The sequence below is a fragment of the Apium graveolens genome, chromosome 6 (assembly GCF_009905375.1).
Source record: "Apium graveolens cultivar Ventura chromosome 6, ASM990537v1, whole genome shotgun sequence".
Classification (NCBI taxonomy): Eukaryota; Viridiplantae; Streptophyta; class Magnoliopsida; order Apiales; family Apiaceae; genus Apium; species Apium graveolens.
Genome location: NC_133652.1, coordinates 10,478,053 through 10,550,141, shown reverse-complemented (window position 1 = coordinate 10,550,141; position 72,089 = coordinate 10,478,053). Strand labels below are relative to the sequence as shown.

Below are 72,089 nucleotides of genomic sequence, written 5' to 3'. Positions count from 1 at the left end.
TGATTTGTGTTTAGTTTTCAGAACTTAACAACAGGACTTATCAGGACTTACTGGAAATCAGAACTTACTGAAGTCATAACTTAATATCAGAACTTAAGGCGTCAGAAGATACATATCAGGACTTAAGTGCGGGAAGACTTCAGATAAGGAATACGGCTGATTTACAGGAGAAGATCTGGACTAAAATAAAAGAAGATATGCATGAAGAGTTAGAGGACTAGAAGACTTGTAGAAGATATCTGATTGATATATTTTAGGAGACATAATTATATTCCATATCAATTAGAAGATATCTTGTAACTGTGTACTATCTAAACACATCTTAGGGTTTACACTATATGTGTTATCATTAACGAGAAGATTATACATTGTAACCTAGCAGCTCTTAGTGATATTGTTCATCACTGAGAGAGAACAACAGTTCTATTGTAACAGAGTTTATTTGAATATACTTGATCTTTGTTACATACTTGTGTTGAAATCGATTTGATTGTATAAACACTATATTCAACCCCCTTCTATAGTGTTGTGTGACCTAACAACAAGTTTCACGAGTACTAAATATAACAGAATTACGATACATTGAGTTGGGTAAAAACTTCATAGATGAAACGGATGGGTGCCCTACACGAGCATGCCACAACAATGAATTTGTTACAGAATGATAAGTAACAGAATTACACAATGTCTGACTTTTTGAAGGAGGAATGATTGGCAAGCTTTCGTGACTGACAACTGGATTATGAAAAATGGCCCTCTTGAAGTTCACCAATCTCTATGGTTTTCTTCAAGATATGGTCATGTCTATAACAGGCATTTGAGTTAAAAAATACAGCACATGAGTTTGTGGATGTGACTTTAGGAATAGATAACAAATTGTAGGTGAAAGTAGGCACATATAGGACATCAGTTAAGAAATATTTGTGTAAAGTTGGACAGTGCCTACATGAGTGACAGGAGTGTGACAACCATTAGGTATGTGTCGCACATAGGTAATTGCATGTACATCAGTGAGTAACTCAAAATGAGAAGTGATATGGTTAGTGGTTCCTAAATCTAGAATCCATTTGTCAGCACTTAAAGTATGCTTGTTATTAGTATGACAAATAAAGTGAATGATATTACCATCTAGATGATTAGCGGAAGATCCAACAATGTTCCAAGAAGTATGTGAAACAGAATCGGCACTGTTGATAGCAGTGAATTCTTTAAATCCACTTTGAATCATAGTCATTAATTGCTAACATTGAGCTGTTGTAAAGCCTACAGATTCAACATTTTTGACTGCAGAAGTTTGATTACTGGACTCAACAACAATACTATAGGCATGAGCAGTTTTGATCTGAGGCTTTGGCCTTAGTTTTGGTTTACCATGAAGCCTATGCCAAGCAGGATATCCATGCACACAAAAGCATTTTTCTTTACTATGTCATATCATATGACATACTTGGACTACTAGAAATATGGGATCAGACATCGGTTCAGAACCGATGTTAAAAAAAATCTGAACAGATGTCTTCACGTGTGATGTTAAATGTCATCAGTCTTTGACATCGGTTAACAACCGATGTCTATTACAGTGCTATACATCAGTTTTAAGATTAAATGTGATGTCTTTGAAACAAATTTCAACTTATATTACAGCATTTCTAGGTGAATATGAGTATATTATGAGGTATTTATCCATTAAAACATGAAACCTACAAGCTCTAAAAACCATTTATTAAAATTCTTTCGAACAAACCGATGTGAAATACTAGATCAAACATCGGTTAGATTAGTTGCCCGATGTGAAATGTTTGATCAGAGATCGGTAAAATTAGCCCCCCGATGTGAAATGATGGATAAGACATGGGTGTTCTTCACGAAACCGATGTTAAATCTTTTTGTTTAACATCAGCCAATTTCTCTAACCGATGTTATTTGACTTAAAATACGTTGAGTTTTTTTTCAGAACCGATGTCAAATGACTATTTCACATCGGTTTTTTAGTTCTTTTTCGTTTAATATTATTTTGTATGATGTCTTTTGTACATTTTTTACATCGTTTTACATGTACCATTGTGATGTTAATATTCTGTAAATTGCATGCCATCCTGGTACTATTTACAGCCACAGGGAACCAAAAGAATGCAACATCCCAACAAAAAACATCCAAACAGAAACATAAAGGTACTCATCCAAATTATAAGTCTAATACCAAAATATTACTCATACCATACTATGCATGCATTTCAAATAATATACAAGCATTCCATTAGCCAACTCATACTATAGTAATTTTTAAGTACTAAAAGCAAAAGCAACTTGCTATGTGCTGCTGTACCAGAACTCGCAGCCTCCTTCCTCTTCGACCACCATTTCTGCGAGTGCTATCAGTGGGGATTGGAGTAACATCCTCTGAAAAAAGGCAAATAGAAAGTTAATTATCAACTCCTTACATGGCTATAGTCTACTCATTTCCAAGTTCATAAGCTAATCCGGAAAAAAGAATTACCAATGCGACCAATTTTCATTCCTGAACGAGCAAGTGCACGAAGTGCATACTGAGCATGATGAGGATCAAGGAATGAATATGTTAATTTGGATTTGGTTATGTGTGCTCGTGGTAATGTTCAATTGGAGAGGATGCAAACATGGGTTATGAAGCTTACTTGGACAACAAGGAATAAAGGAGCGATGCATGAAGTTGGACAAGTAGCTAAATATTATATATTTATTAATTAGAATTTTGCTTGCAAGTTTTTACCTTTCACTTGAAAAGGTTTTTCTTGTTTTTAAGCACTTATAATTTTATTTTCCTATTTAGATTTGATTTTTGTCTTTTTTCTATTCGGGTTTGGATTTTGAATTTGTTTCCTGAAAGGATTCAGATATTGGCTAATTCAAGCTGATATTGAATTTCTCCTGAAATCCTATTGGGTTTGGGTTATTGTCTAAGCCTATAAATACCCCTCTCATGTAATTTTTTAAGGGAGATAATGGATGATATAAAACTTGTGTTTTGAGATTAACTATGAGTAGGTTTTCTTTTCTCTAAACTTCAATTACTGGATTGTTTTGAAGGTTAAATTCAAATTACTTAGTTTCTGGATTGATCTAAGCAATTTGAGATTCAAAGTTCACATTTCTGGATTGATCGTGTTTTTTGAAATATCATCTTCTACACTTATCCTTTTTTTGTTTTTCCTTTCTCTGTGGAGTGATCCACATCAATTTGGTATCAAGAGCTAAGGTCTTTTCTCCAATTTCTTAATTATTGGGAGATCTAGGTTTCAAAAAAATTACTATTCACGAGTACTGTTCACGGGGGGTACTGTTCATCGGCACGGTTAATCGAAACAGTTGACGGGTAATATTAACCAAATTTTTTTTTCAGATTTTTCTTATGGCTACAAATGAATTGCTCAGAAAATTACTTGAAAAATTGGATGAGATTGATAAACGTACTCAAAAGCTTGCTAATTCAACGGAATCGAGGTTTGATGCATTGGGTAAAATTTTAATTAAGGTGAAAGATAATGATAAAGTCTATGATCCCGGCATAGAGCTTGGTTATTTTACAGGTTTGGGTAGCACGGAAGATTTTGTTGGATGGGTTACATAAGTCGACAAGATTTCTGCTTATACAGGTTGGAATGAGATGAAAATATTCAAGATTTCAGCGCTTAAACTTACAAATGAAGCAGCCTTGTGGTTTGATAATCAAAACGCAAAAAGAGTTGAATCCGAAAAAAAATATTATGACTTGGACATCTTTGAAGAAGAAACTTCATGCACAATATATTCCTTTGGATTATAAATTAGAATGTATAATGAAGATGACATCCTTCTCTCAAGGTACTATGAGTGTTTCTGAGTATACTTCTGAATTTTATAGATTGCACTTTATTTGTGACCTGGAGGACACGAGAATAATAAAAATTAGAAGATTTATTCGTGGATTAAATTTGCCTATTTACCGAAAGGTTAAATCAAGTCCATATATCTCGTTTAATTATATATGCAATCTTGCTTTGGAATTTGAATCTTTTCAACAAGACGAGAAATTGAATTCTTCCCTTCGTGAGTTTACTCTTTCGGAAAAAAATTAAGAAGAAGACTTTGTTAGTGTGGAGAATGTTGCGGATCTTGTTGTTGATTACCAGGTATTATGTATGGCAACTACATGAAGTTTCGATGAAAAGGATGAACCAGTTACAAAAGAAGCTATAATAGAGAAGCATGAAGAAAGAAAGTCACATGATTTAGTATTGGTTGTTGAAGAAAATCAAATAGATACATCTCTTAAACTTGTGTACAATGACATTGTTGAAGAAAAAAAAGTACTAGAGGATATGTTCTAAACTAAAGAGGTCGGGTACAAAGAAAACATCATCATCGTGGAACACATTGATTTTCTGGGGGTTGAGAACTTGTTGAATACACCTATCTCAACAATCTATCTTATTCTTTCGAGATTACTTCCTAAGATACTGGTCATGGAATTGCAATTCAAAGCTTTCAAGTTCTAGGAGAAATCATCTCGTTATATGCTTATTCTTAAATATTTTAGAACTCGAGGACGAGTTTTATTCAAAGGAGAGGAGAATGATGAGGATCAAGGAATGAATATGTTAAATTGGATTTGGCTATGTGTGCTCGTGGTGATGTTCAATTGGAGAGGATGCAAACATGGGTTATGAAGCTTACTTGGACAACAAGGAATAAAGGAGCGATGCACGAAGTTGGACAAGTAGCTGATTATTATATATTTATTAATTAGAATTTTGCTTGTAAGTTTTTACCTTTCACTTGAAAGGGTTTTTCTTATTTTAAGCACTTGGGATTTTATTTTCCTATTTGGATTTGATTTTTGTCTTTTTTCTATTCGGGTTTGGATTTTGAATTTGTTTCCTGAAAGAATTCAGATATTGGCTAATACAAGCTGATAATGAATTTCTCCTGGAATCCTATTGGGTTTGAGTTATTGTCTAAGCCTATAAATACCCCTCTCATGTAACCTTTAAGGGAGATAATGGATGATATAAAACTTATATTTTGAGATTAACTATGAGTAGGTTTTCTTTTCTCTAAACTTCAATTACTGGATTGTTTTGAAGGTTAGATTCAAATTACTTAGTTTCTGGATTGATCTAAGCAATTTGAGATTCAAAGTTCACGTTTCTGGATTGATCGTGTTCTTTTGAAATATCTTCTTCTTCTCTTATCCTTTTTTTTTGTTTTTCCTTTCTCTGTGGAGTCATCCACATCAATTTGGTATCAAGAGCCAAGGTCTTTTCTCCAATTTCTTAATTGTTGGGAGATCTAGGTTCCAAAAAAAATTACTATTCACGAGTACTGTTCACGGGGGGTACTGTTCATCGGCATTGTTCATCGGCACGGTTTATCGAAACAATTGACGTGTAATATTCACCAATTTTTTTTCCAGATTTTTCTTATGGCTACAAATGAATTGCTCAGAAAATTACTTGAAAAATTGGATGAGATTGATAAACGTACTCAAAAGCTTGCTAATTCAACGGAATCGAGGTTTGATGCATTGGGTAAAATTTTAATTAAGGTGAAAGATAATGATGAAGTCTATGATCCCGGCATAGAGCTTGGTTATTTTACAGGTTTGGGTAGCACGGAAGATTTTGTTGAATGGGTTACACAAGTCGACAAGATTTCTGCTTATACAGGTTGGACTGAGATGAAAATATTCAAGATTTCAGCGCTTAAACTTACAAAGGAAGCAGCCTTGTGGTTTGATAATCAAAACGCAAAAAGAGTTAAATCCGAAAAAAAGATTATGACTTGGACATCTTTGAAGAAGAAACTTCATGCACAATATATTTCTTTGGATTATAAATTAGAATGTATAATGAAGATGACATCCCTCTCTCAAGGTACTATGAATGTTTCTGATTATACTTCTGAATTTTATAGATTGCGCTTTATTTGTGACTTTGAGGAGACGAGAATAATAAAAATTGGAAGATTTATTTGAGGATTAAATTTGCCTATTTACCGCAAGGTTAAATCAAGTCCATATATCTCGTTTAATTATGCATGCAATCTTGCTTTGGAATTTGAATCTTTTCAACAAGACAAGAAATTGAATTCTTCCCTTCGTGAGTTTACTCTTTCGGAAGAAATTAAAGAAGAAGACTTTATTAGTGTGGAGAATGGTGCGGATCTTGTTGTTGATTACCAGGTGTTATGTGGGGAAACTACATCAAGTTTCGATGAAAAGGATGAACCAGTTACAAAAGAAGCTATAATAGAGAAGCATGAAGAAAGAAAGTCACATGATTTAGTATTGGTTGTTAAAGAAAATCAAATAAATACATCTCTTAAACTTGTGTACCATGACATTGTTGAAGAGAAACAAGTACTAGAGGATATGTTCCAAACTAAAGAGGTCGGGTACAAGGAAAACATCATTATCTTGGAACACATTGATTTTCCGGGGGTAGAGATCTTGTTGAATGCACCTATCTCAACAAACTATCTTATTCTTTCGAGATTACTTCCTAAGATACTGGTCATGGAATTGCAATTCAAAGCTTTCATGTTCTACGAGAAATTATCTCGTTATATGCTTATTCTTAAATATTTTAGAACTCGAGGCCGAGTTTTCTTCAAAGGAGAGGAGAATGATGAGGATCAAAGAATGAATAAGTTAATTTGGATTTGGTTATGTGTGCTCGTGGTAATATTCATTTGGAGAGGATGCAAACATGGGTTATGAAGCATACTTGGACAACAAGGAATAAAGGAGCGATGCATGAAGTTGGACAAGTAGCTGATTATTATATATTTATTAATTAGAATTTTGCTTGCAAGTTTTTACCTTTCATTTGAAAGGGGTTTTCTTGTTTTAAGCACTTAGGATTTTATTTTCCTATTTGGATTTGATTTTTGTCTTTTTTCTATTCGGGTTTGGATTTTGAATTTGTTTCCTGAAAGGATTCAGATATTGGCTAATTCAAGCTGATATTGAATTTCTCCTGAAATCCTATTGGGTTTGGGTTATTGTCTAAGCCTATAAATACCCCTCTCATGTAATTTTTTAAGGGAGATAATGGATGATATAAAACTTGTGTTTTGAGATTAACTATGAGTAGGTTTTCTTTTCTCTAAACTTCAATTACTGGATTGTTTTGAAGGTTAAATTCAAATTACTTAGTTTCTGGATTGATCTAAACAATTTGAGATTCAAAGTTCACATTTCTGGATTGATCGTGTTTTTTGAAATATCATCTTCTACACTTATCCTTTTTTTGTTTTTCCTTTCTCTGTGGAGTGATCCACATCAATTTGGTATCAAGAGCTAAGGTCTTTTCTCCAATTTCTTAATTATTGGGAGATCTAGGTTTCAAAAAAATTACTATTCATGAGTACTGTTCACGGGGGGTACTGTTCATCGGCATGGTTAATCGAAACAATTGACGGGTAATATTCACCAATTTTTTTTTTCAAATTTTTCTTATTGCTACAAATGAATTGCTCAGAAAATTACTTGAAAAATTGGATGAGATTGATAAACGTACTCAAAAGCTTGCTAATTCAACAGAATCGAGGTTTGATGCATTGGGTAAAATTTTAATTAAGGTGAAAGATAATGATGAAGTCTATGATCCCGGCATAGAGCTTGGTTATTTTACAGGTTTGGGTAGCACGAAAGATTTTGTTGAATGGGTTACGCAAGTCGACAAGATTTCTGCTTATACAGGTTGGACTGAGATGAAAATATTCAAGATTTCAGCGCTTAAACTTACAAAGGAAGCAACCTTGTGGTTTGATAATCAAAACGCAAAAAGAGTTAAATCCGAAAAAAAAAATTATGACTTGGACATCTTTGAAGAAGAAACTTCATGCATAATATATTTCTTTGGATTATAAATCAGAATGTATAATGAAGATGACATCCCTCTCTCAAGATACTATGAGTGTTTCTAAGTATACTTCTGAATTTTATAGATGGCGCTTTATTTGTGACTTGGAGGAGATGAAAATAATAAAAATTGGAAGATTTATTCGTGGATTAAATTTGCCTATTTACCGAATGGTTAAATCAAGTCCATATATCTCGTTTAATTATGTATGCAATCTTGCTTTGGAATTTGAATCTTTTCAACAAGACGAGAAATTGAATTCTTCCCTTCATGCGTTTACTCTTCCGGAAGAAATTAAAGAAGAAGACTTTGTTAGTGTGGAGAATGTTGCGGATCTTGTTGTTGATTACCAGGTGTTATGTGGGGCAACTACATCAAGTTTCGATGAAAAGGATGAACCAGTTACAAAAGAAGCTATAATAGAGAAGCATGAAGAAAGAAAGTCACATGATTTAGTATTGGTTGTTGAAGAAAATCAAATAGATACATCTCTTAAACTTGTGTACAATGACATTGTTGAAGAAAAAAAAGTACTAGAGGATATGTTCCAAACTAAAGAGGTCGGGTACAAAGAAAACATCATTATCGTGGAACACATTGATTTTCTGGGGGTAGAGAACTTGTTGAATGCACCTATCTCAACAAACTATCTTATTCTTTCGAGATTACTTCCTAAGATACTGGTCATGGAATTGCAATTCAAAGCTTTCAAGTTCTAAGAGAAATCATCTCGTTATATGCTTATTCTTAAATATTTTAGAATTCGAGGACGAGTTTTATTCAAAGGAGAGGAGAATGATGAGGATCAAGGAATGAATATGTTAACTTGGATTTGGTTATGTGTGCTCGTGGTGATGTTCAATTGGAGAGGATGCAAACATGGGTTATGAAGCTTACTTGGACAACAAGGAATAAAGGAGCGATGCATGAAGTTGGACAAGTACCTGATTATTATATATTTATTAATTAGAATTTTGCTTTCAAGTTTTTACCTTTCACTTGAAAGGGTTTTTCTTGTTTTAAGCACTTAGGATTTTATTTTCCTGTTTGGATTTGATTTTTGTCTTTTTTCTATTCGGGTTTGGATTTTGAATTTGTTTCCTGAAAGGATTCAGATATGGGCTAATTCAAGCTGATATTGAATTTCTCCTGGAATCCTATTGGGTTTGAGTTATTGTCTAAGCCTATAAATACCCCTCTCATGTAACCTTTTAAGGGAGATAATGGATGATATAAAACTTGTGTTTTGAGATTAATTATGAGTAGGTTTTCTTTTCTCTAAACTTCAATTACTGGATTATTTTGAAGGTTAGATTCAAATTACTTAGTTTTTGGATTGATCTAAGCAATTTGAGATTCAAAGTTCACGTTTCTGGATTGATCGTGTTCTTTTGAAATATCCTCTTCTTCTCTTATCCCTTTTTTTGTTTTTCCTTTCTCCGTGGAGTGTTCCACATCAATTTGGTATCAAGAGCCAAGGTTTTTTCTCCAATTTCTTAATTGTTGGGAGATCTAGGTTTCAAAAAAAACTACTATTCACGAGTACTGTTCACGGGGGGTACTGTTCACGAGCTTTTGTTCACGACACTGTTCATCGGCACTGTTCACGGGTACTATTCACCAATTTTTTTCAGATTTTTCTTATGGCTACAGATGAATTGCTCAGAAAATTACTTGAAAATTGGATTAGATTGATAAACGTACTCAAAAGCTTGCTAATTCAATGGAATTGAGGTTTGATGCATTGGGTAAAATTTTAGTTAAGGTGAAAGATAGTGATGAAGTCTATGATCCCGACTTACAGGTTTGGGTAGCACTGAAGATTTTGTTGAATATGTTACACAAGTCGACAAGATTTCTGCTTATACAGGTTGGACTGAGATGAAAATATTCAAGATTGCAGCGCTTAAACTTACAAAGGAAGCAGACATGTGGTTTGATTATCAAAACGCAAAAAGAGTTAAATCCAAAAAAGAAATGATTATGACTTGGACATCTTTGAAGAAGAAACTTCGTGCACAATATATTCCTTTGGATTATAAATTAGAATGTATAATGAAGATGACATCTGAGTATACTTTTGAATTTTATAGATTGCGCTTTATTTGTGACTTGGAGGAGACGAAAATAATAAAAATTGGAAGATTTATTCATGGATTAAATTTGACTATTTATCGAAAGGTTAAATCAAGTCCATATATCTTGTTTAATGATGCATGCAATCTTGCTTTGGAATTTAAATATTTTCAACAAGACGAGAAATTGAATTCTTCCCTTCGCGAGTTTACTCTATCGGAAGAAATTAAGGAAGAAGACTTTGTTAGTGTGGAGAATGTTGCGGATCTTGTTGTTGTTTACCAGGTATTATGTGTGGCAACTACATCAAGTTTCGATGAAAAGGATGAACCAGTTACAAAAGAAGCTATAATAGAGAAGCCTGAAGAAAGAAAGTCACGTGATTTAGTATTGGTTGTTAAAGAAAATCAAATAGATACATCTATTAAACTTGTGTACCATGGCATTGTTGAAGAGAAACAAGTACTAGAGGATATGTTCCAAACTAAAGAGGTCGGGTACAAGGAAAACATCATCTTCGTGGAACACATTGATTTTCTGGGGGTAGAGAACTTGTTGAATGCACCTATCTCAACAAACTATCTTATTCTTTCAAGATTACTTCCTAAGTTACTGGTCATGGAATTGCAATTCAAATCTTTCAAGTTCTACAAGAAATCATCTCGTTATATGTTTATTCTTAAATATTTTAGAACTCGAGGATGAGTTTTCTTCAAAGGAGAGGAGAATGATGAGGATCAAGGAATGAATATGTTAACTTGGATTTGGTTATGTGTGCTCGTGGTGTTCAATTGGAGATGATGCAAACATGGGTTATGAAGCTTACTTGGACAACAAGGAATAAATGAGCTATGCATGAAGTTGGACAAGTAGCTGATTATTATATATTTATTAATTAGAATTTTGCTTGCAAGTTTTTACCTTTCACTTGAAAGGGTTTTTCTTGTTTTAAGCACTTAGGATTTTATTTTTCTATTTGGATTTGATTTTTGTCCTTTTTCAATTCGGGTTTGGATTTTGAATTTGTTTCCTGGAAGGATTCAGATATTGGCTAATTCAAGCTGATATTGAATTTCTCCTGAAATTCTATTGAGTTTGGGTTATTGTCTATGTTAGATATATTTGATAATGTCATGGCTAATATGATTTATGTTTAGATTTCAGATCTTACTTAACAAGACAAATCAGTACTTAACCATTAATCAGTACTTATACTGGAAGTTAGGACTTAAGGATATCAGTACTTATATTATCAGGAGATAATCATCAGAAGTTAGATATCAGAACTTAAGTGCTGGAGTATGTTCAGATAAGGACAGTAGTTGATTAAAGGAAAGAAGATCGAGATAAACATAAGAAGAGATATGCATGAAGAAGGAGTTCTGTGAAGAATGGAATACTTGGAAGAAAATATATCTAATTGATATATTTTAGGAAGCAGAATTATATTCCATATCAATTAGCGATTATCTTGTAACTGTGTAGTATATAAACACAGACATAGGGTTTACACTATAAGTGTTATCATATTCGAGAAGATTATTCATTGTAAGCCTAGCAGCTCTCGTGATATTTGTTCATCACTGAGAGGTAACAGTTCCATACTGTAACAGAGTTTATTGTTTTAATAAAGTTTATTTTCTGTTACTTAAGATATTAGAGTTTGATTTGATTGTATTATACACTGTATTCACCCCCTCTACAGTGTGTGTGACCTAACAAGTGGTATCAGAGCTAATCTGTTAACACACATACAGTTAAAGATCCAAACACAATCATGTCTGACACAGAAACTCCAACTAAGCCTACAAAAACTGAAGAACCTCCAAAGACACAAATCCAAAGTCGGTATGAGACTATCAGAGTTCCCATACTGAGACCATCTGAATATCCCATATGGAAGGTAAGGATGATCCACTATTTACTTATTACATTCTTATTTGAGTTGAGTTGAATCCTCGAATATACAAATAGGTCTATGACATATGACTTACAATATGATTTATGTTTAGATTTCAGATCTTACTTAACAGGACAAATCAGTACTTAACCATTAATCAGTACTTATACTAGAAGTCAGGACTTAAGGATATCAGTACTTATATTATCAGGAGATAATCATCAGAAGTTAGATATCAGAACTTAAGTGCTGGAGTATGTTCAGATAAGGACAGTAGATGATTAAAGGAAAGAAGATCGAGATAAACATAAGAAGAGATATGCATGAAGAAGGAGTTATGTGAAGAATGGAATACTTGGAAGAAAAGATATCTGATTGATATATTTTAGGAAGCAGAATTATATTCCATATCAATTAGCGATTATCTTGTAACTGTGTAGTATATAAACACAGACATAGGGTTTACACTATAAGTGTTATCATATTCGAGAAGATTATTCATTGTAACCATAGCAGCTCTCGTGATATTTGTTCATCACTGAGAGGTAACAGTTCCATACTGTAACAGAGTTTATTATTTTAATAAAGTTTATTTTCTGTTACATAAGATATTATAGTTCGATTTGATTGTATTATACACTGTATTCACCCCATCTACAGTGTGTGTGACCTAATAGTCTAAGCTTATAAATACCCCTCTCATGTAATCTTTTAAGGGAGATAATGGATGATATAAACCTTGTGTTTTGAGATTAAATATGAGTAGGTTTTCTTTTCTCCAAACTTCAATTACTGAATTATTTTGAAGGTTAGATTCAAATTACTTAGTTTCTGGATTGATCTAAGCAATTTGAGATTCAAAGTTCACATTTCTGGATTGATCGTGTTCTTTTGAAATATCATCTTCTTCTCTTATCCCTTTTTTTGTTTTTACTTTCTCCGTGGAGTGATCCACATCAGAGCACCAGGACCACGAGACTTTGTCTTGTTTCCACCTGTTGCGCGAAGCTTGATGTGAATAGCAGTGATTTCAAGTTTCTTTGGGCAATTTACCAGCCAGATTATATGAGAAAACATTGCAAAGTCACTATCATCCATTTCATGCAATAAGAGGACTTTCATGCCAAGATTCCCGAAAATTCTTTGAGGTCCAATAAGTCCCCAAAGAATATCAAATGTGTTCAAAGATGCAAAACTAATCTCACATGAACACCGAGAATATACACATTTGGTCATGCATGAAGCAGTTATACCTAAATACTGATACCTTTACAAGTAAATCGCAACAAATGCATACCAAGTATCTTAATAAATGTATAAATAAATTTCAGAGTATGATAAGTAAAAATTACATAAATTTACAGAGGGATACCTGGTTAGTCGTGGCAGTGATGATCCCAATAAGTTTCGATACATATGACTGAAACTAGCATTGATTTTGAGTTTGTTCAAGATGATCATTTTTCTGCTGATAAAAACCCGATGAAACCTTTAATATATGGTAAATTGTTAGGCAACCAACAAGTAATTTCATACCAATAAGTATCAATATGTCAATGGAACTCGCACACAAATGGAGTTTATCTATCAATATCCAGATTGTATTAAAAAAGTATCTGAAACAAAGATATTTTATTATGGCACAGTGATATAAAGGCAAGTAAATTCTAGAACCTAGTTTCATCTGAGAAAATATTGAAAAATCAAGAAAGACATTATAAGAAGAATGGCGTTCAAATTGGCATTTATATGCGGTCAAATACATATACAAATCTTGGGAAGAAAAATACATGCTAGGAAATCATTTTATGGTATTCAAATGTAGTAGTTATGGTAGCTAGATCTCTCAAAACCCTGATTAAATATCAAATACTTATAGAATAAAAATAATTCCAAAAATGCATGTCTAAACTGAATAATGATTAGCAGATAATTACTAGCTATAATAAACATGGAAAATACCGGATGTCCTGATGTTGTTAGCCCAGAAACTGAATTAGAACCAACATGAGGTTTGAACTCAAAGCAGCTGGATTTTTGTTCATCAAAAGAATCGCTATTGGAGCAATTTCCGCTTAACGATAATGCAACCGAACCACTGAAGCCATGCATCAGTTGCGAATTGAAAAATGAACCAGTTGTTGGTGAAGGCTCTGCTTGAAGATTGAAAGAAAAGTTCGGATAAACTTTATAAAGTATCAACACAAAGTTCTATATAATAATGAGGCAACACAAACTAATTTATACACACTCAAACATTCTTTTTATTCCCTGAATTGCAGAGTGCTTATTTAATTGCGCCACTTGCCTTTTCTAACACTACGTTAAAAGACATAAGCACCTAACCGAGAAAGGAACATTTTCATTCTGTGAAAAAATAACATTGAATGCTGATAAAATTTAAAATTTTAAAAAAGGCAGTTCAAAGTAGATAAAGTAAATTTAGAGATTAGAGAAACACTTGATATTAGCAAAAGAAGATGCTAAAACATAATATAAGCATAAAAACCCACGGTCCCCAATTACGCACACAAACACTGGGCATTTATTATTACGAAAACATATTCTCCACGAAAAAGCACGTAAAACAGGATTAATTCATTACAGGAATCAAACATCCCATCCTCAATTAGTGCTATGGGCTTTTTAGATTTGTCCTCAATAAATTTTGAACATTCCTCAGGAGCCAATGGATCAGTTATCTCTCAAGATGAGTAACTTTCATGCTACTCAACACCTGCATCACTAGGAAACTCCCCATTCTGAACATAAAATATATGAACTGTTAGCTACAGAGAAACTAATATAGCATTAAAAAGATATTGTTGTTACCACAAACAATAACCTTTTTCCTCGCTCCTCCTTCCATTGTATAAGTTTTCCCGATTCCAGTCTGCCCATAAGCGAAAATAATGCAATTGTAACCCTCGAGAACTTCATAAACAATAGGAGATACAACCTGTTCATACAGATCCTTTTGCTGCGATACTGGGCCAAAAACCTAAATATTTTATCCCATATTAACTCAAATGGATACATCATCCATAATAAAATAGCAAAATCAGTATAGAATAAACTTGTATTTGACATATATTACGGACCCTATCAAACATGAAGGTTCTATCAATCTGCTTATTAGCAATCGTCTGAACGGAACAAACTTCTCTCCTATTCTCAGTACACGAAATCACAACCGGTGTATGTGCTCTAATTTCATTTTCACTCAAAGGCCTTAAAACAACACATCATCAATCATTCAGATAAATACATACTCAAGCAAGTACAATTACGCAATTAACAGATATAACCTAGAAATGTACATGCATCTGAGAATGTCTTGAACATTAACACCTTTTTCTTTATTATCGTGTTGCTTATAAGTCACATTTCCTCCATCCGATCGTAGATCTCTCATCTACTTGTCAGTCGACCTCGGAGTATGCGATGGCGATATCGGAACCATACTTCCTCCACCCCTTCTCTGTGAATTAGACTCCATTTGTTCTACCTTAAATTACCAAATTACAATCACCTCTACATAAAATTAAAACCTAGGTCAACTCAGTTCAGTTAAATTAAAATATCAATTGAACCACAAATTCAACATTCAATAAAAATTACACAAACCAAATTAACTTAATAAAATAAATAAAAATGAAACGCGTGGTGTGGTACACCACCAAAAACTTGAGAAATTGATAAAAAATCTTGTCTCCAACTCTGTCCCATCGAAACATCAACTTTAAAACTTTCCCCATCCTAAAAATATAAACAATTCCTTAGTATAATAAATTGTATCTACAATAAACTAAAAAATAGAGCATTCATCTACAATTAATAAACATAAGTAAGACAAACTCCTTACCTTTCATCAAATATCCTCAATCGCTTTCACCAAGGCCCGAATTAGGGTTTGTGATTTGAATTTGTGAAACTATGAGTACTAAATTGTTAGAATAGGGTAAATTAGTGTTTAAGATGTGTTCATGGGAGAGGGAGAGTGAGACGCTGAGAGAGACGAAAGAAAAAAGAGAAAGAGAAAGAGAGAATACAGAGAAAAAGCTCGATTTGGAGCTTAATTAGGGGGTTTATGGGAGGGAGGGTGAAAAAGGAGAGAAAGAGATGAGAGATGAGGGAGATGAAGTCGAGGCTTGAAAGGAACAATCATGGTGTTTAAGATGGAGTCGATGTTTGTGAGAGAAAGCTACAATGGTGATTTGAGAGAGAGAGAGAGAGAGAGAGAGAGAGAGAGAGAGAGTCGGGTGTGAGTAAAGGGGGCAAAGGGGGAGATATTCTAAAAAAAAAGGAAATGAAAAATGAGTTGAAGGGGGGAAATTTTTAGTTAAGGTGGGAAAATTGTATACTGAAACTGGAGAAAAATGATAATTTAAATTTCATTTTTTTAAGAATTGGTTATAGACAACGACTTGTAAAAACAACCGATGTCAAAGTTAAAAATGTTTATTTGGCATTTCTAATATTTGAACATAGACAACGGTTACTATACGAAACCGATGTCAAAATTCTTATAAACATCGCTTAATTATAAACTGATGTTAAAAACCCTTTTAACATCGGGTGCATTACGTGCCGATGTTTAAGTACCGATGTTGTATGCACTATTTCTAGTAGTGTTGACACAAAATTGAAGTATCATGCATAACTCTTTTGTCATTACCCTGTCTTGTAGTCCTGTTTTGATTATTAAAACTGACAAATCCTCCTTAATTGTCAATATACCTCACAGAGAGAGCAACATAGTATGTTAATACAAAAGGACTATAACCTAGTTCCCTCTGATTTCCCTCTTGCAGCAAAAGACGGTATCCCTCTTGCAGCAAAAGACTGTAAGCTGCACTGAGACTAGTAATGGGTGTCATAAGCAACAAATGACCCCTTAGTGTAGTATATTGCTCAGAAAGTCTCATAAGATTGTGATAACTTGTTACTTTTACTAATAATATCAAGTTTGATATTGATATCAAAAGTGCATTTGCCACAATCACAATGAGGAACAATTGAGAAAGCATCCAATTCATCATTTAGATTCCTAAATTTTGTAAAGTATGTAGATATGGACAAGTTCTCTCGCTTTAGTGATGCAATTTCTTTTCTTAAATTGAAAAATTTAGGAATATTTGTATGAGAAAATATTATGTACAAATCATCATAAATGTCTTTAGCACTAGACATATACATAACACTCTGACGAATTTCAAATGAAACGGTGTTTAAAATCTATGAGATTACAATGTCATTACATCGATTCCGGTGTAAAAAAAGAGCAGCATTAACAGGTTTATCATACGTTCCATCCACAAAACCTAACTCTAGCTTAGAGGAAAGAGCAATTCTCATAGATCTAAACCATTGATTATAGTTTTGCTCATTCAAAGTGATAGTAATAAATATCAAACCTGGATGATTAGAAGGATGAAGGTAATACCGATGAGATGCATCAATAACTTGAACATTTGCGGATGTTGAAACATTACCAGAGGCAACCTTCAGGTAAGATGGAGATGACGTCATTGTAGAGTTGAAATTGATGATAAAACAATCACGATTTGATGAAGAACAACTGTGAACACACTCAATCTGTATGAAACGCTTGAAATTATACAGAACGCTTGAAATTGTACGGAATTATACGATTCGATAACGATTGAGATCACACAAACGCTTCTCGAAAAATTCGAATAGTAGCAGCGGAATGAAATGAAGTATACATAGATCTTAACTCCGATATCATGTCAGCTCCATTAATGGAGTATTACTTTAGTTTGAAGAAGAAGAAAGTAGAGAGATGAATATTGGGGAGAACTGAAAGGATATCTTCGATATGTTATTTATTTTGGTATTTTTACGATTAAACATAAAATTTAAATACATGTATATCCTCTCCATTAGGACATGAATTTAATTGATCCAAATCAAAGTCAAAATGTCAAACTAGCAAAATTATTTTCAAATATATTACAGATATAACTATAAACGAGATATTCCATTTTTCCAAAATATCAAAACTATATCTTTTATGGGAAATATGATCAAAGAATAAATATTAAGACATGATGTTTCTTAAATATCTGTTGCAACATCAATAAAGCGACAAACTCGAAAAAGGAATATTACGAAAATATTCTTTAGAGGTCTCGTGCTATATCAAAAATATTTCACCCTTCGCTTCAAATATATTATCACATCAATAAAAAGAGTTTTAGTCAAAGTTTATTAATATTCATGGTTGGAATATTAATATCCAGTTTTATAACCCATTCCATGTATATTTATAGTAATTTTCTCTTGTCTCGTAAAATCGCCATTTCTCGGAGAAAATTATTCAAAAATACTCAAAAATATTTCTTACCATCCAAATATATTTTTATATATTAGGAAATATATTTTAAGTATGTATTCAAGTCAAATCTTTGGTCAAAAGATCCATCTCTTTCATTTCAAGACCAATGATATTTTACTCGAACGCGAAAGCTGACACAATCTTTTTAATTTTAGATAAAATATTTTCATATGCTAAAATGACTTGAAATTTGGTATGAATCATTTAAATGATATTTTATAAGTATGGTAGAAATTTCGTAACATTTCAAAATTTTTTGTCTAGGTACAAAAATCGAGGTAGTTGGTCCCACAGTTTACCACGTTTGACCTAGTTACCATTGACCAAGGTTGACCAAAATTTGCAGGACATCATTTTATAATATTTATATATTTATCATATTTTTTATGATATTTATTTAGGAGTTTTTAAGGTGGTTATATTTAATGGTACTTAATACTTAATTAAGTGATTAAATAATGATTAAAAGAAAAAGAAAAAGAAATTATTATATTCATAAATCAGCTGAGATTTGAAGCTCCGTAATTTTTTTTGTCTCATATGTCAAGTGTCAAAGAAACATAACTAACACACTTTGCTTTCCATGTCATCAATACATGTTACTTACATCATCCACCATCCATTCTCCATAAATTTCCATCATTCAATCCACATAACTTCTTCTATAAATAAACCCCCACCCCAACCCATTTTCTTCAAGCTAAAGAGCCACAAATTTCTGAGATTTTTTTAAGAAGTATCCTCTCTTCATTTCTTTCAAATTCTAAACACATATTTTTTCTCAAAAACCTTCTCCCTCTTAGATATATATACATATGTATAAGGTTTTGAAATCCAAGCTTTAATTCACCCAACCAAACTTCATCCCACCAAGTGAGCTCATCCACTTCCACTCTCCGGCCTCCCGAAGGGCTGCCCAAGTTTGACCAAAGTGCCAAAATCCGGCCGAACCTCCAACGAATTTTTCCGACAAACTTTTTTGACTGTTTCCCAAAAGTGGTAACTTTTAGCTTCTTATATGAGTTTTTTTTCCAGTTTTGTACTTAACTTCTCTACTTCATCTTAAACTCTAATACGAGATATCTTATAAAGAAAGTTCTCAAGTGAAAAGAGAACTAAGATTCGAACTCGAACTTCGAATAAGTGCTTGATTTTCAAAAATTCAGTTCAAAAAGAAGATCTATAAAGAAAAATATTTAATCTCCAAGGGCAAGTTTATATTTGACACAAGTTCATGAGTCAACCAATTACTCACACTTTATTTATTTGGATCTTGGATAACAAATATCGTGCACATAAAATATTACGAAGTATCGTATATCTCTTCTAACATCTTTAGTGTTGCGGGGATTATAAATTGATCTATAAACACTTCGTAATTTATCAAATATCAAAATGAATTAAGTTCGCGAGTAAGCCAATTACTCACACTTCATTTATTTGGATGTTGGCTGACAAATATTATGCACATCAAATATTATGAAGTATCGTATAATTCCTTCTAACATCTTTAGTGTTCCGGGGGATTATAAATCGATCTATAAACACTTCGTACTTATCCGTTAAATTTAAAGACGAATCAAATCCACAAGTTAGCCAATTAATTGCACTTTATTTAATTGGACCTTGACTAACACATATCGTGTATATAAACAATTACGAGACATATCGTATAAACCCATTATAACATCTTTAGTTTTTCGTGTGGTTATAATCCGATATATATAAACTACTCGTAATTATTCATCTAAACTTAAAAGGCACAAATCTTAGGCCAATTACTTGCACTTAATTTATTTGGATCTTGGCTAAGATTAATAAAACTTGTAAATTGTGTTTGAAGTTAAAAGTATACTTTGACTATATAATCGTGAATACACAAGTATACATTAAATCCTTAAGCCAACAAGTTTAAAGGATAATTACAACTCCGAGGTTGTAATTAAGTTATCTTTCGATTCATAAATATATATATAAAGAAGAAGAATACAAAAAAAAGTTATAAGCCATAAGTGCTTTACATAAAAGACTTATCATATTACTCCAAAAATTAACTTAATCTATAAAGGAGTAATTATAAATATACTTGGACTATTACTTATTATCTTAAGTCAAGTATACCTATTTAGTTTTAATATTCTTATTTGAATATTATAGTATCTTATGGGCTGGTGCAGTAACAGACTAGTTCAAAACAGCCTTTTCTCTATACTTGTTGTTTTGTGGATTGTCTTATTAGTTTTGTAGTGAGTTGAAGTGACGTGAGGTGATTCTTGTTTTAAGAGACCCAAGTCCTAGACGTACTAACAGGGAGTTAGTAGTCTTTGCACCGTGAAGAAGAGGAAAGACCCAAGACCGGATCACTAAGATTCAAGATCGATAAAAGCTAAGGAAGCCAAGTCCACACAAAGGATTCCACATCAACTTTGAAGAAATAGCGGAGAGTTATTTTCTAAAATAAGTTGTGTAGGTATTACATTTATTTTGAGGTGGTAACCCTTGTGTTACGCACCAAGACAAATACTTGTAAGAGTGTAAAGATTTTTCCGCCTGCTAAAGAAACGAGTTTATTATAAGCGAAATCCCGAGTTCGGGAGAGGAGTTCGGGGACTGGACGTAGGGGTGAGCGAATCTATTAGAGATTGAGCCATCGCGAAGCAGGATAAAATCACTGTGTGGTATTTTATTTTCTTGCACTTTATTTTCCGCACATATAAATTGCATAACTACTTGGTAAAGTTTTAAAAAGGGATAAATTATTTTAAAACGCCAAAATAATTTTAAAATTGGTAATTAAGTTATTCAACCCCCCTTCCAGTTTAATATTACCCTCTTACGGGACCTAACAAGAACAAAAATTGTTTGTTACATTAATTCCTGATGTGTATAAGACTACAGAGCATATTATGTATCAAAATATTACAGCTGTACTAACTAACTTTTCTTCTAGAAGAATAATAGTATGTTTAGTTGACTTAGGAGGTTGACTTGCAGGAATATTCTCATCAAATATAGTTGGACGAGTCAAGAAAAATTGGTATTCCAAATGTCAGAGGTCTATATACATCGCAATGGGTTTTACTAAATTGAGTATGGTTGGATAATTTAAGTGGTTAAAAGTCTATCTTCTGTCGTTCCCGATTTCTGGATACGATTCTCACTCACCCCGGAAATTTATGAGAATAAATACTCATTTATAAGGTTGTAAGCCTTTTTCGTCAAAAAAAAATATTAGCAGCATGAATTACCCAGTGGCCAATAATCACTTGTTATCACCCAGTGGCAATAATCACTTGTTGGCACCCAGTGTTAGCTCTCAGCTGAGCTGCGGCCTGTGAGGGCACCCTCCGATTGTGATTTTTGGGTCTTGTGATGCACTTTTGTAATTCAAACCCCAATTTACGGGTTTAATATTTCAAACTAGCTCTATAACCCGTGCAATGCACGGACATATTCTATATTACGTGAATTGATGTTATTTTGATTATAATTATCGATGATATATTCATATTGCTTCCTGATGAATCGATTAACTAAATATATTATTTTATGAAATTGAGATCGATGTCGTACTTAACGTATTTTTTATCAAAATGAATTCAATATGCGGCAATGAAATCGAAATATACAATCAAAATATGATACAAATGAAATCACACATTTCTCATTAAAATAATTACAACTCATAAGAGACAACTCATAACAATGAAATATTACGGAGCTAATTAAAGAGTTATTATAGTTATTTACATGGTACAATTAGTGATATAAAATACAATGAATATGAGGTAATTCTTACTTTCCTTAGTAGAAAATGTAATGATTGAATATGAAAGTCGACATATTGAATATAATATTGTACAGTTGACAATATGAATACATTTTTCAATATACATCATTTTTATGATAAATATATTAATAATTAGGTCAGTAATCCATGGTTATGGAAATTGAAAATTGGACTAAATCGGTTGAACTACCGATTTGCGATTTATCGAAAATTGGGAATTTATCTAAATGTTTGAATTGAAATAAAATCAGACATATTTTTTTATATATTTTTTAAAATATATAAGTAAACTAATTGTACATGAGATGTGTAAAATTGTCATGTTATCATTTGTACATCCATACCAATTTATAGCATTATTTTGTGTGCATTATTCATTAAAATAATAAGAGTCTTAATCATCTTTACGAATCTCTCTTCTTCTTCTCTTATCTTTCCAATTTCCATTCGACGGCTATCTAATTTCTTCATTTAAAATCGTCTCTCTTCACCAACTCAATGCTGAGTACATTTCTTCTTACTTTTCTTCTCTTCAGAGCCTCAAATCGTATGTTTGGTTCGTCAAATTTTGACCGGAAAATTGCCGATTTTGCAAGAAAATCGCCGATTTTGACCGAAAATGGCAAAAATGTTGTATGCTCCGATTTTGCTCTATAATATCATTTGGTTGCCTTCTAACAATTTATTAGCGAAATTATTGATTTCCGTAACACTGCATTAATCTTTTAACTCATTTACTTATACCTCTGAAAAATCTTTAAATTGGTTAATATGAAAAAAATGATTCACCTTACTATTGTAAAACATTGATGTAACCCCAATGAACTTGATATTTTAATATTTCATCATATATATTCAAAATCTTCAAACAAATATTAGTTTATATTTGTTTTGGTCATATAATAAGAATCTCAACTTTATTATAAACCCCCTCATAACCCACTCTTTTATTAGTATACAAACATAATATCTCTTATATTTCTTGGGTTTAATACTTGATAAACTAATATTGTCATTTTCAGATTAGCTAACATATTAATTTTATTTGCTGAAAATAAATTTATTTTATATAGAGTTTTCAAAAAAAATAAGAATTTAGTCTATATATAGGAAATTATTAAGAAATTTTAGATATCAAATTATAGGTTGTAAATTTTCAATGATAAATGATAACATATATAAATTATTAATATTAATGAGTTATGTATAATTAACATATGTTATTAAATATGACAAATATTTGTATTTATTAATAAGGAGTAATAATGACTTAGGTGTAATTAATACATGATATTAAATTCGATAATTATTTCTATTTATTAATGAGAGCTAAATTAGTAATTTTGAATAAATTATCTCACCCAACCCCCTATTTGCTCTATTATATATATAATAGATGGTATAGATGGTGATATTATTTTAGAGATCACCGAATTTTAAATATATATCTTAATTCTTATTTTTATTGAAAATTTATGAAAATCATTTTTCATACAAATAATAATTAAGACTCATTCGGCTTCTTCTCAAATATTTAACAAACTATGAACCATACATATCCCATACAATATTTTTTTGGGAAATTATCTAAAATACCTATATTTTTAAATTTATTTTCAAAAATACTATCATTTTCAAAATTATTTTTGAAATATACAATTTGTTAACTTTCATTTTCAAAAATACGATTTGTAAACTCTACAACCTGTTATGCAGCTTAAATTCAAATTTTGAAATTTTTTGATTTTAAGGTTGCATTAGTTACGTTTCTAGTTTGCAACCGAATCAACTTTAAAGTCAATTTTGAAAAAAATAAAATAAAAATTGTATAACAGCTTGCAGAAATTGCAAATTGTATTTTTTTAAAGAAACATAAAAATTGTATTTTTTAAAATAAATTTAAAACTGACAATATTTTTGAAATATTTATTAAAAAAAATTGTATTTTTGAAAATAACATATACTAATGATAGGAAATGTTATTTACATAGATATTTCTTATTTTCAGAACTGAGGGGTGAAATGACATAACTAACTCCTTAATACACATAAATCACTCCTAACCAAATTAATACAAGAATAAGTTACAGGTTCGAATTCAAGGGAGGAGAATTTATAATTATGATTCATGAGTCAGAGTTTGTCGTTTAAATACGATTTACTTTGGTTCATGTGATTTGCAGGCTATTACGTGAGTCCATCGGATTTATCCAGTACGCACCGAAGGATAGCGCATGCGGTTATCTATGATAAAAAAAAGAATAATTCGATCTTTTCACTATTTTTTGTTGTAAAAATAAAAAAATAGTAATCCGAAAATAACATTTCCCGCTGATGATATCGGAAGGTTCGAGCAGTTGATATGTAGTGTGTGGCTCTGTTCCTCACGCCCTGCTTTCGTCAGCCACACCGCAACTCCCAAGGTCTTTTTCACATGCACATACAAATTTCATAATTCATACACATCACCTTTTGTATTTTTTATTTATTTTTGCCAAGTCATGCACAATTTAAATATCAAAAAAAATTCAATCACTTTCTTCCTCCCTCGTGACCCAAATTTAATAAACTCTCAACTCAAACTCCAAATCTTATGCACTTCAAGATTTTCAAGTCTTGCAAATGCTCCAAAACTCATCTGGGGTAAGCTTAACTTCACACATCTCTTCTTCATTTATTCATTTTCCATTCAATAATACAATACATAAGCTAAGCTCCTTTGAAGTTTCAAGTTCAAGTTGTTATTAATTTATAATGTATGTTTATGTTTATGCCCTAAAGAAAAGTCAAGATTTGAGTTTTATACATGTTTAAGTGTGTTTTACTCAATAGGGTTTCTTGTGAATCCAACCAAGATTAGGATTCATATTCTTGTAAAATAGTTAGGTTTATATCTCAAATTCTTGATATTTGAGGCTGTTTGTGTGTGTAGATGAAGTTTGATTTATTGTATTAGCTAAAATGCGTTTGATTCAACTTAGAATCAACCAAAGAAATCTTCTTGTGAGCAACTCTTCTGATGAAACTAATAGTAATTCATCATCTGGTAGTAAAATTAGTCCAACAGTTCTTGTTGTTATAGTAGTACTAGCTGTGATATTTTTCATTTGTGGTGTACTACACTTGTTTGTTAGATTCCTTATGAGAAAAAGATCTTCCTCATCGAACTCGCAATCTAGTCGATACCCTGAAATGTCTGGTTCTGAATCTGTCCAGAGACAGTTGCAGCAGCTATTTAATTTACATGATTCTGGATTGGATCAAGCTTTTATAGATGCTCTACCCGTGTTTCTTTACAAGGAAATTAAGGGTTTGAAAGAACCGTTTGATTGTGCTGTTTGTCTTTGTGAGTTTTCGGAGCTTGATAAGCTGAGATTGCTTCCTTTGTGTAGTCATGCTTTCCACATTGATTGTATTGATACATGGTTATTGTCAAATTCGAGTTGTCCACTTTGTAGAGGAACACTTTTTATGCCTGGGTTTTCGATGGAGAATCCAATTTTTGATTTTGATGATCCGAGATTAGATGAAGATGGGTTTTCAGGTAGTATTCGTATTGGTGTTTCTTGCGGTCAAAAGCCCGCTGATTCTGACGAGGTTGCTAGTGAAAAGAGGATGCTTTCGGTTAGACTTGGAAAATTTAGAAGCACGAATGTTGAAGCAAAAATTGATACTAATGAAGTGGCCGAACCGAGTAACAGTAACTTGGATGCAAGAAGGTGTTACTCAATGGGATCATTTCAATATGTTGTTGACAATTCAGAATTGCAAGTTGCATTTTGTCCCAGTAGCAGAGATAAGCCCGTGAAAAGGAGGACTGTTCAGAACTTGAATTCTTCAAGTGAAGGTGATTTTGATTTTAAGAAAATCGACAACAGAAGCAAAGGCGAGAGCTTTTCTGTTTCCAAGATCTGGCTATGGCCTAGGAAAGATAAGTTCTCTAATTTTGCAGATACACACATGGTTAGTTCTTCCACTAATACAACTTCGCCATGGACTGTTAGGACTTAACTTACATAAAAGCATAGATAGATTTTTGTCATGTTTGTAATCCTTTCATTGATATAATTAAAGTTTTTCGACACTTTTACTTTCTTGTTACTCTTTGAATTTTTTCAGTAAGGGAATTATCGTGAATTATGCTTTTTTAACTCGCGTCCTTCAGCAAGATGGAAATATCAAACATGCACTTCATCTTTTTATTCAAATTGAAGTATCTTGATCAGAGTTGTGATTTTTGGAATGCCTTTCTTGATTTATTTGTTTCGAAACTTTAAACCTACATGATTACAACTTGTATACTAGAAAATTATGGTTTACACAATGCATTAGCTACCACACAAAAAGCTCTAGGCAGACAGTAAAGTAGACACACATGTTGAAGTCACATTATGTATCAACTACACATGCTGAGATGTTATCTATACAATGGAAGATTAGCATTTTATGGAGGGTATTAGATATACATGTACATGTATGGAGGGTATTATATTGCTTTTGCAAGAGGGAATTGGGTTTGTTTAGAGCTACATATTATGATAAATTTACACAGGCCATGCTAAATGTGGGATCCATAGAAAATAGTGGGAGGGGAGTCTTGTGATGATGAATAAGTTGAAGTTTCTGTACTCCTTTAGCTTATAATTAGCTATGATTTTTAAAACATTTGGTTGAGAAGAGGAGAAAGAGTCATAGTTGGTGGATTGTGGGGTTATGGAGTGTTCCTTTCAAGTTTAATGCCCTTTGTTTCTCTATTCTAAATCGCACTCTCTTTTTAGTTTCTAGTTTCTACTAGTGATAATTGACATGAAAATGATACAAGTCCACCAGATTTTCTTGATACAGAATTTGAATTTCATTAAATTATCACCTTCACCCATAATTTGAACCATGTGTTTGGGCGCGATATCGCGTGTCTTCTTGTTCACCCTCTTTCGATTTTTTCCCTAGGCGGCGAGTAATTAAGCATGTTTTTGGTTTTTGGTTGTTGGTTTTGTACAACAAATAACAATATTTGGATTTTAAAACAGATAAATGAGAAATGTTACTCTCTTAACTATAATATAAAAAAACAGAGTTTATGTTTTCGTACGGGTCATAGGCCAGTATGATATCATGATCCGTTACGACTTACCACCAGATAAAGTGATAGAGGATATGTTATTCAATTGCACACATAAGAATACCAACGGCCACACGAGACATATCCTAACAACCAGATATTGTGAAACAATATACCTAGGAAAAAAACAGGCCCAGTTTATTCTTGATAGAGAAATGCTAGGATAGTTCCAGATCTGCAAGTAAGCCAGTAGGGTATACTTTCAACTTTTTAAGCACATCAAACAACAAAAACCAAACAATGTCATCCTCGAATCTTGTATGGTGACAGGTAACTTTTCAAAAAAAATTAAAAAATTGCCATTAGTAAGTGTCAAATATTAGTTGGGCTTCAGAAGAGATTACTGTAATAAAGTTCTGAAAATTGCAAAGTCTAGCTTTGCAGACAATAAGGCTTTTTCCCCAGCCTGATACAGTTTTCTTACTTCTATTTGCATAAAATCTCGATTAATATGAAAAAAAATGCTTCCAGGGTCTATGGATTAGTACAAACTGTGTGGATTTAAAGTCAATATCACGTAGCAGTGCTCAAGTTATGTTTAATTTTGTCAATTGATCTGATACTCAAGTTATGTCACAGATCCTGTTGCATCGAAAACACAAACCTTGCGATTCAGTTCTGTAAATCGCTTTGTATGATACACTTTCATATTAGACTAATTTACACTCTGCATACCAAAATTTTGGCTAAATCTCACTTCAAGTTTAATATTTTAAATTAAAATAGTTTGCACCCCAAAGTTTAGAAACGCCGTCAATAAGCATCATTTTCTGACGTTAAGTCAGACGTTAACGTTATTGTCAGAAAGGTATTTCTGCTAATATATATTTTTTAAAAAAATATGCAAACTTACGCTATTGTTAGAAGAGTATTTCTGGTAATGTATATTTTTAAAAAAATTATGCAAACTTAAATTTCCCATATTTTATCTTGAATCTCATTTTAGATATGTAACTTTATACGTCAATCGTTTGCATCCCACAATTATTTTAAGCAAGTAAATTAATTTATCTAAAATAATTTAATTTCCTTTTTTCAAGTTTTGATATAATTTAAAATGAAATATAATAAGTCGAAATATAATATTCCCTCTAACCCACCTAATTCTTTAAATTGGGCGACGGGGACTCGACACGTATTTTAAAAACTCTTATGAAATATAGTTGCCTCGATTTTTTTTAATTCTTTTCTTCTAAATAGAAATTTAATGTTCAATTTTTATACAAAAAGAAAGAAAATTTTAAAAATCAATTATTGTACCATAATTTGTGCTAGCCTCAATTATGAGACGGAGGTAGTATTATATTAAGAAAAAAGAGTAAATAATCATTAGCTAAATAAAATAAGCGTAATGAGAATAATTAAATATAGTCTAATCCTAATACTTAAATTATTTTAAATGGTCAAGATTATATAATATTATATGATATCTAATTGTACAATACTTAAAATATATACTTAAAATTCATAAATAACTTATACTTTTATGATTTGTAAATTTTATAAATAATGTAATATCGTATTATAAAATTCTTAAAATTTCGTGTGAGCCATAAAATTTTATAAATTGACTTTTAGAAAACTCAAGGATGCAAAGTAAGATTTGAGGAAAATTCTAGAATGGAAACTGAAATATAAAAATGTTATCGAAAATACCCTTCTGACAATTAACGTTAACGTCCGAATTAACGTCAAAACTACCAAAGGGATACAAAAAATCACCGTTTTTTAAGTTTAGGATGCAAACTGTTAAGATTAAAAGTAATGGTACCAAAGTGAGATTCAGCCAAACTTTTGAGATACAAAGTGTCAGTTAGTCTTCATTTTAAGATTATATTTTATCTTTACAAGGTGCTGCGACATAAACACATAGCAATTGTAGTCTCATAGCACACGTTACCAGATATTTGGTCACAGTGTACAGAATAACGAGAGAACAAGATGTGTAAACTATAGTAATTGTTGCTGAAATTGTAAGAGCGGTCACTTATCAGTATGTCCAGTGCAACACATCGACTCAGTCTATAATGATCAACTTTATGTGAAACATGCCTGTTTGGTCCGGTAGTTCCCTAGAATTTGGTAAAAAAATTTAGACCACACAGATTCAGATCTTCAATGTGGAATAGACTATATGTTTCCTTTCTTAAGATGTACAAGACAACCATTAAAACTTGTGTTTTAAGCTCTAAACTGATGTACCAAGAAGAAGATGTATTTACATACTTTGAGGAGATACTTGTTTGTTACAGTCTATAAGAGAAAATGAAAAATAATTTCAATCTATAGCCTACAGACCCTATATACAAATTTTGTTACAAAACGTTTATGATAACCTCTATGTGATAAGAAAGTAAATGATAAATAGATCATGATACGTGCGTGTGATAAGTAGTGTAAGATTCCCCCTCAGATTGAAGGTGGATGAGACACATTCAATCTGGAAAGTAAATGCCAATGAGCAGGACATCTCAACTCCCAAGCCTTTGGTGAAAATGTCAGCCAGTTGAGAAGCACTGGAAATATAAATAACGGGGATGAATTAGTTGAGACTGAACTTGTTGTCGAACAAAATGGCAATCCAAAACAAAGTGTTTAGTATTTGGATGAAATACAGGATGTGCAGTAATGTCCAATGCATCTTGGTTATCACTATGAATGACCACAGGTAGGGACCGGGGCACCTGAAGTTCATTAAGCAAAAGAGTAAACCAAAAAATCTCACAGGAAGTGTCTGCAATAGCTCTCAGCTCAGCTTCAGCAGTTGATCGTGAAATAACCTTCTGTTTAGTAGAGTGCCAATTAACAAGAGAAGAACCAAGTGTCAAACACATCCCTGTGATGCTTTTAAGCATACCAGAAGAATCCGATGTAGAACCCCAGTCACTGTCACAATACGCTTCAAGTTTCAGCATGAAATTGGCAGAATAAAACAATCATTGATAAGATGTGCCCTTTAAGTAACGTAAAACACGCTGGACTGCTATCATATGAGGAACCCGAGGTGTCTATAAGAATTGGCTCAGATGATGAACAACATACGTAATGTCAGGTCTGGATACTGTTAAGTATAATAGTTTGCCCACAAATTTGCGATAAGTTGTGGGTTCAGAAAGAATCTCGCCCTCAGTAGGTGAGAGTTTGACAGTGACATCAACAGGCAAAGACAAAGGATTGCAATGTTCTAAGCCAGCTTCAACAAGAAGATCATGAATAAACTTATATTGATGCAAGTATAAACCATCTCTAGTTCTATGTATCTCAAGACCAAGATAATATTTTGTTCCCCAGATCCTTAATAGTAAAGGTGGAATGAAGAACAGTCTTCACATGTTAAATAAACTCATTGCTAGTGACGATGAGAAATATATCATCAACATAGACTAGAGCAGCAACAAAAACATCATTTGCTTTGTAGACAAACAAGGAATAGTCTGCAACTGTTTGAGTAAATCCAAGATCAAGCAAAACTGAGGCCAGCTTTTCAAACCAGAGACGCGATGCTTGCTTAAACCATAAATGGATTTGATAAGACACGGACATAGTTAGATCCATAAAGAGGATGGCCTTTGGGAAGTTCCATGTAAACTTCTTCAGGTAAATCACCGTGAAGAAATACGTTATTAACGTCCAACTGGTGTATATCTCAATGTTTCACAGTGGCTAAGACTAGAACAGTCCGGACTGTAGCCATTTTGGCAACGGGAGAAAAAGTGTTATGATAGTCCTGACCTTCAACTTGGGTGTAGCCCTTGGCAACTAAGCGTGCCTTGAACTTATACAAAGAACCATCTGATAAGTATTTAACTGTATACACCCACTTACACCCAATCACTTTTTTGTTTGAAGGAAGTGGGACTACTTGCTAGGTGTTATTTGATTCTAAGGCAAGAAGTTCTTTGGCCATGGCATCAACCCATCTGTAATCTGTCACAGCTTGATTGTAGGTAAATGGTTCAGGTATAAGAGTTCGACTGTTGACAGCACAAGCATAGATTGGTTGAGGAAAAATATAGTGAGTAAAATTATATTTGGAAGGATTAATATGATAATTCAGAAGAATGGTACTTGCTGTATTGACTGAACCGTGAGAAGTTTGTTTTAAAATATCATAATCTTTCATCCAAACAGGTTCTACTCTACGTCTTGAAGAAACACGAGTAGGAACAGTGATGATAGGTAATGAATGAACGATGTCAGGGACAATGTCATCTGTAACACTGGGAGGAACATCATCGATATCAGATGGTGGTGAAATAAAAATATTTGGTGGAGGATTGATATTAGGGATGTTAGGCAATGAATCCTCAGAAGCAGGTGCTAAAGGTGTGGCTGAATAAGTATTATCATAAAAAAAATCAGGAGGTTTAAACAACACTGCTCCTTGTGCATCTTGATTAAGAATAGGGAAAATATTCTCATTAAAAACAACATGACGAGAAATGTGAAATTGTTTTATTAAAGGATCATAGAGTTTATAACCCTTTTGTGTCATTGAATACCCAAGAAAAACTGTTTGTATGGCACGAGGAGAAAATTTATCTGAATCGTGTATTGTCATATGAGCAAGACACCCGAAAACACGAAGATGGTCATAAGACGGGGGCTTGTTAAATAGCTTTTAATAAGGGGAAACAAATCCCAAAACAGTGGTTGGGATACGGTTAATGAGATATGTTGAAGTAAGTATGCATTCATTCCAAAGGAGCCGGGTAAATGAGCTTGAAACATCAAGACTCGAGACATCTCTAACAAGTTTCTATGCTTCCGTTCAACCCTCCCATTTTGTTGGAGGGTATACGGAAAAGAAGTACGGTGTACAGTTCCTTGTGACATCAAAAAAACAGGCATATCATGACTAATAAACTCATCACCATTGTTCGTACGAATACACTTAATTGTGGTTGAAAACTGAGTGTGAACATATTTAAAAAAAATCTTATAAGGACTGGTTAGCATGCTATTTAGTCAGTAAAAGGATAGTCCATAAACCACGAGTATAATCATCAACGAGTGTTAAAAAATAACGACATCCAGTATGAGAAGAAACTCGATATGGCCCCCAAATGTCACAATGGACAAGGTCAAAAGGCTTAACAACCTGTGATAGACTAGTAGAGAATGGAAGTTTACATTGTTTGGCTAAAGGGCACACAGAACAAGGATTACATTTGCTAACAGTACATGGAATGTCTAAACTATGAATTTTAGACAAGACTAAAGATGGTATATGACCAAGCCGTTTGTGCCAGAAGGAGAAATTGGAGACAATATGAGAAGCAAGAACATTATGAGGAGATGAAGGTACGTTGAGTAATTGATAAAGTCCATCAACTAGATTACCAAGAACCAATTCCCTCATCTGGTATTGGTCCTGCACATAACAAGAAGTGGAGCTGAAATGAATAGTTGACCGAATTTGAGAAGACAATTTACTGACAGACAATAAATTGAAGGTAAATGATGGTATATAAAGGACATCTGTGATAGTCATGGACAATAAATGGAGGTAAACAAACCCTATGTGTGTAACAATGGCAGTTTCACCATTGGGAAACTTAACTGTCAGAGGTTCAGAAAGTGGTGTGACTGTAGACATATAAGCTATATTGCAACACATATGATTGGTTGCTCCCGTATCCAAAACCCATACATTATCAGGCATTTGTATAGAAGAGAACAAGGAAAAGGCAGTACCTGCAATGTGTGTAGCTCGACTGTACTGTCCAGTACTGAAGGGAATCGAAAGTGAACCCGAGGAAGAACTTCCTTGAGACTTGTTAAAGCATTGCATAAGAGATTTCAACTGAGACTGTAAAGCATCCATTTTAGTTATCAAAGGATCAACCTGAGGTGTAGAAGAGGAATGATCACTTGGATCAGCATTACAAAAAGGAGAATCCTGTAAAGCAGTAGCAGGATGTCTAACTCTGGAATGGGTGGGGAGTAAACCTGCGTTTGCCTTTATTGTTCAGATGATTTGGATGATCAGCTGGGTACCCAATTAATTTGTAGCATTTTTCTTTTGTATGACCCTTGATATGACAGTGAGAACATTCTTGTACTGGATGTGGAGCTCGATCACTGAAATGATTGGGAGTGTAAGTACCAGAAGATGATTTAGACATGTTTACCATCATTGCGACAAGAGGAACAAAAGACCTATGTATTTGTCTTTATTTTTCTTCCTTTTTCAACAGCATAAGCGCTTGATTCACTGTAGGCCAATGACTCATCATTAGTATCTGACCTCGAGCAGCAGTGTAACTGGAATGTAATCCCATCAGAAATTGGATCAAACGAGTTTTCTCAATCTGAGATTCCCAAACTTTTGTGGCTCCACATGTACATGTAATAACTGGTTCCAAAGCCCGAATTTCATCCCAAAAACCTTTCAAATTGTGGAAATAGAACTCAATAGAGTCATTTTCTTGCTCTAATTTGAACAAATCTCGATGTTATCATAATATTTATGGCCGGTAATAGCAGAAAAGCGCTCATCTAATTTGTTCCAAACATTAAGAGCACTATCCATATAGTTCATGCTGTTACTGATTTCATCTGAAACTGTGTTCAATATCCAGGTAATGACCATATCATTGACACGTTTCCAGTGTACAAACAACGGTGAATCGACAGCTTGAGCAGGATAATCACCAGTGACGATAACAAGCTTATTCTTTGCGGACAACGCAATTTGCATTGAGCGCTTCCAAGAAGCATAATTTTTAGAACCTAATAGTTTGTTAGAGATCAAGATCATACCAGGATGATCGTTGTTATGAAGATACAATGGATGAGAATTGTTCTTAATGAGTTGAAGACTAGATCGATCAGTAGAGGAAGTAATGTTCTGTGTGTGTATTACGATTAGACTGTGGTGTAGTCATGATTGAATTCGTGCCTAAAATAACATCAACATAGGAATATTGATTCATTCAAGAGAGATCGAGAATACCGTAAAAACAAGAGAGATCGGGAGAGATAAGAAAAATCGAAGAAGAATAACTAGCAATCATGACGAAATATTGAAGAATCTATGAATCGTTCGTCACAAAAACAGATCTATGTATTAATGAAGTAAGAGATGCAAGGAAAAGCTTACGGAGAAGAAGATAACTAGATTGATTCAACTTTGAGGACGACGAAGAAATCGATGTGGAAGATATGTTCTGATACCATCTTAAGATGTACAAGACGCCATTAAAGTTTGTGTTTTAAGCTCTAAACTGCTGTACCAAGAAGAAGATGTATTTACATACTTTGAGGAGATACTTGTTTGTTACGGTCTATAAGAGAAAATTAAAAGTAATTTCAATCTATAGCCTACAGACCCTATATATAAATTCTGTTACAAAACGATTATGATAACCTTTATGTGTTAAGAAAGGAAATGATAAGTAGATCATGATACGTGCTTGTGATAAGTAGTGTAAGATCCTTAGCAGAATGGTAGTCATTTCAAGAAGACATAGCAACGAGGTCTCCTCGTAGATACTTTACTATCACGCTTTCTTTCTAATCTTGACCGCATGTAAACTCCCTGACAATCGACGATTGTCAATTGTCAGGACAAGGACCGTAACATCAGATAACATGTAAAGTTCTTGTTTACAGTTAAACACACTCACCTATCCACCACATTGTCTCTAACAAAATTTGAACCGGTCAGGGACGAAACGACCATAAGACCACCCGCAGCACGGGGTCATTTGGAACGTTGGAACAAATGAAATGACTTGTCTTGGCGGAAGTGGCCCTCTCTTGCATTGCAGCATTTTTAGCAAACTGGTCCGGTGCCTCCTTGGTGGGCTGGGACAGTTTCATTTTTTTTTGTTTTTTAACTTGACTTTGCAAAAAGCTGTAGCATCTCAGCAAATAATATGAATATGAACATTGAGGATTTAGCCGTTAATAAATATGAACGTTGTAATATCAACGTATATATAACGGTTATAATTTTATTTTCTATAAATACCAATCCCCAAACACCTATTATTTACACTCCTTAATTCTCAAAAAAATTATATTAGCAAAAGATGAATTCAAATAATCCCCCATCTTCAAATCAAAATTCAACTCCTCAAAATCTAAACCCTCAATTTCCATATCCATATCAAAATTCTTATTTTCCAAACCCACAAAATTTAGCATTTAATTCACAAAATTCGAATTCTCAATACCAATTTCCACATTCTCAAAATTCTCAATTTCCATTTTCATATCCTCAAAATTCTCCATATCCGTTTCCATTTCGTCCTTTTTCGAATCCACAATTTGAAACCCATCAAACACCTATCAATATTTAAAATTCTCCGGAAACGCAAGTCCCCGCCTTTGGTCATGAAAATATTATTGATCTAAATGATGATTGCGAGGAAACCGAAGAGGTACGAGAAACTATTGGTCAGTGGAAGTGGGTTGAAGATAAACTCTTAATAAGTGCATGGTTGAATGTGTCAATCGATCCATTAGTCGGTACAGATCAAAAAGCCGATGCATTTTGGGACCGAATTCGTCAATATTGTGAAGAATATAATCCTGGTGTTATTAAGAGAGGAGTTATGGCAATGAAAAAAAGGTGGCAACGAATAAATGAAGGTGCTCAAAAATTTGGATCGTGTCATGATGAGGCTCTACGAAGAGTCGGGAGCGGTTCAAACTTGGACAACATAATTGAGGAAGCTAATGCACTTCATTTAAAATATTACAAGAAGAAGTCTAACTTTGACAATCATTGGCGTGAACTTCGTAGACAACCCAAGCGGAGAACTCCTAAAACTAGTGAAAGTTCTAAAAGAACTAAATTAAGTAGTTCTGGAACTTACTCATCGGAGGGAAATAATGATACGCCAACATCTGATGAATTTGAACCGATTCGTCCTAAAGGTACAAAAGCAGCTAAAAGGAAGGGAAAGGGGAAGGCAACAACAGCAGAAGTTGAAGAATATGAAGCTTTCGAAGCTAATGATTTGAGGAAAATGACTATAATGGAAACCGTGAATGAAATTCGTCAAAAAGACATTTAGACTCGACGAAGGGAGCTTGAGGCGAAGCATGCTGAAATGGATTTACAAGTCATTTTGGCGGATACTGAAAAAATGAATGATGCTCAGCGGATGGCTCATGCAAAATTACTTGAGAAAATTATGGCAAGAAACTAGCTGTTGAAAGCTAATGCTTGTTTTTATTTATTTGTAAACTAGCTGTTGGAAGCTAGTGCTTGTTTTTATTTATTTGTAAACTAGCCGTTGGAAGTTATTGCTTGTTTTTATTTATTTGTAAACTAGCTGTTGGAAGCTAGAATATATTCGTTTTTACCTTCTATATAAACTAGACGTATCATCTCTTTCAATTCACATCAACATGAATCAAACACCCACACTAGAAAGCTTCACTGAAGAATTCATTGAAGAATTTGAAGAAGAGTTTTTCGATGACACTAAAAGAAATCGTCAACTCGAGCTCTTTCATAAAATACATGGACATAACTCAACATCCACACCCCGAAGAAATATTTACAGAGATCGTGAAGGAGGTCATCGTCGTCTGGTGAATGATTATTTTTCACCAAATCCTGTATATCCAGAAAATATATTTCGACGAAGATTCCGTATGGGAAGACATGTCTTTCTTCGTATCGTGGATGCTGTTTCAAATTTTGATCCATACTTTCAACAGAGGATTGATGCAGTGGGAAGAAAAGGTTTACCACCTTTACAAAAATGCACTGCGGCAATGCGTATGTTGGCATACGGTGTATCTGCTGACGCTGTTGATGATTACGTTCGTATTGGAGAGAGCACCGCAGTTGAAGGCTTGAAAAAGTTCGTCTCAAATGTAATTACGATATTTGAGGGTGAATACCTACGAAAGCCAAACTCGAATGACATGCAACGTCTATTGCAGATGGGTGAGGCTCGTGGCTTTCCCGGTATGATGGGTAGTATTGATTGCATGCACTGGCAATTGAAAAATTGTCCAAAAGCATGGAAGGGAATGTTCATGAGCGGTCATAAAGGAGTTGCAACAATTATCCTGGAAGCGGTTGCTTCATCTGATCTATGGATATGACATGCATTTTTTGGAGTTTCCGGATCAAATAATGATATAAATGTTTTAGATCGGTCACCGGTATTTGATGATATCCTACAAGGTCGTGCTCCAGAGGTAAATTATACAATCAACGGAAATAATTATAATATGGGGTATTACTTAACTGATGGAATATATCCTGAATGGGCAACATTCGTTAAAACGATACCACGTCCACAAGGTGAGAAAAGAAAATTATTTTCAAAATATCAAGAAAGCCAACGAAAAGACGTTGAACGAGCGTTTGGTGTGTTACAGTCTCGTTTTGCAATTGTACGTGGTCCAGCACGCTTTTGGGACAAAGAAGATCTTGGAGAATCATGAGAGCATGCATCATAATACATAATATGATTGTTGAAGATGAAAGGGACACATATGCCACTCAATTTGGTTCATTCCCAACCTTGACGATGCAACAAATGGTTTATCGCAACCAAATTTAGGTGAAGAACCCTCTATCCCGTACGAAACATATATTCAAAACAGTATGCAGATGCGTGATAGACGGGCACATCGTCAGCTACAAAATGACTTGGTTGAGCATATCTCGCAGTTCAACGAGAATCGTTAAATTGTAACGTTTAAATTTTATGTTTTCTTGTGTGTTGTTTTCAATTTCATGTTTTTAATAATATAATGCATTTTAATTACGGGTCATATTTTTTATTTTACTGACATTTAAAAAAAAATCACTTCAATTTTATTATTAAAATTTGTATACTAATAAATTAAAATTAAAATCAAATAATAAAAACAGTTATTAGATATATAATATAATAATAATACAAGAGTGCTACACAAATGTGGGAAGTGGGCTTAACATTGGATAGATTGTGGTCACTTTTTTTATGGGGTCATTTCGGATGACGTGACAGAGAATGTGTAAGTGTCCCGTGGGAGTTGACCACGAGGGTTGTGGATGCTCTAAGGCCATAACACCACTAAATCAGACACATATATTTTCCTGTTTTACCATAGAGCTGCTAGATCAAAAATTTGATTTATATTTCTCCATTTTTCTTCGTCGCCATATACAAAAATATTTACAACACTGTATATTCTGTAATCTATACCAAAAGAACGAAGGGCATTTGTATCTCACCTATTAACAACATCATACATAGTAACCCATTCCAACCTCTAATGTGGATGCATGAGGCACACTTAGTGCATGTGTAGATTCTCTCGAATTTCTCCTCAAAAACTCATATCCATAATTTATTGCAAGCTTTTTCATAAAACTAGACCCTGGCTTTGCCTTCATATAGGAATGTCCCAATATATAAGCCACCCCAGATTCTCTAGCTTCTATCAGTTCTTGCAACTCATCTTGCGCTCCTCTGTCGATTATTGGGCTTTCTGGAACGACAAACCTCACCCTTTTCTTTGGCTTGTTCACTTCTGGAGACTGTATATCATTTTGCTCTGACGTGCTAACAATCTCACAATTGTCTAAATTGTCTTCCCACGTATGTATACCTTGTGCACTGGTTGAAGGCCTTCCGACAACCATCATTTTCTCGTTATCGTTCCCCGAATGTATATCTCTGCTGGTGTCTGACTTTCCTGACCTTATAAACTCAGCTATACTGCAAAATAGGTCTTTCTCAAACTCCATATCATCCTTGTGAACATCGCGATAACCATATCGTACAATGCACCTGTATATCCTGTACTCTTTAGGACCTATGTGACCCAAAAGAAAACGTTCTTCCTCCTCAACATGAGGAACAGGTACAGATTTTACGCATAGAAACACTAGGACCTGGTGAAAGGCTGGAAGGTTGGTAACAAAGTGGGAGAATATTGCTGGTATTCCGGACACTAGCTCGGTATGAATGAGACCAATCCCGCGCACTCGTACTATGCCAAGGCTGGGACCCAAGCTAAGTAACCAATCAACAGAGACCTTATTCTGGAGATCAAACTCATACTTCTGGAGTGTTCCGAAGTGCCAAACATACATTACTATCATGAATAAGAGTGCGAGAGCAATCGGGACCCAAGCACCTTCAAGAAATTTGACAAGAGAAGCAGTAAAGTAAAGAGCTTCAATTGTCCCAAAGAACAACACAAAGCAAATTGCACGAAAGATGCTTTGATGCCAGCATAACACCATAACTACAGACATTAAGCAGGTCGTGACCAGCATCACAGTAATTACTGCCAAACCTGGATCCCAGAAATGCCAAGACAGAGTCATTAATAATTACGCAAGCAAATTGAATTTGAACAATCTGTACTCCTTCAGACAAAAAATTATTGCTACACTGATTGCAAAATATAATTACCACTCTCGTATTTTTATACCTGAAGCATTACCCAAGCGTCTCGTGTCTCTGAATCCAATTGTAACAGCCAAGCATAAGGTCATCAAGATCCAATTGATCTCGGGAATGTAGATTTGGCCATGAATGCTAGTTGACGTGTGGACTACTTTAACTTTAGGAAAGCAGCCAAGTGAAGAACATTGATTGATGATTGAAAAAGTTCCTGTAATAATTGCTTGGCTTCCCACTACTGCAGCTAGAATGGCAATCACCAGAACTGGCAATCTTACTTTTTCTGGAATTAATATCTCGAGTTAGCTGAGGCCAACCACTACTCATATTCTCCTTTTAAAGAAAATGGTTGGAAAACCTACCTGGGACAGAAACATAAAATCCGACATCGTAATCATGAGCAGTCACATGATGCTGAGATAAGTATGCAGCTTGGCCCATATAAGCAAGAATCAAAGATGGATAAACAAAAGTTGTGAAAGCAATCTGCGAAAAGAAACAACTATTATTAATAATATATGTTACAAGCAAGAATCAAAGATGGATAAACAAAAGTTGTGAAAGCAATCTGCAAAAAGAAACAACTATATTAATAATATATGTTACAGAGCAGCTGCGTCAAATGATACAACTTAAATACAAATGCAGAAGGAACACGAGCTGGTTCGACAAGTAGCATTAGCCTAAATAATATATCTGTACTACTTATTTGCAGGCAATTAGAGGACATAGATATTCATATATCTTCCAGCAATTAGCATTAACCTGACAGTGAATGTTCATGCGTTCTATTCTTAAGACTGATTCGACTATACATATTATTTACTAATCTTGTTCTGTTTAACTAACACTAACACTTTAAGACTTCCCCTCGAACACTAAAACTTGCATCGGATAAGAGGTAAAAAGAGTGTGTCAAACTACAACATCTTAGAGTCTTAGCCTAATTTAAAACAGCATTTGCTTCATGATGTTGTCTGTCTCAAAATGTCAAGTGTTTGATAAAAAATGGGTAGCATGCATTGACAACACAATATTTGCAAAACCTAAGATACAAGATGTCAAAAATATATATAAGTTTATTCAAGGCTTAGTTTATTGTTGTTCTAGCTATGAAATTATGATATTACTGTGAGTCTCCTCTCTGCAAGGTCCTTGGAAAAATATCAGTTCTTTACATATACTCCCTCCGTCCCGTTGATTAGTATACTTAGGAGGTGTGGCACGGAGGTTAAGAAAAAGTGTAATTTAGTGGAGAAAAGTAAGAAAAGTGGATAAAGTGGTGGAACCAAATAATATTTAAAAGTATAAAGTGGGTGTAGTGGAAGAAAATAGTGAATGTAAGTGGGTGTAGTTATTTTTTATATTATAAAAGTTTACTAATTTTGGAACGTATACAATTGAGAGGAACGTCCCAAAAAAGAAACTGTATAGAATTGAACGGGACACATGGAGTATGTAATATAACACGTATCCTTGAAAGAGAACACAAAATGATTTTAAACAGTTAGTAGCTGTCAAGTAAAAAGGAACCAAAAGTAATACCTTTATTGACAGCTGGGAGAAGTGCCCCAGGTCAGCAAACATAGCTTCTGAACCTGCATAATGTCGTAAACTTTAGATATTGGGTAAAAGATATGGTTAATTTATATAGCATTAATCTAAAGCATTTAGTATCATCTTAGGTGATAAACTTGCCTGTTATGCATAGCAAGATCCCACCCAAGGACATCCACCCTTTTTTCTGGGTTTTCTTCAGAAAAATATACATGTAATATGGGGAGAGTGCTCGGTACACATGAGGATTCCAATGGAGGACATTATATAAACCAATGGCACTGATGGTTAAAAGCCATATAATAACAACAGGTGCAAATAGAAATCCAACCCTGTGGGTGCCATAATGCTGAAGTGCAAACAAAGCGATCAGAATGATGCATGCTATTGGTACTTCAACATCTGCAAAATTTGAACAATTTTAGGAAGTTGCATTATACATGATCCAGAATTTTGAAAACAATCTGGGATATTGCTGCATTCCAAGTTCATAATATTATAAAGTGAAGCGTATTTATGTTCTAAATATGTTTTAGTACAGTAAGTTTGGTTTTGGCAAAATTTCTAGAAATCATTTGGTTGTTTATTCTAATTTAAAACGGTAAAGTGAATCATATACCAACATAAATTGCAGCTAAATATTTTCTTTATGTCCTGCTAGTTTGTATGTTAGAATTCCGACATTAAAAAATAAAAAAAGGTCCAGAACTTGCAACTAAATTGCTGCATCAGCAGCAATATAATATTAATAACTGTACGGGGTAAATTTTTAATGAGTAGCTACAGTGTACACCGTCTTTGCAACTTATGTATTTCAATTCAATCACAACTGTGGTTATGCTTACTTCTGTTGTTTTGCTACGACACGTCTTCGGCTAACAATCCACCACCGGTGCATTATCAGCAGCAATATACAAACTATTAACTGTAAGGGGTCAGAATTTATGAGTAGCTACAATGTATAGCGTCAAAGCTACTTATGTATATCATCATGACACGACTGCGGCTATGCTTAGTTGTAATGTTTGACAATGGCACATCTCCGGCTAACAATCAACCACCAATACAGTATTTCGGGCTATCAGCAGCTATATACTAATTATTAGCTGTATGGCGTCATAATTCAAGAATAGCTACAATATATGCCGGCCGTGTTTGGAAGTTCGAGATTTGAGAAAAAATTAGAGGATTGAACCAAATTAGAGGTTTAACTAGATGAATCCTCTAATATTTGTGCTGGGTGCTTAGCAAATTAAAATAGCGGTTAATCGGGAGATTAAATTTTTAAATAGTAATTTAACCAACAAAGGGTTGGTGTAGTAGTTGAGATCTTGGCTTCTCTAAGGGAGGTCAAGAGTTCGACTCCGTGTGTGCGTGCATTCAACTATTAGAAAAAAAAAGATTTAAATAGCGGTTTGGACCCAACCTGTTAATTTTCAAAAAGAGCTTTTTCAGTTAGTCAAAACAACCAAGTCAATTCGCTAGTCAAAACAACTAATTCAATCTGTTACCGCTTATAGCTAACCGGTAATTGCCAATCAGGGCCACTGCCTATGCTACTTGGGTATTTCATCACAACACAACTGCGGCTGTTCTTAGTTAACGTCTCCTATCGATCAACTACTTTTTTCTTTTTTGATTTATACTTTGGAAAGGGGAGAGGGTTTTTTGATGAAGACTACGAATTGAATGCCTAAGTCTAGTGAAACAAATATTATATTTGAACATGGTTTGGCCTTATATGGCTTTCATCATCATCCGATCGATGGCAGCTGTAAAATTCGGCACCTTGTAATTACGGCTTCATGATACGTTAACCACAAAGATTGCGTGTCATGATAAATTATAAGCACAATTTAAGGATGATGCTTTTATCATGCAGCTTTATCAAAGTAACCCTTCTGTCAAAATTTGGCCATAGTTAAAATTCCACCGTCATACTTTAGTAGAAGGGGACACCAGATAAGACATGATTCATTAGCACTATTCCAGAAGTAACTAGAGGATTGACAAGGCTAGAAAAGTAGCTTCAAATTTCTTTTTTATCAACCCTCCGACCCCTATCTAAATTACATTATTACTAAATATTACTTACCGTGGTCATCCTGATTACTTGATTTGGTTGATTCATGTTGCACAAGTGTATCTTTAATGTCACACGATTCACACGTGTTCACAAATGGCAACATTAAATTTTCAACTCGGCAAAAAATCATAAAAGCTCCCAACAATTAACTTCTGCTACCACACCACTTCAGTTCTATCATAATGACACGTCTACGACAACAATACTGAAGTTATTTCATTGTTACACGTCTGTGGCTAAATGCAATCACTTAATTTATATGGAGAGGGAGGGGTATAGGGGTTGTTTTGGATGAGGACTAAAGTTTTAATTCCCAAAGTTAGTAAAAAAATTATAGGTTATCATCAGGGTTGGTCTTAAACAGCCCACATCATCATCTAGCTTGGCCTTAAACAACCTACATTATCATCTGAAATATTGAATTTGCAGCTCCACCAATAGGCACAACAAAGTTTCACTTCTCTACAGCTATATGCTCAGTTCATGGATTGTGCTTATATCATGCCGCTTTGTTAAAGTAATAATCATATAAAATTTGTGGGAACTTAAAATTCCAGGGTCATGCTTTGTGATGAGGGATGGCAGAGAAGGCAATTAGCATGTCTCAGATGTATCTGGAGGATTGACAAGGGCAGAACAGTAGCTTCAGCTTTCTTTTTATTTACCCTCCAAACCCTGTCTAAATTGCATTATTACTATAAATTACATACCCTAGTATTCGTAGATGTCTGATTTACTTGATTTATATCAAAGCACACTAAAAATACTTAACAGTTACCACTTAAAAGCAAATTGCAACCACCAACTTTGTCACTCATAAAGGCAAGAAAAGATTGGATTTCCACCTAAACCAACTTATCACTCTTATATGAAAAAGAATCTCATTAAAATATTTCCCAAAATATTGAAATTAGCTAGCAAAGATCAAAATGATCATTGTATCAAAATAAAGGCACACACAATAAAGAAACTAGATACTTATCATCCATCATAGAGGCAAAAAGTGAATCTTACATTTGTGATGCTCTTTGTGCATAGCCAGTTGTTCTACACCAGATACCGCAGAAAAGACTACACAAACATGTAAAACCGATTAATTTCCAAACAACAAGAACACAAATTTCACACAACACAAATCTCCTAAATGTAACCATTTTTTTACCAGAAATAGCTGGGGTTAGAATCCCATCTCCAATAACCATACAAGCTCCAATCAAAGCCAAAATCAGCAAAATCCTCTGCAAAACTCTATGTTTCTCCAAAGTCGATTTCACCCTCGACACGAATTCATCCGGGACAGGACTAGTACTAATTTCTTTCTTATAACACGACAATTCCTCATCTGCTAGTTGATTATTAGGCAATGAACTGACCCTAGCATGCCTACAAAGAAGCGAATAAAGAGCAAATGTCCCTCCTTCTCCATTATCATCAGCTTTCAACACAATAAAAACATACTTAACTAGAGGAACTAAAGTAAGTGTCCAGAACACAAAAGACAAAACTCCATAAATCTCTTCATTAGTTTCAGAATGATTAATGTCTTCAGCAAATGTACTATTGAATACATATAAAGGAGAAGTACTTAAATCTCCATACACAACACCCAAACTTTGATAAGCCAATGTCAAAACAGTTCTCCAAGATTCTTTCTACATTAAACACAACAACATAAGTAGTTTTCATTAGAAACATGAAGTTCTTGAAAGACAACCTTAAAAAAAGAGACAAGAAACAAGTTGAAAGTGGTACCTTGACATGGTTTTTGTTTGACCCAGTTTCAAGATCCATGTTAGCTTGCTTCAAAGTCCCAGTGACCCCATTCAAGTATGATGACCCCTTTACAGAACTTTCCAGGAAGCTTATATATAAGAAAATGTAGTGATGCAACTTATCAAGAATATTATATACAATGGTCTTTTATATTTACATGAGGGAGATAATGTTTTATTTGGAAGAAAAAATGTGAAGGACCTGCTGCTGCAAATTAAGCAGGCAACTAGAAATTCAAAAATGAAAAATAGCACAATAATGTCATATAATTATTTTACTTAAATTATAAATTTTAATTTGTGGGTACATATATAATCTCATATTATTATTAGAATACTCCGCCTCAGCTAAGAGATAAATGTATCATTTCTCTATCTCCAAATCTTGATTCGATTCTAGTGATATTGAATATAAAATAAACTATAAAAAATAGTTAGCACCGAATTAATGTGACACTGAGAAGTATTTTGGAAAATTTAACTTTACTCCCGTACAATGTATGAAAATGATTTAGTTTTGAACCATAATAATTACTAAACTTCCACCGGCCATATGCGTTAAAAACCAAAATATCCACCATTTGACGAGAAATGCCAAAAAATATTAATTGACGGTACTATGAGCCAAAATACCCACTGAATACATATGTGGGGATGCATATTCAACATTTCAATTTTTTACAAAAAATACGCATGTTTATTGTGCGCATTCACTTTTTGTATTTTAGTGAATAAGCATGTTGAACATGCATATTCTTCTTAAATCAAAAAGTGAATGCGTATTTTATATTAAAATTTGAAAGGTTGACTACGCATTCCATAAATACCTATTTCGTGGGTATTTTGGGCGTTTCGCGCGTATTTGAGCATTTTTGATAGTTGAAGGTGAAAAGTGATGTATTTTGAGGATTCTTCTTTATTAATGGATGTATATTTATTCTTACAAATATCTTAAATTTGTATAAGTAAAATTAAATGTTAGATTTTCTTTTGAAATTATGCTAAAATGATTTAAAATATGTATCATAAGTCATAACACAATGGTAGTGTGGATGTTTGTAATGTTTAAAAAGTTAAAAATATCTATTTAACAAACCGGGTCCATTTCTCTCCTTTACGTCTTCTTGTAGAAAAAATATTGTTAAATATTTTACGTTTGAAATTGTTGCAGTTGAAATGTTGGATGTAGTAGTGACCGGTAAGATGCCGAGTTGTGTGGGAGAGAAAGTAACGTGATGAACATGGGGGTTTAATGAAGAATATGAAGAATAAAAGGTTTAATGACAATGATAATTCAATCTTAGCAACCAAATTATAGAAAGCAAAGTATAGAATGATGTTGATACCCTCTTAGTTAACCACGTAGCAACATTTGCAAATTTCAACCACCTATATGTCTGAGAGTTGTTAAAAAATGGGAATCATAATTAGTATATATAATTATGTATATAATAATTATACATAAAATTATATTTAATTTATTAAATTTGATATATTTATTTCAGAAAAAAGAAGTGAATAATTGAATGATCAACTCGAATTGACAAAATAACTTATAGCCATTAATTATGTGATTAATCGATAAAATTAATAATTTTTAGCATTTGTAAGACCACCTTACTAAAGCAGGAGGGCCTATATTATTTCTTTAACAAAAAAGAAGGAAGTACTACTTATAAATTTATAAATCTGCAAACTGAATTAAATAATTTAAAAATCTTCAAAATAATATGAAATTAGTGAAGTTCAAGCCAATAATATATATGCCAAAGTTTATGAATAAATAATTCAATCTACATAACCTAAAGGTATAAGTCAAAAATCCTAATTAATGAACGGATTTTCTGATTTGTTGATTTGTGTTTATTGATGCATGCTAATCGCTTAAATTTATAAATTTAATTCATTTTAATTAATTATTATTTTTTAATAATAATAGACTCACCTCCATGACTCACTAGAAACTATAAATAACCTTTATGCTAGAAAAAACTTTGTGTAATTTACTTGGTAACCAAATTATGTAGTTTAAATATTGTTTTTAGGTATCATGAAGTTGAAATTGAAATTATTATTCTTTTAATTTATTAAAATATTATAATTATTTGCATGGATCATAAAATATGGTATTTTGAAAAATTATAAACTATAGATTTCCTTTAAGTACTTTACAGTTTTCCAACATTTGAAAACTAAAATTAATAATTAAAACTTGTTTGAAAACAATAATTACAAACAATGTCTCTCGCCGAATAAATTAAACCTTTTGTTTTTTTGAAAGGGTAATGTCAAATAATAGTCCTCTTGAAATATTTTTGACAGATAAATCTTAAAATTAACTATTTTAAAACTTTTACAAGTAAATAATATAAACTATGTCTATAATTTCTGTCATATTGTTCGACAAATAATCAATTAAATATATTACATTATAGGTTTAGGCTTTATGCGCCATTAATGAAAGTCGGATAGGTCAAGGCATATTTTTGTTGGCCTTTCAGAGAATTTTTACGCATCTTTATATTTATTTCGAGATATCAAAACATGCATAGAGTCTGATTTATGATTTCAATTGTAGGCTTTGTATATATTGTACACATTATCAACTGTATTGCAATATTTATAATATATTTATTGTTATGTTTTGTTTTGATTGAAATATTTTAACTCTGGCTATACTTATTTTAAATATTTTTATTATATTATAAACGGTGAAATATTTGTTTTTGATATTCTATTTCATAACTGTATTTCAAATTAGTATGAAACGTTTCTGAGTGGTGTATTCTTTATTTTGGTACGCAAAGGACTTTGAAATTATTTAATAAAATTTATCATGTGTTCAATTGGTACACCCTGATAAAAGAACAGCATGAACAGTGACCGCATGGACCAGACCAACTAGTTTGGTCATTTATCCAAACTCCATCCCATGTTAGTTGAAGCTACGGATGCAAAAAAGTTCATCAAACAAGGTTTTATATGAACTTTTAATAGTTCCGCTTTATGAAAACGAATCGCACCGGACTTTTTTAAAAATCGGATCGAGACGGACTTCATAAAAAATATAAGATCCGTTTTAGATCCGCGGGCCGGACCAGATCGGGCCGAACCTGACTTTATCCGGGCTTTTTATTAATATATTTATAAAATATTTTAATATTTTATAACTCGAATTACGAGTAGTTTAAACACCGGAGAAAATAATATCTTAATATATCAAATAGAGTAGTTTAAACACCGAAATAATTAATTATTTTTTAATATAATATATAAGTAAACATATATACCTTAATTGCTTCTAATATTATAATCTAATATTTTAAAAATCATAAAAAAGTATTGTATATTTTCAAATTTTATATAAAAAAAATCGGTTTGTACACACCAATTTACCTAAAAATATTTTTTTCAATTGGTGTGTACAATTGGTGTGTACAAACTATTTTTTTCTAAAAATATAAACAGAAATACTTCCCACTAACTCCCACTATTTTTCTAATATATACTTAAAAATATGTTTGTACACACCAATTTACCTGCCTTTTTAATAAATTATATTATTTTATTCTCATTACTTAATCTCATTCAAAACAAGTGTCTAACACCTCAGGGTGACTGATGAAATACAAATTTGTTGGATAGTTGACTAAATGAAAATGGTAAAATGAATTATGTGGTCCAATATATTGTACTTCATCTTAATCGTGGGACCCAAGACAACTTTGAGAGGATTGTACTACCTTTTGGGATAATTATTGTTGAAGTTGTTAGTAACCAAAATTGATTTGATTTACGCTATTCACTATTTTAATGTTGTTTTAATTTTCTGGCCCTATGACAGTTTTGAGTTGGGTGACCTAGAAAAAAAATAAAAATTATAATTTCTGCGCTAGATATTAAATTTTGATAAAATAATAATTAATATAATAATTTTTTTAATTTCAAAATGAACATCTTGTATTTTTACTTCCAAAAATAATAAATTTTTAAAATAATATTTTTTTCTCGAGAACATGTTACTTTAAACGCAAAAACAAAGATAAAAACCTAGAGATAATTCAAACAAACAACTAAAATATTTAGAATTTAAATATATTGGGATCCACAATCGTTCAATTTTTAAACTTGTCCCTTGATGCGTTACATGGCCATCTTTATTTGTTTAGTAGAAAATAACAGAGCATTTTGTATATAAAATTTTGGAATATTATAGTTTAACTGAAGGAATAGAAGAAGAGGGCAGAAATATAAAATTGAAATGGGGCTCATTACTTACTTTATATTTTTTTAAACTTGATTGGTCTTTTCGAACCCAACAAAGTACATTTTGCTTATCATTAACTTCTAATGTTAAGCAGAGAGTTTATTTTTATTTTTCTTTAAAAGTACTTACTTCTGTGAAAAACATGAAGGATTTTAAAATCGATATACATCTTCTTGTAAAAAGCAGAAAAAAAAATACACAAATTTAATTATATTTTCTGTGACTAAATTTGGAAGTTGGAACACATCTTTATACTTGAAAGACGATATTAGTTTCTTTTTGAAAGATAATATTAGTTTTTAGGTGGTGTTAGAATAATGATCTAATAAGATCGTATATTTAACACTCTCCCTGACTCTAACAAGAAGGATCATTTATGGTTGAAAAAGTGGTAGTGGGCAGAGAATTGAATTTAGAGTACTCGCTGATCTCCATGTTAAGTAACTATCATCTAAAATTTTTAAAAAATTTAACATGTTAGAGGAAGCCCGTAGAATTATATATTTAAAAGCAATTATGCAAATGCTACAAGTGCAATCACAAGCTGTAATTAATTAAAAAAATAGTACAGATACAATCTACATCAAGTCCTCCATAAAAACAATAATGGAGATAAAACACAGTTCTTCTAAAGGGATTCAATGCACAGAAAAATGTTGTTGCATCAATTAAACCATGTAGGTCTTCCCCACTTGAATTATATTCATATGTGGTACCCTCATAACTGCAGCACCACCTCTGCAATTTCTTCGAAGAAATGCATAAAAATAGTTAATGACCAGTTTCTTGATGAATAATGAGTTCTTCTTTGCCCTTACATCACCATGACCAAGCAAATATGTAAATCCAGAATTTGTGGCCTCCCATAGAGCTGACAGCTCATACTCCAGGCTTGGATCTTCGCCTTCTGGTATCGAACTAGATGGTAGTAATTCCACTATACCACCTTCTGTTGAACTATCTGCATTTTCGGAATTATGATCATGCATCAATGGTACTGTAAGCTCCTCCAATGTATCTGCAGGTTCTCTTGACTTCACTGAAATGCTATCATACTGATCCACTTCTTCAACGAGACTGCTTTCCAAGTCATATTCATGAGCTTCTTTTCTTAGGAACTTTTCTAGGCTTACGACTAGAAGTTGTTCAAATGCATGGTGATCTTCCTTTCTGACATCTTTATAACCATATCGAGCAACACATCTAAACAGATGGTAGTCTTTTGGGCAAATCCTGCGAAACAGAAACCTTTCTTCTTGAGGAACAACTGGTACTGGAACATACTTGATGGACACGAAGACAATTGTAGAATGGATTGCTGGAAGGTCCAAAAGGAATTGCCCAAGTATGGAGGGGATGCCTTGTACCAGTTCTGTGTATAACAGTCCGATTCCTGGGATTCTCACAGTCCCCAGAGTGGAGCCAAGCTCATACATGAAATCCATCGAAATCTTCTCCCTGACTTCACTTCGGTATTTCAGTACACTTCCATAATTCCATGTGTACATCACACAGAGGAAGCAAGATGCAAAAGCCAGTGGCAACCAACCACCCTCCATGATTTTTGAAAGAACGGCAGACATATATAAAAGCTCAATTGATCCAAATACAAGAGGGAAACACAGTGCCAGAAACAAGTTGGTTTGCCAAATAAGAAGCATAACTAGCGTTACCAAGGCAGTGCTAACAATCATGACTCCAACTTCAGCTATACCTACAATATAATTGAAAAACCTTGTTATAGTGAATTGGCGCACAGCGTAAGATTTGGTTATTAAGATTTATTGCAAGGATTCAAGGTTATTGGGAAACTAAAAGTGGTTTGTGTAAAATTACTGAAGAATATTTGTTTGATTAACTAAAGTAGTACAAAGCATTCCCAAGCAAAGCAAACCTCACCATATGCATTTGCTATGTCTGTTGTGCTTCTAAAGGTGGCAACCACAAGAATGCACATGATCATTAGAAACCAATTGATGACAGGAATGTAAATTTGGCCCATCAGTCTCCTCGAGGTGTGAACTATCTTCAACCTCGGAAAGCATCCAAGCGACATGGATTGCTTCACGCACGAAAATGAAGCAGATATCATGGCTTGGCTGGCAATCACGGCAGCAACTGTAGCTATCACGAAAACTGGCCAAAAAAGACCATCTGTATGTCCACCAATGTGCAAGTGTCACAATGACCACATATAAAAAGATAATTTCCGTCGTCATTGAATTTACAAACACAGAGAATCATAGGAAATAAGAGAAGTTGCATTTTGGCAAAAATTACCTGGCACAGAATCATAGAATATCCTGTTTGCTGAGTCAGGGTAATTCATCAAATATGCACCTTGACCCATATAAGCTAGAAGAAGGCAGGGAAACACCACAAAGGAGAAGGCAATCTGCAGAAGTTAGTATTTAGATCACATATAGTATTCCTACCTTAAATAAGAATTAAGTGTTTACAGGGATATATAATAACAAAGAAGAAGTGATATAGTAAAAAAACCTGTATAGAAGGTACAGAGAAATGACCTAAATCCGCAAACATTGCTTCCGCACCTGCAATCACAGATTATCATACTCTGTACTTATCTAGATATTAAGAACAAAACAACAGGTATAGTGTACAAATATTACATAAATATTGACCATTAGTGTGATAAGCAAAGACAACAATGTTGATGCCAAAGAGTGACATAGAAGCGCTTGAATATGTTCACAGGTTCTGTTATCTTAAATTTAAATTTGGAGAATGAAATGTGAAAACAAACTTTAAAACCAAAAAAAACACAAGTAGACCCAAAATACCTGTGATACATAGGACACAACCACCAAGAGCTGACCATGCCTTGCCAGAGTTATTCTTAAAGAAAAGATAGATGTAAACTGGATTGATTGCCCTTACAACTGAGATATCGTACTTGAGTATGTTGTAAATACCAATACCTCCCAGACTAAAGAACCACAAAGCAAGAGCAGGAGCAAAGCTCAAACCCACTTTGCTAGTCCCAAATCTCTGTATGCTAAACAGTCCGACAAGGATGATAATCGACACCATAACAAGAGCATCTGTTAGAAAAACCAATTAGAAAAGGACCTTCATTCAAATGTTTGTTACTAGCATCAGTAGTCAATATATTTTAAACTGTTAATATTTAGTGTAAAAATTAGTGTATCTACAATACTTTAGAACAAGAAACTAATGGGGTAGGTCAGTCCACAATTTGACTAAAATTTGCTTTCAAGTGTAAAAACAATAAGAAAGTTACCCACTTGTGTCAAACCCTGGTATTCTGCCCTGAAGACCACTCACTGCAGACATGACTGAAACAGGAAAGTTGACAATGAGAACATATCTTAATACGGAAAGGCTGTGCTAAATTATTAATTCTCCATAGAATCCCGAGGGTGCATGTTAAGACAAGAATATATAGTTTTCTGGATTATCATTCTGAAACTGTAGTAACTATAGCACAAAGGTGAAAATCCTTTCTTCCCAGCGGAATGTCCATGGTGATTGGAAAAGTAAATTTAACCTTAGGTACTGATCAAATAATGCTTTTATTGTTCTAATCATCTTAAGAGGTATACCAGTATTCATTAGTGATTAGACACACTCAAATAACTCGCGGCTTTGCTCATGTCATTTTCTTTGACAGTTCGACCTTAGGCGGATAAGAAAGATATTCTATGATCCTGGTAGAACTTGCAAATAAGACCTTATAACTTCCAAGATATTAAGGACATGTCTGAAATCGACTCTCATATTCCCAAATTATGAAAATTCTAGTAATAACCTGTCTGCACTTAATTCATGTTATGCAGACTGAACTTCAATTTCTTTATACCACACTCCAAGTACGCCCTTCTAGGCGGCTTCTAGTATATATGGAATTCAAAATAAAACAATACCTGATATCGCTGGTGTCAGAATACCATCCCCAATAATCATGGATGTTCCCATAAGAACCAGGAGCAAGAGAAGTGTTTTCAAGGAGGAATTCTGTTCCAGTATTTCTTTTATATTTATAGACCTCTCCAGTTCCGGAGTGGGTAATTTGAGCTTGAAACTAGAAATCTGTTCATCAGCCGGCTGACGATTTGGCAGAAGATTAACATTTGCATACCTGCAGATCAATGAATATAGTGCAAACGTTCCTCCTGCATATTAAGTTCAGGATATAAATCAAACCTATGAACAAACCAACGCTATGAAAGTGTCTGGACCAAAAAAAATATACCTTCACCACTGTCATTAGCTTTGAGCACGATGAAGACGTACTTTACCAAAGGTATTAAAGCAATTGTGTATATTACAAGGGATAATGCTCCCAGGACATCAACATCTGACTTGATGTTTACCTTGCTGAACACATCGGAGAAAACATAGAGAGGGCTTGTGCCCATGTCACCATATACAACACCTAGTGTCTGAAATGCCAATGCAAGAGTGCGCCAAGTAGAATCATCCTGATCCAGTGAAGTGCTGAAATCAATTAAGACATGACAGTGCAAAAAATCACACAGACACACTCTGTAACGGAGTGGTTTCTAATTAATTTTAGAAAATTATAATAATAACTTAATAAGCAGAAAAACAAGAATACTTGAAGCAAAATTCTGATGATGCGAATTTCATAACTAATAATAAAGAGTTCCTCATCGACTCTACTAGGAATCTAGGACAAGTCATAAACAAAAAATAACTTGGCTATGAATCACCATCAAATTTAAAAAACAGTTAAGATTAATTTTAAAGGCTAAATTATAACTTAAACCCCGAAGTATGATCTAATGTATACATACACCCTTAAAGAAAAAAGTCATACACATCAACCCCCAATGTATCATGTTGAGTAACCAGCTCATCTAAAACTTAAGGTGTTAGAGGAAGACCCCAATAGGATTATATATTTAACACTCCCCCTCACTCGAAAGCCCATTTATGGGTCGAAGAGTGGAACACCGGCACCCATCTTTGGGGTATTAATTACCTTTAGTGTCCACATTAAATTGTGAGAATATTGGGGGTGGCTGGGAATCGAACCTTAGTTCTCCCGCCAGCCTAAGCTCTGATACCATGTTGAGTAACCAGCTCATCTAAAACCTTAAGGTGTTAGAGTAAGGCCCCAATAGAATCATATATTTAACATATCAAATATATACATCATGACCCTTATTTCGGCCAAAAGTTTCAAATTATGAAATGTCACATTTTCAGGCAAATTTCGGGATAGAAAATTGTTTTTTCTCTCCAAAGTCTTAAGTCAATTTTCCGTCCAACACATTAACCTCCCTCCTATATTACATGATATGTATCTATCAAATTTATTTCCTGAGCTAACACTCACACGATACCTAATATTTAACGATTTAGGAGTGATTGTTGGAGTAAGGGTCAAGATATACACATTCGATACATAAGGGGTTGATGTGTACAACTTTTTTCTTTAAGGGTTTATGTGTACACATCATTATACATCAAGGTTCAAGTTGTAATTAAGCCAATTTTAAAACACAAATTATTTGAAAACCTATGGGTTATTCTTATCAATAATTAATAATACTAGAGCGATACTATGTATATAGCAAATAGTCCAGATATAAATATTCTGATCGGAAAAGTCTCAACTTTTTTTTAAAAAAAAATTATAAGACAAAATATTGATTAAGGCCAAAAGGATTTTAAAAGGAACATGTATATTTGTGTTTGTTCATAAACCACTTTATCTACAAGATCTACGAACAGTAAAGCCTGTTTGTGTATCTGGTACTTTGGTTGGAGAGAATGGTAGTGCGAGGGAATGGAACGAAATTTGCACTCTTCTCCGGGTAACCAATTATAATTTTCATTCCTTTCTCTGATCCAGTCCTATAAATTTGAACTTTACCTCAAAGGCTAAAACCCACCGCTTGGAGGATGAATACTCCATTCTCCATACTACTCATTTTCTTTAAAAATATTTGTCATAGAAAATTTGTATTCCTCATCATTCTACACCATTACTTCTTAACATTCTTTCCTTTATTTTTAGTTTACTTCACAACTTCATTCCATTCCTCCCCCAATCCCCATTCCATTCCCCCAAACTTAACTTGACAAAGTATCTTAAATTTCCTGATTCTTCGAATTTGTAATTCTAGTGAAATTTAATTGTATTTGGCAAAATCTTATATCTGTAAACCATAACCACATATTTTTATGTAGCAACCTTATCTTGTAGTGGAACATGAGTTACATGACTACATTTGAATGTGACACATAAACATATAATTCAACTTGACAAAAAAATTAAAATAAAATTAAAACAACAAGAAAATTTAATAAAAAAAAAAATCTAACCTTATTATGGTGATCATAAGAATTAGCAATCTCCATAGCTTCAACATCAAGAGAATCAAGTCTCTTTGGTTTCTTGATCAATCTTCTCCTAATAGAGCTTCCATAATCTTCTTTATGAACACTCACATCTTCATCAAGTGACCATGGAGGTGACTCTGAGTCCACTTCACTTCCGTCCACCCACCGGAATTCTCCTCCTCCGACGCTACTTCCGGCAAGTCTTGCACCATCTTCAATCCCATCATCTTCCATTTCAACCAGTAACTTTAAAAACAAATTAGAAACCCACAATTTTTTTTAGATTTTTAGTAAAACCAGAAATATAAATATGATGAAATAATGGTAAGATTCTTACAGGAGGGGTCAGATAACATAAATGGACATGGGGACTGGAGCAGTTCTATCGTTTGAAGTAGTACATGTAAATACGTTACATGTAATAATGCAGCAAATAATTCTAGTTTTCTCTGGTCCCACATTAGTTGTTGTTAAGTAGGAGGTATGTTCTAAGAATCTTCAATAAATTCCCGATTCAATAAATTAATCTCAGATTAATCTCTTATAAAATATCCGACCGATTTGATTTTTGAAATTCGATTAATCCTTACGAATTTTTCTTTATTGGAGTATATATAATTATTTATTAAAATTAAAATAATATATTAATTTAAATATGAATAAGTATAGAAATTATGATATAATATATATATATATAAATATGTTAATAAATAAATAATATAATGATAATAATATACTAAATATAATTTAATATTATAATACATTCAATTTTTACTCCGATTTAATCATTTCGATTAATCCCCAATTTTAAATTAATCTTAAATCGATATCTCGACCAATCTTCACCCATTTCCGATTTTTACAACAATAAGCACGAGTATATATGGACTGTATGGTCCCACGTTTCTTATATTAGCATATTGTTAACCGGATAAAAAATGCTAAAGATACGAGAAGATAATAAAAACCCGGATAAAAAATGCTAAAGATATGAGAAGATAATAAAAACAGTTTACGCACTTCATGTGGATCGGTGTATCATGTATGCAGTATGTATGTAAAATTCAATAATTAAATTGCTCGTCTTATTTTTCTTAACCAGGCAGGGGAGCGCTATGTCATAAAATTTTAAGATTTTTTTGTATTATTTGATTTTTTTATCGTAGTTAGCCCGCAGCTGCTAATCTACCCTGCGGGCTCACGCAATAACCTGCAAATCACGTGAACCAAGGTAAAAGCGACAGTTTCTAGGCAAAATCATAAATTCTTTTACTCTGAGATTCGAACATGTGACCAAGATGATAATTATCCTTTTTTTAACCAACTAAGCCAACTCTTACTGGCATATTAATTGAAATTTATGGTTGTACTCATTTGAGATTTTAGAGATTTTTTTTTGGACTTTTCAAATCATGGAATATTTAACTTGAATACTAGAAAATCCTTGAAAATATGGTGGTATGTAATAAGCATTGTTAAAAAAAAACTTTTAAAATATGGGGTATTTAATTTAGATTTTAAAAAATTTATCATAATCTGTTGATATTTAATTTGTTTTTTTTAAAATCAATAAATCATATGATATTAAAAAGTTCACAATTTTTTTACTCCCTCCCCCTTTTCATTTTTGTACAGTTTTCTTTTTGGATGTCTCATTCATTTCTTTACATTTCAAAACTTACCAAAAATTGTCAATGAGTCCCTCCATTTCCCCACTTTTCCTCCATTTTCACACTACTTTTACCCCGCTATCTCCCTTTTATACATTAAAAATCAATGGGTCCCAGCACTTCACCCACTTTTCTTTCTCTTTTTCACTACTCCATCTGTTCTTAAAAACGTTTCCAGTTTGTGTTGGACACGTTTGTCAATGCACACTTTTGATTGTTAATATCTTTAATTTCGTATTAGTATTAAATATAAAAATTTCATTGTATTAAAGTACTCATAAATACGAATCCAACAAAATCACTCACGTCTATATTTTATATTATAGATTAAACGTAAATTAGTAGTCAATCGCTTACCATAAACAATACAAAAAGTCAAAATGGGCAAAATATTTTGGAATTGAGGGAGTACTTTATACATATTTCTTAATCTCCGTGTCCAATCCTTTTTGATAACAAATCAAAATGACGGAGGGATTTTATTTTATAAAAGAAAGAATACCCAAAATACACAACTTTTGAAATTCAATTGCCCAAAATATTGATTAACGCTACTGTCCGCCCAAAATATTTATGAAATACGCATTCCTGTTAGTGTCCGCCGAAATACTTATGAGATATGCATTACAAGAATGCGTATTCAACTTTTAAAATTTTAACAAAAAATACGCATGACTAGCATGTGTCTCCTTTTAATTTTTGTAAGGTGTGCGCATGACTAACATGCGTATATCCAACAAAGGGAATATGCATGCTAGTCATGCATATTCTTTGTTAAAATTTTAAAACTCGAATACGCATGTGTGTTTCGTGGGTATTTTGGGCGATCAATACTGTTAATTGATATTTTGGGCAGTTTCCCGTTTTGGTTTTTCACCCTTTAAAAATTAGTAAATTTTAATGGATTTATTAGTGTATTTTATATTTTTTGAATTTTAGCAAAATCTATGAGATTATGTGGTATTTGTCGAAATCTATGTTTAAATCAACAAAATCATACGACATTTTTCAACAACTTTGTTAAAATCCATGTAAAACTAAAATCATCAAAAATCACTCAAAATTCATGAATTATTATAAATCCCAAAAATCAAAATTAAATACACCATGTATCTCCAACCATTATCACCTATCAGGTAAAATGACTACATTGTACTTCGATATATATATATATATATATATATATATATATGAGGCTAGTCCAATAAAAAAACAATTTATAATAAAAACTAAAAACCAAATATTTTTTAAAAAAATTACTTCGAAATATAACACATATGGTATGCAAATCGATCGTTGAGAGATGGAGAAAAATATAGCGAAGTCGGATTTTTAAAAAAAAATTATCGTTTGACACGAAAAATCAAATTAAAAACATAAGGGAAAAACTGAGATTGTGTGAGAGGGTGTATATTAGTTAGGTGTTGTGCTTTTAGGACGACCATTAGATTATATTGATCTAATGGCTTATATTAGTTTTTGTTGGACAAACTTAGTATTTTAGACTAAGTTGTGAATCATTTTGAGACTCTATATGAGTGAGACACATTATGTGTTAGTGGTGTGTATTTATTGGAACGTATTCTCCTCTTCGAGAGGATTCCAACGCATATTTACACGCTCAAAAGAGTAAAAAGGTGAATGAGAACTGATGTTCCAAAGTTTTACCTTTTAATATGAAAAGTGGTTTTGTACCACATCGAGAGTAGTACAAACCTATTCCTTAATTTTTCTTATAAATACCATGTACCACATCGAAAAGCAAATCAAGTCCTTTCAAGCCTCTTTTTATAAATGGAGTCTTAGGGCACCAGTTTAATTAAGTCGAGGAAATAAGAGTCATCTCTTTTATTCTCTGTCTCTTTAGTCTTAAATTTTTTCAATATTCCGGTGATAGTTCTCGGGCTCAGTTCAAGTTCGCTGAGAGTATATTCGATCTATCGATTATACTAGTATCTCGTTTTATCCTGGGAAGCGGGTCACTAAACGCGGATGGTGCGGGGCGAAACTGCTTTAAGGAGACAGTTTTCTGGACTCGAGATTAAATCCAATCTCTGTTTGTTTTCTCAAACCCTACTCGTAATTTAATTGTTAATTCTTATATGCTTATGTGATTTAAGAATTAGCAATGTTCTTGTGAATTAGTTATATATTCAATATATATATAATAATGTCTTTATCGCACAAGATTGATATCAAACTTAAAGCAGTTTTTCTTCAATTTTCATACTTTCTTGTGAAAAGACGCAAACGTCAATTTAATTGTTTAAATTGGATTTATTTATGGGTATATGAGTGGCCATTATTTGCCTCATTAATTTAATTAATTTCGTGCGTTAATTTCTTTGATCACTTGTTGCCATGTGCTTGAAATTAATATAAATTTGATTTTAAGTGGTGCTTTGTTTAAGCATAACAGGTACGAGGCAAAAGTAAGCACAAAGTTGTTGGATAATTGGTTTCTTATAAGGCTATTGATGCTTTAATGATTATTGATTTATGATCAACTTATATTCAAGTGGATATATTTGGTGACATCTCTCTCGGGTTGATTATTATAAATTGGTAGATTAAACCCAAATTTATAATTTGTCCATGTTTTCGCTATTAATGGATAGCTTATTATGTTTTGTTTAATTAACATGGTGATTGATAATATATATGAGCTAGAGTTTCTTAATTCTGAATTGATTTCGGAATTATTAGTATACTGATACAAGAATCGTATATGTTATAGTTTACATGCATGTTTGCAACTTCATAACATGATATTGATATGCAATTAAATGATATGGCTACATAAATGTGACCCTTCATGATGGAACTTGATTATTTGGTGATTAATTTTAATCATTGTTGAGTGATGATAAGGCATCAATTATTATTGTTTAATCTTTAATAATGGAGTTATATCACAAACTTGTAATACTGGATAAATAGAGGCCTTACCGCGTATCTATTTAATTGGAGAAAATAGATTACAAGCATAGGTTGGTGACAATAAACGTGATGCAAACTATGTAGATCTAAACGTCTTATTGTAATAGATTTATTTGTTAACAAAATGCTTTTAGTCTATATGGAGGCTTTAGAAAGCTATTAAAGGAGGCATAAGTTGCTTTATTATGTAACGTGTCTCGTTAGTTAACATTAGTTTGACTGGAAAAATTTGTTCTAGTATTTTCACTTGTGCTGCACTGGATATAATGCAGTAATATGTTTGTTGTTAAACAATGTGACGAGTTGTGCAGTTAAAGTGAACCAGATTTACAATTGCTCAGGATTCTCCACATTAAAAACCTAATGGGCCTGGAGTACAGGTTATGGGTCGGCACATAAATTATATGTTTCTGGTTGGGATTTTTCACGTGTTGGTGTCGGTCTGCTGCGGCAGTGACACACGAGCCTATTATAGTGATCCATGTGATACTTAATACGACGAATATTGATATCAGTATTTATGCTGAACTTCAAAGAGAATCCGAAAAGTTGTTAACCCTAACGCATCAGTTGATCAAGGATCACTGAATGTGGGTTTATTGAAGATTTATGTTCTTCCTTGGGCCTTTTCTGGTTGTACCAGTAGGTGAGCCAGAAATGTAGGTTCGTGTGAACCATGTAAATATTTTAGAGAAATTCGGTAGTTAAATTTTTAATGATAAGAACCACGGGAAGTTCTTTAAACACTATATTAAAATCTTATAGGTTTTAATGAATGACGTAAAACCTGCTCAGATGAGAGGTAGTGACATGATACGTGTTTACTGTCTGGTTTGATAGTAAAACATTTGTCACTCGTACTCGTAGTCGAGTCAATATTGAAGCTAAATAGAGAGATGGGTGCCCTATAAACTCAAGGGTAAATCCAACTTAATACAGATAATTAAGATGGTAGTGAATAAATTTGATGATGAATAATCACCGGGCAAATTCTGTTTGCAACGTGAATATTCATGAGGTCGTTGCACCTTACTCGCATTAAATAAATGGAGTAGATGCAGGCTTGAGTTGCGCTCTGAGGGAGATGCAAAACGATTGGGATCAGCTCAGACTATCACTGAATTTGAGGATATTAGTTAAGAAGGGCTAATCGTTCCTTAAACATGATACCACAGAAGGAAATAATTAAATTTCCTATTAGTTTTGGAATGTTTTCTGACATTTTGTAAAATATTAAAATTGTGGGGGTATCTAGAATAGAAAATTATTGAATTTTCTATAAATAGTGGAATGTAATGAAACATTCTTGAAAATAATTGAAATGTGGGGGTATCTCGAAACTTGATACCAATACCTTTGTTGGTAGCATGAGATCCAAAATCAATTGAGATATTTTGGATGGATACATAGACAATGGTTGAGTCTAATAATATCCTATATATGAATCTAATTTTTGAGATTCGTAAGATTACTATTACAGAGTTTAGGAATGCTTATGCGATAAGCTAGTAGATCCTAGTAGATCTGTAACTAAAAGTCATCTAAATGAACTTACGAGTTATTGGATGAATGTGAGGATTGAACCTGCAGAGAGCAAAAGATTGATAATTTGCTTGAAGGTGAACTCGTAAATTTAATAGAAGCAATGCGCTTCTCGTATAATTCCTTGACAAGTGAATATATCAAGAGAAAATTTGACTATTACTAAGAGTCAATAAATCAAGATTTTCTAGCACGTGTACTCGAAAACGGATTGTGTATGTTCTCTCTATGTCCTTTGTGGGGGAAAGGATGTTAAGAAATAGAGAGAGTGGTTCTGTTTAACAAAATCTTGTTTAAAAATATATAGATCTTCTTACAAGATAGAAGCATTAGGACCCAAATGAATTTTGAAATTGGGAAAATATATGTGGGTCTGAAGGAAGTATAAGGTCAGACTGATAATAAAATATTACAGTCAAATGTGATGACTTTATATAATTTATGAAATATTCTTGAGTTTTGAGAATAAGGTTCATTAAGATGATACTAAAATTATCGTATTGTGAAATTTAAAAGTGCATCAATAAACATTGAGGCGGTCTTTCTAAATAGATATTTGGAGAAATGTCTATTTACGTGAACCTGAGGGTTGCTCTAGATAAAGCAAGAGTAGAAAATCTGTATTTTCGGTGATCATGTTGAGTGAAACAACATTGACACGAAATAATGGCATATTAAATTTGATATTGCTACGATAAGCAATGGCTTCAAATAAATAACATGGTTGTCATTTTGAGGACGCTCAAAATTGGTTGCTATGTGAATAAGGATTCCCAGTTTAAGGATGCTTAAACTCGGTAATGATGCAAACTGAAATTGTTGGTTTTTGGGACGCTAAAAGCTGGTAATATCAATAACAAGTGAAGCCTTAAGTAATAACTAGTAAAGTTATTTCATAAATGTGAAATATGTTAATATGAGATGTCAAACTGATTCAAAATCAGAGAATTGACAAGTGTGCATGTGTTATTTACACATGATATGCAAGTCATAATTGATTGCATGTGAGTGATCTGATCATTACGAGAAGTAATGATAAGAGGATCATCTCTGAAAATCTTGATGAGATTGAAAAGTTTTGATTTGAAGATTACAATCTTCGTGACTTTAATAGTCTTAAATGATAGATGTCACATGTTGGTGATGTGAATTTTGAAGAGATCAACGAAGCTAAAGTTGTCATAGCTAGAATGGGTTTATATTTATCCAAGCGTGGATGAACAAGGATCTCTCAAGAAGGATTGCAAGTCTGTTGTACTTTTTAAAATTGTACAAAATTAGACATAGGCCACACAGTTGGTAAACTGGGTTGATGCAAGAGTACAATGGAAATTGGTCACTTGGAAGTGATTGCAATGAGATTTAAGGTGTATGATATGTGCTCGTGAGCTTGGACTGCAATACGAAAGATATCTAATTGTACTATTTGAATATAGTATGTAAATTAGATATTTGACTATAAGAACTTAAAAGTCATTCGAGAATACTTTTCACACTTAACAGCCGTGTGTTAGGTATGAATACAACACAGAGGGGGGGGGGGGGTGAATGTGTTTTGGCTTAAATGTTTGATTTTCGATCGACTTAGGCTTTAACAGTTGGTTGTTGTTAATGATTTAGTAGAATGGATGTTAAACATAAATAGCTGAGCAAATATGTAAAACAAAGATCTTAAAACTCACTTAATTTTATATTAAAAATCAAGCAGTGTTTTGCTATAAAATCTCTAAGTTCTTGTTTTAGAACTTAGCTTCTTTCTTGAGAGAGAACACATAATTTTTCTAATCTGATTGTTCTTCTTAACTTAACTAGAGGACCAATGTTAACTTTATAACTCAATTAACTGCTGGTTTACACGTTGGATAATAGACATGCTATTATCTTTTCTAAACTGTCACTTGTCATTTCTATTTATAGAAAAGCAAATCTTCCATTTCTGGCTTAGCATATCTTTAGCTTCTCGTGATTACTTTAATCTCCTCTGTCAGTTAATCTTTGTCGTTGATCTTGCACATCTCTCAAGCTGCTTTTTGTAGACTTGTTAATCCAGCTGTGTGAATTGTTTGTTGATTTGTAACCTTGGATATTGAACTGTTCTGCAATTCTGTACTTAGAGAAATTTCTTCACTTCAAGATCTCCAATTAAGTCGTAGAGAACTCGACATCTCGATAGGCATGTTGGCTTGTCGATATCTCTGAAACTTCATTGTTGCCTAGACTTATCGACAACTCTGAGTTCTCTAGTGAATTTTGGTTTATCGATAACTCAGAGTTCTCTAATGGAATTTGGCTTATCGATAATTCAGAGTTCTCTAATGAATGTATACTTGTCGATATCTTTGAGTTCTCGACAGACAATTCCTGAGTTCTCTATATCCGGTGGATGTTGTTTATCCATCGAGTAGTGATGGTTTATCCGTGGAGTAGACATTCCTCATCCGTCGAGTAGATATTGCTCATCCGTCGGGTAGATGTTACTCATCCGTCGGTACTCTCTGGAGTTTAAATGACTTCTCGATAAGTCATTATGGAGTTCTCGAATGATTTCTCTATAACACTAATTCTGTGACTTGTAGAGATCTTGACTTAGAATGTTTTACACCAAATAGATTTATTCAACTCCAAGCTTCTTCATAATTCTTCCGAGGCATGATCTTCTTGATCTTCTTCCAGATATAATTCTTAGGTTTGACACTGTTCAGAGAAAAATGCTCCAGTCTGCTCCATTTATATTTTACAGACATTAAGTGTTACAAATATGAATTACAGATTAAGGTTACAATACAACTAATCTTAGGGTTGTCAGTATGACTTAGTCTTGTTATGATACAGGTATGTCTTGCACAACAATTTCCCCCAATTTGTGAGAAGATTGCTTATCACAAATTCATGCCTGTTAACAAGACTAACCCCAAGTTAAAGAATGAAAATAAAATGATACAGAAGCTGATACAACACTTGTACATTGGACAATTTACAATAATTAAGTAAAGACTGAGCTGTCTGATTCTTTCCCAATTATGTTCTTAATTTGCACAAGTATTTCCAATTCTTCTAGGATGGGGGTGTCAGCTAGAGCCTCTATTAGTTTCAGCAAATCTGGCTTAGGATATCTAGCTAACATCCCTATCCTGTAACTTGACAAAGAGCCAGGTTTTATATTCAGAAATCTTCCATCCTTTGATATTCTGCTCTTGCCTGCTGTTGATGATATTATTACTTCCAGTAATCTTTGACATTCTTCTGAGGCATAACTCTTTCACATCATCTATTATATATTACAATCTCCCCCAACTTGTTCATTATGAAATTATGCACAAGTTCTGATAGATGATGTTAAAAACTTTAACTAAATGCAGAAACGAAAACCAGTCTTCCCATCAGGTCTTCTTTTGTTGAGTTGCATTTAGATTTATTCAACATCCATTAGCTGTTTTGGCAATATATTCTCCCCCTTTTTGACATTATCTCCAGGAAGAAAAATCCAGCTAAATGCACATTGTTCAAGCTGTTGTCATTGTCCATTTGGAACATTGTCTGCAGCTTCAAGCTTCATTGGGATTCATGGTGATAAGTTTTAAACAATAGCAGTTTCACTTAGATCTGCAGAAAAATCTGTTAGTGATAAAAATCCTAAGCTCTCTGTTCTTTTGAATAAGTGGTCTCACCAATTCTCACTGCACTAGTCTCATGACTTTTGAGAGTCAGAGTTCCCTCACAATGATTACTAAATCCATACATTCATCTACATCTCCTTTTGCCAGGAAGGATCCTGCCTCTCTTATTTTTTTTTTTCACTCAATCTTTTCTCTTATTCTCACATGAAAGGCTCAAATGTTGTGTGACCTACAGAAATAAGAGGTGGCTGAGAGGAGGTAATATGTGATCATATGATTAGAGGAAAACCATATAGGGCTAATCATACTCATTTCACCAAAAAAAATGCATAAGCATCTATGACCGGGGTCACAGTTTGACTCACAGATTGCTCTGTGGTTGTGACAGTGTGTTGTCCTCCAATTGTAGTGAGAACCTCCATTGCAATTGGAGAGGATTTAACTGGGTTACTGTCATGTACACCAGCCTCAAACCTTTGTGCACCTTGCAGAGCATTGTCACATAAATGTGATAAGATTGCCCTTTTTATGACATTGTCATAGGCAATTGTTCTTCTAGCTTTGACTGCTGAGACAACTTCTGCTAGAGTTATGAGGGGAGTTGTTCCTTCTTGAGGAACCTCCAATTGAATTGGAGAGGATTTAGATAGCTCCCCCTCAGGAGTACTACCCTCAAACCTTTCAGTCTGTGAAGACTGTTTGTGCACATGAAGGTGCATAAGTGATATTCATGAAAAGCTTGATAAATTTCCATGTTTATGATACCAGTTATTTTTCTCAAACAATCAGAACAACTGAAGAACATTTTGGGGATTTTGTCCTTTTGTAAAACAGGTTCCTTTTGAGAGTTACCTGAGTGGGATTGTGTTTGAGTTTGTGTTTGCGTTGCTGTTGCTATTCCATATTTAATGAAAGTTCTGATTCTTGTCTGAAAGTTCTAGTTTGTGTTTGAAATGTTTTAGCTGTAATTTAACACAAATACATGTTGATTGAAACTTGAATCTCCTGTTATTGTCTGAGTGGATTGTGTTGAACCTGTAATGCATTGAACATATTTATCTGTATTGATTAGGCATAACCATTGAGACATGCAGTTGCAAGCATTATGACAGGAAAACTGATAATCAATTAATTTGTAAACACAAGGCAATCATGACATAAACAATCAAACAACAAAAACAAATTGATAAAGAAGAAGATAATTTCATTGATATTAAACATAGAGTACATTAAAATGCAGATTACATAAAGTAAATCCTAATCCTAACTACTCTAATTTAGACTTCTTCTTCTCAGCCTCCAACCTCCTTGCCCTGCGCTGGTAAGCCCTGGACATGGAGTGTGCAAGAGAGATGATCCTCTCCTACAGCTCCAAAGCAGCAAGGCGTTGCTGCTCAGCTACTCTGGCTCGCCTCTCCTGCTCGAAAGAGGCTTCCATCTCAAAGAAAAGAATGTCGATTTGATCATCCCACGAGAGTCCGTAAAAGACCTCAAGTGGAACATCAAAGGGGCTGTAAACTACCCCTTGATGCGGACACGAAGTCCGAAAGGATCAAAATACACCAAATCATCATTCAAATGATGAACCGGTAGATAAGCTCCATTAACAAGTCTGTAGAAGACTGGGGCATCCATTTGAATGAGAGAGAGAGATGACAGAAGGTGAGTTTGAAATTTGATGTTCTTGTTAAGAGTAGAAGAGTGATGAGTGATAAAGAGTGAAGCATTTTAATTTATATAGGGAGTAAAGATAGAAATCAAGAGACTCTTGAGTTGCCCGGATAATAGGATTAATAATCACATAAGCCTACTAGACAACTAAAAATGACTAGTGACTATTCCTCATGCAAGTACTCAAGAAAATTAGTTTTTTTTTTTAAAATAACTATTCCCCATGCAAATAAGCGTGTACTCCCTACACAAAAAGTAACCTTCCCTATCAGCAAGCAATCAGATATGATTATCACTATCAGAATACGCAAAACAACACAAATAATGTACTAGTCTGCTAACATTAGACTAACATATTTCCACGTAAGCAAGAAATCATATAAGCATGTAAATGTGTCAATAAGTCAGAGAAAATTCGAGACTAAGTATGTCAAAAGTATTTTTATAAACATAATTTATGAATTAAATTTGTTCAGTTTTTCATACTTTTTGCTTCTTTTGATATGTTATTTATTAAGTTCACATACTGAAGATATGACGTAATAAATATTCAGTTTACTTAGAGTTTTGAGAAATTCCAAGTTAATATTAATGGAGAAATCTGGGTATTTATAGAAAAAGTAACTTATCGATAAGTCAAAGATGACTTATCGAGAACTCTGATAAAGACCCAGTTTGTCCGAAAATGGACTAAAATAATTCTAATTTATTTGAATTGAATCAAATTGAAATCAGAATAAATTTTTCAAAAGTATTTGTCTAAAATAATTCATTGAATTAAATTATTTTAGTTCTGAGTTATTGATAAGTCTTCAAATATCCTTGTCGAGAACTCTGTGAATTTACATTATTAGAGAACTCTTCATGGTCTTATCGATAAGTCATAGTAGAGCTTATCGAGAAGTCATTCGAGAAATCTGTAAATAGACTTATCGAGGACTCACTCGAGAACTCTAAAATGACTTGTCGATAAGTCATTTTGACTTATCGAGAACTCAGTTCTCTATACTTTTGAGTGCTGTTTTTCTGCCTTGTGTTAATTTTACACATTAAAGATGTAAATTAACAACTAAGCAGTTTACTTATAATTTGAAATATTCTAAGTTAATTTTTTTTTTGAGTTTTTAAAGAAAAATAAATATACAGAGATTCTGAAATATTTATAATTCATATTTCAGTTAATTTCCAATTAAATCAAACTAGGTTGATTTATTAGAAATTAATCTGCTGCAAAACATTAGCTGAGTTCTTGCCTTAGGATGAAGAATTGAGCATTCCAATTTCACTCACAAGTCTAGTGAAGGTTGCTTCATCCAAAGGTTTAGTTAAAATGTCAGCTAATTGTTTTTCTGTTGGAACAAAAATAATGGTACCATTTACAGTATGTTCCCTGATAAAATGGTACCTAACATCAATGTGCTTTGTTCTAGAATGATTAACTGGATTAGCTACTATAAATATGGCACTAGTATTGTCACACATAATAGGAATTTTGTGTAACACTAGACCATAGTCCATTAGCTGATTTCTAATCCAAAGCACTTGAGCACAACAACTTCCAGCAACTATATATTCAGCCTCGACTGTGGAAGTTGACACAGATTGTTGTTTCTTACTATACCAGGACACAAGTCTTTGACCAAGAAATTGACAGCTTCCACTAGTACTTTTCCTATCAACCCTGCATCCAGCAAAATCTGCATCTGTGTATCCAACAGCTTCAAAACCAGTTCCCTTAGGATACCATAATCCCAAGTTTGGAGTTCCCTTTAAGTATCTGAAAATCCTTTTTACAGCCATCAAATGTGATTCCTTTGGATTGGCCTGAAATCCGGCACATAGACAAGTAGCAAACATGATGTCTGGTCTACTAGCAGTCAAATAGAGCAATGAACCAATCATTCCTCTGTAGCTTGTAATATCCACACTTTTGCCTTTCTTGTCTTCATCCAACTTGGTTGCAGTAGACATTGGTGTAGATGCAGGTGAGCTATCCACCATACCAAATTTCTTCAATAAGTCATTCACATATTTGGCTTGGCTGATGAAAATACCATCACTTCTTTGACTAACTTGAAGGCCAAGGAAGTAACTCAATTCTCCCATCATGCTCATTTCATACTCACTCTGCATTAGCCTAGAGAATCTTTGACAAAGCTTTTCATTTGTAGATCCAAAGATGATATCATCCACATAGATTTGAACTAGGATCATATCTTCATCATGCTTCTTGTAGAAAAGAGTCTTATCAATAGTACCTCTGGTAAAACCATGTTTGAGTAGAAATTCTGACAGTGTGTCATACCAGGCTCTAGGTGCCTGTTTCAGTCCATATAGAGCCTTGAGTAATTTGTAAACAAAGTTAGGGAATTCTGGATCTTCAAAGCCAGGTGGCTGTTGCACATAAACTTCTTCTTCTAGTTCACCATTAAGAAAAACACTTTTGATATCCATTTGATACACCTTAAAATTTGAGTGTGCAGCAAATGCCAGAAAAATTCTTATTGCTTCTAGTCTTGCAACAGGAGCAAAAGTCTCATCATAGTCAATTCCCTCTTCTTGTGAATAGCCTTTAGCAACCAGCCTTGCTTTGTTTCTAGTAACAATTCCATTTTCATCCATTTTGTTCCTGTACACCCACTTAGTTCCAATTATGCTTCTGTTCTTTGGTGCAGGGACTAATTTCCAAACTTTGTTTCTCTCAAAATGATCCAGCTCCTCCTGCATGGCACATATCCAGTCAGGATCCAATAGAGCTTCTTCAGTTTTCTTGGGCTCTACTTGAGACAGAAAACATGTATGTAGGCATTCAATAGCAGTTGCACTTCTAGTTCTCACACCAGCTGAGGGATCACCAATAATAGCTTCCACTGTATGACTCCTATTCCGCTTTCTAGTGTGTGTCTATTGACTAGTGCCTTCATCATTTTCTTCCGTATTACCATGACTGTCATTTCCATTCTCTCCTTCTCCCCCTGAGTTTGTGCCATCAAATTCAGTTGTCCGAAGAGAGCTTTCATTTTCATGATTTTGTTCAGAGATCTCTTCATTTGTCACTTGTTGTGTCACAACTTCATTTTCCTCATCAGAATCATTATCAACGGTTAGGTTTCCAAATGTAAGGGCTTCAGCATCATTTACATCAAGGCATTCCAAGCCTGGACACTTGTCATCATCAAAAGTCACATATGTGCTTTCCATAATTTTCTTTTAATCAATCACATAAACTTTATAGGCTGTTCTTTCCAATGAATATCCCAGAAAAATTGCTTCAAAAACTTTAGAGTCAAATTTTCCCACATATTCAGAGTTGTCTTTTAGGATATAACACTTGCTTCCAAACACATGTAGATGCTTCACTGTAGGCTTCCTGTTAGACATGATTGAGTAGGGTGATTTGTCATGAGCTTTGTTGATGAGATATCTGTTTTAAGTGTAGCATGCAGTATTAACAGCCTCTTCCCAAAAACTAGTTGGCAACTGAGCATCTTGTAGCAAAGTTCTAGCAGCTTCAACCAATGTTCTATTTTTCCTCTCAACTACTCCATTCTGTTGAGGTGTTCTAGCTGCTGAAAATTCTTGAACAATGCCTTTGCTTTTGCAGAATTCACTTAATGTTGAGTTTCTGAATTCTGTTCCATTATCACTTCTCAATCTTTTCACACTAACCTTTCCTTCAGCTTGCTTCTCAATTTTCTTGATGTGCTCAATTATAATGTTTGGAGTTTCATCTTTAGAGTACATGATCTCAACCCAAGTGTATCTTGAAAAATCATCAACCATGACAAGGGCATATTTGTTCCTTGATATGGACAAGACATTTACTAGCCCAAACAAGTCCATGTGAATAAGTTACAGAGGTGCACTTATAGAATTCATAGATTTTGACTTGTGACTTGATCCTTTCATTTTTCCTTTCTGACAAGCTTCACAAACTTCCAATTGAGCAAATTCCAGATTGGGCATGTCTCTCACAAGTTCCTTCTTGACTAGGCTGTTGATTGCTTTGAAATTCAAGTGAGATAGTTTTTTTATGCCACAATTTGCTTTGCTCTTCTGATGCCTTGGTGTAGAAACAACACATTCCATCCTTATTTGTTGAGTCTAAGTCTGTAACAAACAAGCTTCCCTTTCTTACTCCTTTAAGAGCAATTTCACCAGTCTTTTTGCTAATAAAAGCACAATCTTCTTTGTTGAAAACAACTTGAAAACCTCTGTCTGCAAATTGACTAACACTTAGGAGATTTACTTCTAATCCAGCAACTAGTGCTACATCTTCAATGACAACATTTCCAGAAATAATCTTGCCATATCCCATTGTGAATCCTTTGTTGTTGTCTCCGAAGGTTACCAAAGGGCCAGCCATCTCCCCAAATTATGATAGCAGGGCCTTATCACCTGTCATATGCCTGGAGCATCCACTATCAATGATCCATATAACCTTCTTTCCTTTGCCCTGCACACAATGAGGATTAAGTGTGTTTAGCTACTCAAACTGTGTTGGGTACTTTCTTCATGTAACTGATTTTGCAGAAGTAGAATGAGAGTTTTGAGATAAAATGGAATTCATAGACTGTTGAGCATTTTTCCTTTCATATATAGAACTAACTTTTGATTCTATGAGAATAATTCTCAATTTGTAGCAACTCTTCATCACTTTCATGTTGCAGGGAATGCAATCAAACTTGTCACAGAATGAATATGGATCATTTGCCTTAGCTTCATTGTACTTGCAGACTCCTTCAGGTGGATTGCTAACAGTCTTTTTACAAAGATGAGTTAGGTGATTCATTGATCCACAGTTCTCACACTTCTTTCTAGGAGCATCTGCAACATAATCAAAATTATTGCTTTTGTTTATCCCAATCTTTCCATTTATATTCTTCTTTTTCCTTTTGACCTGTTTAGCTTTAATCTCCTTCACAGGCTCCTTAGTTTCTTGATTGGCTTTTGGTGTTTCAACAGAGATGGAAGACTGAGTTGTCTCATCATTTTTCTTTTGCTTGTCCTCATCATCTATCTCTTGTTTGATGATCAACTCTTCTTCACTGAAGTTCACCTCACATGCCTTGAACAAAGGTGATTCAACTTTCTTCAAAAT

At 33.4% G+C, this 72,089-nt stretch overlaps 4 protein-coding genes across 4 annotated transcripts; 2 read left to right on the top strand and 2 right to left on the bottom strand.

Annotated features, from left to right (window-relative positions):
• Positions 1 to 24,503: 24,503 nt before the first annotated feature.
• On the top strand, positions 24,504 to 26,162 carry LOC141668882 (RING-H2 finger protein ATL46-like). The gene has a single exon (XM_074475926.1). The coding sequence runs from the start codon at positions 24,972 to 24,974 to the stop codon at positions 26,019 to 26,021; it is 1,050 nt and encodes a 349-aa protein (XP_074332027.1). The 5' UTR covers positions 24,504 to 24,971; the 3' UTR covers positions 26,022 to 26,162.
• An 8,853-nt stretch (positions 26,163 to 35,015) lies between these two features.
• On the top strand, positions 35,016 to 36,161 carry LOC141664565 (glutathione S-transferase T3-like). The gene is made up of 2 exons (XM_074470519.1): positions 35,016 to 35,072; positions 35,511 to 36,161. Exons 1-2 carry the CDS (start codon positions 35,016 to 35,018, stop codon positions 36,159 to 36,161), a joined length of 708 nt encoding a protein of 235 aa, XP_074326620.1.
• Positions 36,162 to 38,025: 1,864 nt separating this feature from the next.
• On the bottom strand, positions 38,026 to 45,089 carry LOC141667199 (potassium transporter 6-like). Its single transcript, XM_074473596.1, has 8 exons — positions 44,905 to 45,089; positions 44,315 to 44,804; positions 44,167 to 44,223; positions 41,208 to 41,468; positions 41,055 to 41,107; positions 39,872 to 39,995; positions 39,538 to 39,792; positions 38,026 to 39,399 (listed from the first exon to the last, which is right to left on the bottom strand). The coding sequence occupies exons 1-8, from the start codon at positions 44,941 to 44,943 to the stop codon at positions 38,342 to 38,344; spliced, it is 2,337 nt and encodes a 778-aa protein (XP_074329697.1). The 5' UTR covers positions 44,944 to 45,089; the 3' UTR covers positions 38,026 to 38,341.
• A 4,628-nt stretch (positions 45,090 to 49,717) lies between these two features.
• LOC141663600 (putative potassium transporter 12) lies at positions 49,718 to 55,998 on the bottom strand. Its single transcript, XM_074469383.1, has 10 exons — positions 55,886 to 55,998; positions 55,531 to 55,794; positions 53,429 to 53,657; positions 53,100 to 53,348; positions 52,461 to 52,511; positions 51,996 to 52,256; positions 51,694 to 51,746; positions 51,472 to 51,586; positions 51,091 to 51,345; positions 49,718 to 50,905 (listed from the first exon to the last, which is right to left on the bottom strand). Exons 2-10 carry the CDS (start codon positions 55,780 to 55,782, stop codon positions 49,860 to 49,862), a joined length of 2,511 nt encoding a protein of 836 aa, XP_074325484.1. The 5' UTR covers positions 55,783 to 55,794; positions 55,886 to 55,998; the 3' UTR covers positions 49,718 to 49,859.
• Positions 55,999 to 72,089: the final 16,091 nt, after the last annotated feature.

What these genes read in the sequence shown, in the direction of transcription:
- LOC141664565 (XM_074470519.1), top strand. Translation starts at nt 35,016, where the DNA reads ATGAATATGAACATTGAGGATTTAGCCGTTAATAAATATGAACGTTGT. An exon ending in ATGAACGTTGTAATATCAAC is followed by an intron (nt 35,073 to 35,510) that starts GTATATATAACG and finishes GATGATTGCGAG; the next exon opens with GAAACCGAAGAGGTACGAGA.
- LOC141667199 (XM_074473596.1), bottom strand. Translation starts at nt 44,943, where the DNA reads ATGGATCTTGAAACTGGGTCAAACAAAAACCATGTCAAG. An exon ending in TCTAACCCCAGCTATTTCTG is followed by an intron (nt 44,224 to 44,314) that starts GTAAAAAAATGG and finishes ATGTTTGTGTAG; the next exon opens with TCTTTTCTGCGGTATCTGGT. An exon ending in TCTCCCAGCTGTCAATAAAG is followed by an intron (nt 39,996 to 41,054) that starts GTATTACTTTTG and finishes TTCTTTTCGCAG; the next exon opens with ATTGCTTTCACAACTTTTGT.
- LOC141663600 (XM_074469383.1), bottom strand. Translation starts at nt 55,782, where the DNA reads ATGGAAGATGATGGGATTGAAGATGGTGCAAGACTTGCCGGAAGTAGC. An exon ending in AGCTAATGACAGTGGTGAAG is followed by an intron (nt 53,349 to 53,428) that starts GTATATTTTTTT and finishes CTTAATATGCAG; the next exon opens with GAGGAACGTTTGCACTATAT. An exon ending in TTGTGTCCTATGTATCACAG is followed by an intron (nt 51,747 to 51,995) that starts GTATTTTGGGTC and finishes CTGTGATTGCAG; the next exon opens with GTGCGGAAGCAATGTTTGCG.
- LOC141668882 (XM_074475926.1), top strand. Translation starts at nt 24,972, where the DNA reads ATGCGTTTGATTCAACTTAGAATCAACCAAAGAAATCTTCTTGTGAGC.